The sequence below is a fragment of the Pseudophryne corroboree genome (genome assembly GCF_028390025.1).
Source record: "Pseudophryne corroboree isolate aPseCor3 chromosome 3 unlocalized genomic scaffold, aPseCor3.hap2 SUPER_3_unloc_23, whole genome shotgun sequence".
NCBI classification, from domain to species: Eukaryota; Metazoa; Chordata; class Amphibia; order Anura; family Myobatrachidae; genus Pseudophryne; species Pseudophryne corroboree.
In genome coordinates this window covers 700,539-772,627 of record NW_026967512.1, presented here as the reverse complement: position 1 = coordinate 772,627, position 72,089 = coordinate 700,539, and the positions used below count along the sequence as shown (strand labels likewise).

At 46.7% G+C, this 72,089-nt stretch overlaps 1 protein-coding gene across 2 annotated transcripts; it reads left to right on the top strand.

The window, feature by feature from the left end:
- Positions 1–24,211: 24,211 nt before the first annotated feature.
- Positions 24,212–68,544, top strand: LOC134983749 (zinc finger protein 665-like). Of its 2 annotated transcripts, none has more exons than XM_063949392.1 (4): positions 24,212–24,281; positions 24,379–24,480; positions 30,519–32,063; positions 65,082–68,544. In XM_063949392.1, the coding sequence occupies exons 1-4, from the start codon at positions 24,248–24,250 to the stop codon at positions 66,563–66,565; spliced, it is 3,165 nt and encodes a 1,054-aa protein (XP_063805462.1). In that variant the 5' UTR covers positions 24,212–24,247; the 3' UTR covers positions 66,566–68,544. The 2 variants fall into 2 exon arrangements, with proteins under 2 accessions (XP_063805462.1, XP_063805461.1); XM_063949391.1 differs by having other exon boundaries at positions 65,079–68,544.
- The last annotated feature ends 3,545 nt before the right edge of the window (positions 68,545–72,089 follow it).

Below are 72,089 nucleotides of genomic sequence, written 5' to 3'. Positions count from 1 at the left end.
ATTTCAGTAAGAAGTTGAATGACAAATTATAAATCACCATATACAAGTTGAGTATCCCATATCCATATATTCCGAAATACGGAATATTCCGAAATACGGACTTTTTTGAGTGAGAGTGAGATAGTGAAACCTTTGTTTTTTGATGTCTCAATGTACACAAACTTTGTTTAATACACAAAGTTATTAAAAATATTGTATTAAATGTCCTTCAGGCTGTGTGAATAGGGTGTATATGAAACATAAATGAATTGTGTGAATGTAGGCACACTTTGTTTAATGCACAAAGTTCTAAAAAATATTGGCTAAAATGACCTTCAGGCTGTGTGTATAAGGTGTATATGAAACATAAATGCATTCTGTGCTTAGATTTAGGTACCATCACCATGATATCTCATTATGGTATGCAATTATTCCAAAATACGGAAGAATACGATATCCAAAATACCTCTTGTCCCAAGCATTTTGGATAAGGGAGACTCAACCTGTATAAACTGACGTAATGCATGAAGTGGTAAAATGATAAACAGGAACAGTCTTAAAGATACATTGAGGAAATGTTCATAGAACTGAGTTTAAAACAGGCTTGTGAATGAATGATGAATTGTCCAAAAGCAACAAGATTTGATGCAGAACTGTATATTGTGTTAACTGGATAATGCAGACATGAATAAGTAACTGTAGATATTTGTAATGAAGTTTAAAGATTTAACTGAGAGGCTGTGAAGAATTGTCCTTGATTGTAGCACACAGAAAACAAAGTACTGAAATGGGTTACTTGCGAGTTCTGAAGATCACTGAGAAACTGCAGCAGACGACAAAGGTCATGAATGGGTTAAGTTTAGAGCAGAGCAAACGAACAGCTGATGTTAGTAGAATCCTCCAAAGTCTGTGTGGTTGAAGCAGGCAGACAGGGTAACCTCATACAAGACTCTGGGAATCCAATTGTTTGCCACTGGGTGAGTGATTGACTGACAGCACAGCAGGGCTCTGGAGGATCTTAAACAGTGAAGGCTGCAGACAGACCTCTGGGAGCGGAGGCGATATCTGGACCACGGGAATCACACAGGAATGCACGGAGAGAGCACAGAGCTAAGGCATAGCGTAGATACAACGAAGCACTGGCTCAGAGTAGCATAATCCCAGCCTACTTAAAGGCAGCACAAGCACGGGATTGGCTTACACTTACCCACAGGTGTTTTCACTAGTGCTCTGTATTGCTTATTTGGTCTCCAACATGGCCGCCTCCTATACTGCAGACACACAGCGGTGCCTTTGGCCATTCGGTCCCCGCACTCCCAGATCCTGCATCACCTGTGCCACCGATCACGCCACGTCCCCACATGGCCGCACAGCACCGCAAGCAACCGCAGCGGCAATGGATGAACCCCAGAACCCGCAGAGGTGAGAGATCAGTTTGTGACAGTACCCCCTCCTTTAAGGGTGGTCTCCGGACACCTTTGAGCTTTATTAGGATTCTTGGAATAGAATTTCTGTACCAGTCTTGGAGCATGAACATCTTCGGCAAAAACCCAGGACCTCTCCTCTGGACCATGACCCTTCCAGTCGACCAAAAACTGCAGACGTCCATATCGGCGACGTAAGTCCACAATCTCCTTAACTTCAAATTTCTCATCCTGCAAAGAGTGAACTTTAGGAGGTTTGGACAGGGTAGTACGGAACTTATTGAGAATCAAAGGTTTCAATAACGATGTATGAAAAGCGTTAGGAATTCTCAAAGACGGTGGCAACTTGACTTTATATGACACAGGATTGAGTACCTTTACAATGGGAAATGGGCCAATAAACTTGGGAGCAAATTTCTTAGAAGGAACTTTGAACTTAAGATTGCGAGTAGAAATCCAAACTTGGTCTCCCACCTTGTAATTTGGTACAGCCTTACGTTTTCTATCTGTGAAAGTTTTACAACGAGCAGAAGTTTTGATCAACGACTTGCGCACACAACTCCAGATTCTAGATAAACGTTGAAGCTCTTGATCTGCTGCTATAAACTCTTGAACATCGGCTTTAAGACGTGGCCACCAGTAAGACTGTTGAATAAATTTGAGAGTCTTTAGAACTCCAGGATGACCCATGAAGGATGAAGAGTGAGCCCAAGTAAACAGTCGTTTTTGAAGATTTGTGGAGACAAAGGTTTTGCCAGGCGGAGGAACTGGAGAGGTTCGAGTCATTAGAAAGGACGTAGGACTCACAATGGCTTGATTCGTGGTAGCATTGTTTAATTCAGAAGAAGTGAAGGACCGATAAAGGGCATCTGCCTTTTTGTTCTGAGACCCTGGATGATAGGTGAGCTTGAAATTAAATTGTGTGAAGAAAAGCACCCATCGAGCTTGTCGTGGATTCAAACACTGAGCTGACTGCAGATATAGGAGATTCTTATGATCGGTATATACTGTAATGCGATGTTGCGCTCCCTCTAGAAGGTATCTCCACTCCTCAAATGCCAGCTTGATGGCAAGTAATTCTTGCTCCCCAATTGCATAGTTACGTTCATCCGGTAGGAACTTACGGGAGAAATAACCGCAGGGATGGACTTTTTTATCTTCAAAGACTTGTGACAACACAGCTCCTACTGCCTCCGTAGATGCGTCCACCTCCAGTAGAAAGGGACGGTTCAAATCTGGCTGTTGAAGAATGGGGGCTGACACAAAGGCTTGTTTTAAATCAGAGAAGGCTTTGATTGCTTCAGAAGACCAGTTCATAGGATTTGCTCCCTTGCGAGTCAAGGCTGTGATGGGAGCGGCCAACGTAGAGTAATTCTTAATGAATCTCCTATAGAAATTAGCAAAGCCAAGGAATCGCTGAATCCCCTTGAGAGTCGTAGGAGTAGACCAATCTCGATAGCTTGTACCTTTACAGGATCCATACATAGCTTTGATCAGGAAATTATGTAACCAAGGAACGGTATGGAGGATACTTCAAAAGTACACTTCTCCAATTTACAATATAGTCGATTTTTTCTCAGACGTGTTAGTACCTCTTTAACTTGGTGACGGTGAGACTTCAGATCCTTGGAGAATATTAAGATATCATCCAAGTACACTACTAGAAACTTGTAGAAAAGATCACGAAAAAGTTCATTCACATAGCTTTAGAAAACTGCAGGCGCATTACAAAGACCAAAAGGCATTACAAGGTATTCGTAATGCCCATCCCGGGTATTAAAGGCAGTCTTCCATTCGTCCCCTGCACGGATGCGGATTAAAATGTAGGCCCCTCGAAGATCTAATTTTGTAAATACAGTAGCTCCCTTTACCCGGTCAAATAATTCTGGAATTAATGGTAATGGGTACTTGTTTTTCACAGTGATCTCATTAAGTCCACGGTAATCTATGCATGTTCGTAACCCACCATCCTTCTTCTTAACGAAGAAAAATCCGGCTCCTGCAGGTGAAGAAGTTGGTCTGATGAATCCTTTGGTTAAATTTTCTTGTATATAATCAGACATAGCTTGAGTCTCTGGGATGGATAACGGATAGATTCGCCCCCTAGGAGGTGTTTTGCCTGGTACCAATACGATTGGGCAGTCCCATTCGCGATGAGGGGGTAAGGAGTCTGCCGCTTGTTTACTGAAAACATCCTCAAAGGATTGATAGACTGAGGGTAAGTCGGGAAGACTAACTGACCGGAGCTGTATAATTGAAGCTAAACAGTCCTTGGTACAGGATTTACCCCACGAAAGAACTTCCATGGTTTGCCAATTAAATTGTGGATTATGTTTCTGTAGCCAAGGTAATCCAAGTATCACATCATGAGAGGCTTTAGGAATCACGAAGAAGGAAATATATTTGGAATGGAGCACACTTACTTTCATCTTGAGACATACGGTTCGATGAGTAATTATACCATCTGGAATCCGACTTCCATCCACTGCTGTAACAGCAACTGCCACTCCCAGAGGCATAGTTTGAACTTTAGACCGTATGACGAAGGCTGAAGAGATGAAGTTCTCGGCTGCCCCGGAATCTAGGAGAGCTGAAACTTTAACTGTAGAACTTGGAACTTCTAAATGAATAGGCAAAGTTGTCTCTTTCCCAGAACGTGATTCCAAAGTAAATCCTAGCTTAACGTCTCTTGAATAAGCTAGGAGCAAGAGTTTCCCTGGCCGGAGTTTGCAGGACTTAACTAAATGTTCGGAGGACCCGCAGTATATGCAGAGGTTACCCTGTCGACGACGAATTCGTTCCTCCTCTGTGAGGCGAGAGCGCCCAATCTGCATAGGATCTTCTGTCGTTTACAGGAGACTGAGATGAAGAATCTTGTCAAAGCCTAGGATGATAGCGTGGACTGGATCTCTCTGCCCTGGATTTCTATAAACATTGCTCTCTGTAGCGTAGGTCAAGTTTAATACAGATAGAACTCAATTCATCCAGCTTAGGGGGTAATTCCAAGTTGATCGCAGCAGGATTTTTTTTTAGCAATTGGGCAAAACCATGTGCACTGCAGGGGAGGCAGATATAACATGTGCAGAAAGAGTTAGATTTGGGTGGGTTATTTTATTTCTGTGCAGGGTAAATACTGGCTTCTTTATTTTTACACTGCAAATTAGATTGCAGACTGAACACACCACACCCAAATCTAACTCTCTCTGCACATGTTAAATCTGCCTCCCCAGCAGTGCACATGGTTTTGCCCAACTGCTAAAAAATTTCCTGCTGCGATCAACTTGGAATTACCCCCTTAGTTGGCACATCCCGAATGGTTTAATCATCCTTGATTTTCTCTGAAAGTCCATTCCAAAACGCCCCGATCAGGGCCTCCTCATTCCAGTTTAACTCTGAAGACAACGTGCGAAATTGAATAATATATTGACTGACAGGACGTAAACCTTGACATAGATGGAGAATCTCCAAAGATGCTGAGGTGGTTCTGCCTGGTTCATCGAAAATTTTCTGGAAGGATGATACGAACTCTTTGTAATTAGAGAGAATGGAATCTCCCCTCTCCCATAGTGGCGACGCCCACTCCAAAGCCTGACCGGAGAGGAGGGCAATAATATATGCAACCTTAGAACGGGCTGATGGAAAGCTAGCAGACAACACTTCGAACTGGATCTCGCATTGGTTCAGAAATCCTCTGCAAAGCTTTGGAGTCCCGTCAAACTTACTCGGAGAGGGTAACTGCAAACGGGACACAGGCAGCGTCACAGGAGAAACCGTTGTGGTAGCCGGAACAACCAGAGTTGGGACTTGGACTTGAGATGTCTTTATAGCCGTATGAAGAACCTCCAAACGATCTGCCATAGTTTGCATAAACTGAACTATTTGTGTCTGTGTAGACTCCTGATTTTCCAAATGGGAAAGGATGTCTGTCGTAGCACCGCCTCCTGCGAATTGGTCACCTGACGGATCCATGTGGCCAGTGCTTACTGTCAGGGCCGGGTGTTTTTGTGAATCCGTTAACCCTGGACCAACCACAGGTGTAGGTGCTGGGGTATAATGGAAGCAGGGAGGACGAAGAAAGTTCAGTTTCAGATATTTATTGAAAGCAACAATTTCAGTAAGAAGTTGAATGACAAATTATAAATCACCATATATAAACTGACGTAATGCATGAAGTGGTAAAATGATAAACAGGAACAGTCTTAAAGATACATTGAGGAAATGTTCATAGAACTGAGTTTAAAACAGGCTTGTGAATGAATGATGAATTGTCCAAAAGCAACAAGATTTAATGCAGAACTGTATATTGTGTTAACTGGATAATGCAGACATGAATAAGTAACTGTAGATATTTGTAATGAAGTTTAAAGATTTAACTGAGAGGCTGTGAAGAATTGTCCTTGATTGTAGCACACAGAAAACAAAGTACTGAAATGGGTTACTTGCGAGTTCTGAAGATCACTGAGAAACTGCAGCAGACGACAAAGGTCATGAATGGGTTAAGTTTAGAGCAGAGCAAACGAACAGCTGATGTTAGTAGAATCCTCCAAAGTCTGTGTGGTTGAAGCAGGCAGACAGGGTAACCTCATACAAGACTCTGGGAATCCAATTGTTTGCCACTGGGTGAGTGATTGACTGACAGCACAGCAGGGCTCTGGAGGATCTTAAACAGTGAAGGCTGCAGACAGACCTCTGGGAGCGGAGGCGATATCTGGACCACGGGAATCACACAGAAATGCACGGAGAGAGCACAGAGCTAAGGCATAGCTTAGATACAACGAAGCACTGGCTCAGAGTAGCATAATCCCAGCCTACTTAAAGGCAGCACAAGCACGGGATTGGCTTACAGTTACCCACAGGTGTTTTCACTAGTGCTCTGTATTGCTTATTTGGTCTCCAACATGGCCGCCTCCTATACTGCAGACACACAGCGGTGCCTTTGGCTATTCGGTCCCCGCACTCCTAGCTCCTGCATCACCTGTGCCAGCGATCACGCCGCGTCCCCACACGGCCGCAGAGCACCGCGAGCAACCGCACCGGCAATGGATGAACCCCAGAACCCGCAGAGGTGAGAGATCGGTTCGTGACATCATGTCCCTTTATTATTACTATAGATATAGGTGATGTCACTTTGACACTCCCAGATCCCTTGACCTCCCCAGTCATGTCCCTGTATTATTATATATATAAGCAACGTCACAGTGATACACCCAGATCCCCTCACCTCCCCACTTATGTCACTTGGATACTAATGTTTCAACAACAAATGGATACAAAGTATTTAAAAGAAACAATAATGGCGAATTGTATCAGTTAAAGAAAACTATTTAGTATTATCCTGTATTTATATGGTGCCATAAGGGATCCACAGCACCCATTACACAGTACATAAACAAATGAGCAAAAATAAAATAAACTTACAGTTTGAGACAATATAGGAAAAATACAAGATATATACAGAAAACCGGGGGTTAGGTGCCATCAAAGGGAGTATGGAGTATAAGATAGTGTAAGTAAGAGAAGGCAAGGCACATGATGGAGAAGGCCCTGCTCTTGCGAGCTTACAATCTAAAAGGTGAAGGGCTAAGACACCAGGGTGACATAGTAGAAGTAGACTGTGAGCGTGGACAAGACGGTTAGGAGGATAGTTGGCTGGGGTTGGTGAAGAAGTGGGTCTTGAGAGCCCAATTGAAGTTTTGTAGGAAGGTGGAGAGTCGGATGGGGAGAAGTAGAGAATTCCAGAGAAAGAGAGCAGCACGTGAGAAATCTTGTAGGTAGGAGTGGGAGGAGGTAATCAGTTGGCAGGAGAGGCGGCGTGCATTAGCAGAGCAAAGAGGACAGGTGGTGGTGTAAAGGGAGATAAGATCAGAGATGTAAATGGGAGAGGAGTGGGTGAGGGCTTTGTAAGTGAGTGTGAGAAGTTTGAATTGGATTCTGAAGGGGAAGGGGAGCCAGTGAAGGGCTTGTAGGAGAGGGGAGGTGGACGTAGTACATTTGGTGAGGAAGATGAGCCAGGCAGCAGCATTGAGGGTAGATTGGAGTGGAGTTATGTATGTGTTAGGGGTGCCAGTCAGGAGGAGATTACAGTAGTCCAGTCTGGAGATGACCGGTGAGTGGCTCAGGGTCTTGGTGGAATTCTGGGTGTGAAAGGGTCTAATCTTGGAAATATTTTTTAGATGAAAACGGCAGCACCGTGAGAGATGCTGAATGTGTGGTGTGAAGGAGAGGGAGGATGGAAGGATTACTCCAAGACAGCGCACTTGGGGGCTAGAGGAGATAGTAGTGCCATCAATAGATAATGAGATTGTGGGAGGTGAGGTTATGCGGGAGGAAGGGAAGATGATCAGCTCGGTCTTAGACATGTTAGGTATAATAAAGCGCTGGAACATCCAGAGACAGTTGGACATATGAGTAAGGAGAGCAGGAGAGAGGTCCGGAGAGAGGAAAGTTAGATTTGAGTGTCATCAGCATAGAGATGATATTGGAAATCAAAAGAACTAATGAGCTTACCTGGTGAGGCCGTATAGAGAGAGAGAAAAGAAGAGGACCAAGGACAGAACCTTCGGGGACATCTACAGTTAGGGGAAGAGGGAGGAGCTGGAGTCATGAGAGGAGACAGAGAAAGAATGGTCAGAGAGGCAGGAAGACAGCCAGGAGGGGGCAGTATCACGCAGACCAATGGAGTGAAGGATTTGCAGTAAGAGAGTGTGGTCCACAGTGTCAAAAGCAGCAGAGAGATCAAGAAGAACAAGTAGAGAGTAGGATTTAGCAGCATGGAGGTCATTGCAGACTTTTGTAAGGGCAGTTCACTGGAGTGGGGAGGACGGAAGCCAGACTGGAATGGGTCAAGCAGTGAGTGTGAGGAACGAAAGGAAGTAAATATTATAACACAGGCCGCTGCCCCTGTAGAGTAGGATGCCACAGGCCGCTCCTCCTGTCTATTATGACAACACAGGCCTCTCTTCTTCTCTATTATGACAACACAGGATGCTACCCCTGTATATTATGACAACACAGCCCACTCCTCCTGTCTATTATGACAACACAGGCCACTCCCCCTGTATACTATAACACAGGATGCTACCCCTGTAAATTATGACATAGAAACATAGAAACATAGAATTTGTCGGCAGATAAGAACCACTTGGCCCATCTAGTCTGCCCCTTTTTTTTTTTATATATATTTTTTTTTTTATCACTAACCTTTTTGATCCTTATTTCTTTGTAAGGATATCCTTATGTCTATCCCATGCATGTTTAAATTGCTCTACTGTCTTAGCCTCTACCACCTCTGATGGGAGGCTATTCCACTTGTCCACTACCCTTTCTGTGAAATAATTTTTCCGCAAATTTCCCCTGAACCTCCCCCCCTCCAGTCTCAGTGCATGTCCTCGTGTCCTATTGCTTCTCTTCATTTGGAGAATGTTTCCCTCCTGGACTTTGTTAAAACCCTTCATATATTTGAAAGTTTCTATCATGTCCCCCCTTTCCCTTCTCTGCTCCAAACTATACATATTGAGATTTCTTAGTCTTTCTGGGTATGTTTTGTGATGTAGGCCATGCACCATTTTAGTTGCCCTCCTTTGTACAGTTTCTAATGTATTAATATCCTTTTGAAGATATGGCCTCCAGAACTGAATACAGTATTCTAGATGAGGCCGTACCAATGACCTATACAGTGGCATTATTACTTCTTTCTTTCTGCTGCTGATTCCTCTCCCAATGCAGCCAAGCATCTGACTAGCCTTCCTCATTGCCTTGTTACATTGCTTACCTGCCTTTAAGTCATCTGAAATAGTGACTCCTAGATCCCTTTCCTCCTCAGTAGTTTCCAGTATAGTGCCATTAATACTGTATTTAGCTTTAGGATTTTTGAGACCCAAGTGCATGATTTTGCATTTTTTGGCATTAAACTGTAATTGCCAGACTCTTGACCATTCCTCTAGTCTACCTAGATCCTCAATCATTTGTTTTACCCCACCTGGTGTGTCTACCCTGTTGCATACCTTTGTGTCATCTGCAAAAAGGCATACTTTCCCTTTAATCCCATTTGCAATGTCACCAATAAAGATATTAAAAAGCACTGGTCCAAGTACAGATCCCTGGGGTACTCCACTGGTAACACAGGATGCTACCCCAGTATACTATGACAACACAAGATGCTACCCCTGTATATTATGACAAGACAGGCCACTCCCCCTGTATATTAGGACAATACAGGCCGCTCCCCCTGTATACTATGACAACACAGGATGCTACCCCTGTATACTATGACAGCACAGGATGCTACCGCTGTATACTATGACAGCACAGGATGCTACCCCTGTATATTATGACAACACAGGCCGCTCCCCGTTTACTATGACAGCACAGCATGCTACACCTGTATATTATGACAGTACAGGACACTCCCCCTGTATAACAACACAGGCCGCTCGCTCTGTATACTATGACAACACTGGCCGCTCCCCCTGTATACTATGACAGCACAGTATGCTACCCCTGTATATTATGACAGTACAGGACACTCCCCCTGTATAACAACACAGGCCGCTCGCTCTGTATACTATGACAACACTGGCCGCTCCCCCTGTATACTATGACAGCACAGTATGCTACCCCTGTATATTATGAAAACACAGGCCACTCCCCCTGTATATTATGACAGCACAGGATGCTACCCCTGTATATTATAACACAGGCCACTTCTCCTGTCTATTATGACAACACAGGCCACTCCTTCTGTATAGAAAGACAATACATGCCACTCACACTATATAATATTAGTAACAAGACACCACAGCCCCCTTCCCCTGTATAGTAGGACGTCACAATCCACTACCCCTGTATAGGAGGATGCCACAGGCCACTCCCCCTGTAGAGTAGGAAAACACATGCTGCTCCCCTGTATATTAAACAGCTCCTCTGTATATTAGAACAACACAGTCCACTCCCTCTGTATAGTAATAAAACACAGGCCCCTATCTCTGTATAGCAAGACAATACAGGTCGCTACCCCTGTATAGTACAATGCCACAGGACAGAACACATTAATGTCTCGTGTGTGCGGTAACGGCGCGGTCCGCGCCACCTGTATTCCGGTAACGGCGGGGTCTGCGCCACCTGTATTACGGTAACGGCTGGGTCTGCGCAACCTGTATTACGGTAACGGCGGGATCTGCACCACCTGTATTACGGTAACGGCGGGGTCTGCGTCCCCCTGTATTACGGTAACGGAAGGGGCTGCGCCATCTGTATTATGGTAATGGCGTAATCCGCGACGCCTGCATTACCGTAACGGTGAGGTTACCGTAATACAGGTGGCGCAGACCCCGCCGTTACCGTAATACAGGTGGAGCAGACCCCGTCGTTACCGTGATACAGGTGGAGCAGACCCGTCGTTACCGTAACATAGGTGGCGCAGACCCAGCCGTAACCGTAATACAGGTGGCGCAGACCCCGCCGTTACTGTAATACAGATGGCGCAGACCCCGCCGTTACCGTAATACAGGTGGCGCAGACCCCGCCGTTACTGCAATACAGATGGCGCAGTCCCCGCCGTTACCGTAATACAAGTGGCGCAGACCCCGCCGTTACCGTAATACAGGTGGAGCAGACCCCGTCGTTACCGTTACATAGGTGGCGCAGACCCCGCCGTTACCGTAATAGAGGTGGCACAGACTCCGCCGTCACCGTAATAGAGGTGGCGCAAGACCCCGCTGTTACCGTAATACATGTAGCGCAGACACAGCCGTAACGTAATACAGGTGGCGCAGACCCCGCTGTTACCGTAATACAGGTGGCACAGACCCCGCTGTTACCGTTATACAGGTGGCGCAGATCCCGCCGTTACTGTAATACAGATGGCACAGACTCCGCCGTTACCGTAATACAGGTGACGCAGACCCCGCCGTTACCGTAATACAGGTGGAGCAGACCCCGTCGTTACCGTAACATAGGTGGCGCAGACCCCGCCGTTACCGTAATAGAGGTGGCGCAAGACCCCGCTGTTACCGTTATACAGGTGGCGCAAGACCCAGCCGTTACCGTAATACAGGTGGCGCAAGACCCAGCCGTTACCGTAATACAGGTGGCGCAAGACCCAGCCGTTACCGTAATACAGGTGGAGCAGACCCCGCCGTAACCGTAATACAGGTGGCGCAGTCCCCGCCATTACCGTAATACAGGTGGCGCAGTCCCCACTGTTACCGTGATACAGGTGGCGCAGACCCCGCCGTTACTGTTATTCTATAAACGGGACATTACAGGTGTTGTGTCCTCTGGCATTGTACTATACAGGTGGAGCGGCATATGTTGTATTAATATTCAGGGGAGCTGTATTAAAATACAGGGGAGTGGCATGTGTTGTCCTACTGTACAGGGGGAGCGACCTGGGGCATCCTCCTATACAGGGGTAGTGGATTATGACATCCTACTATACAGGGGGAGCAGCCTGTGTTGCACTTTTATACAGGGGATGTGGCCTGTGGTGTCTTGTTACTATTATTATATAGGGCGAGCGACATGTATTGTCTTTCTATACAGAATGAGTGGCCTGTGTTGTCATATTACAGGGGTAGCATCCTGTACTGTCATAGTATACAGGGGGAGTGGCCTGTGTTGACATAATATACAAGTGGAGGGACCTGTGGTGTCTTGTTACTATTATTATATAGGGTGAGCGGAATGTATTTTCTTTCTATACAGAAGGCGTGGCCTGTGTTGTCATAATATACAGGGGCAGCGGCCTGTGTTGTCATAATATACAGGGGTAGCATCCTGTACTGTCGTAGTATACAGGGGGAGTGGCCTGTGTTGACATAATATACAAGTGGAGGGACCTGTGGTGTCTTGTTACTATTATTATATAGGGTGAGCGGAATGTATCTTCTTTCTATACAGAAGGCGTGGCCTGTGTTGTCATAATATACAGGGGCAGCGGCCTGTGTTGTCATAATATACAGGGGTAACTTCCTCTGCTATCATAGTATACAGGGGGAGCGGCATGTGTTGTCATAATGTACAGGGGTAGCTTTCTGTGCTGTCATAGTATACAGGGGGAGCGGCCTGTGTTGTATTTATTATTTATTAACAGTTTCTTATATAGCGCAGCATATTCTGTTGAGCTTTACAATTAGAACAGCAGTAATAGAACAAAACTGGGTAAAAACAGACAGACATAGAGGTAGGAAGGCCCTGCTCGCAAACTTACAATCTATGAGAAAATAGGCATTGATACACGAGGATAGATGCTACCTGTTGCATAATGGTCCACCAGATTGCCAGTTTCTTAATGGGTTGTATGATATGATCACCCAGCGATGAGATGAGGTACAGACTGAGAACAGCAGGGGACCCAAGACTGAGCCTTGCGGTACTCCAACTGATAGAGGTAGAGAAGAAGAGGTAGAATCAGAGAAGTGACCACTGAAAGAGCGATTAGATAGGTAGGATGAGAACCAGGAGAGGGCTTTGTCCTGAAGACCTAGAGATTATAGCAGGGACGTGCAGTCAGGGGAGGCAGGGGAGGCAGTGCCTCCCCTGTCTTAATGATTAAAATAATACTAAGAAGATAGTTATGACACAGAATATCTTCTTGGTATTATTTTATTAACGAATCCTTTAGCATTTATATTATTTTCATTTTTTTTATTTTTTAACGATGTATAAAACAGTATTCAATGGGTGTTAGAGGCACCCCTCTTAGTGCCTCCCGATCTCGCAGTGAATGGGCCGGAAGCGGGGGGCGGGGCCAAGCATCGTGCATCAAAAACCCATGACAAAAAAACCCTGTAAGCGGCACCTAAGTGCAGTGCCTCTGTGACAGGGGCGTGCTGTCAGCTCATATGAAAGCACGCCCCTGTCACAGAAACAGATGTGATTGGACAGTGAGCGGGGGCGGCCCTACCATTACAACAACCCACTCTGGATTGTGTCTGACAGGTGCACAGATCTCTGTGCTCCTGATCCCGCATCCCCGCTTCTCCTGTGTTCCGCCGATGATCCCTACAGCTGTCTGGGTCAGGTTGCAGCAGGTACTGTCAGTGTTGTTTCCAAACGTTTCCTACATTTCTATGGGTCCCACTCCCCAATGTCCCCGCACCCTAAGTCATCAGCTTGTGCGTGTGTCCACTGTGCAGGGGATCAGTACAGGCACTGGCAGCCTTCCAGCTGCTGTCCTTCAGTTGCCCCCCCCCCATCTCCCCCTGAGTGGGCAAACATCAGACATACTGTTCCACTCTCTGTGGAACACTGAAAGACACAGGGGCATGAAGCTGCTTCGGGGCTCACTTCCCTCTGCACTCACAGCTCGTCCAGCGTCAACACACAAGCAGAGGATACACTGGTTAGTTCCTGTGGCTCCTCCTTCCCTCCCTGCTCACCAATCTCGTTCTGTTAGCCATCTGCTCACCCCTCCTGCTTAGTACAGTATGTCCCTGACTCCCTCCCCTCTCCCATCAGCTTCCTCCTTTCTCCTCAGCTTCCCTTCATCTTCTCCCTCCCCTCAGAGCTCCAAATGCCCGCCCCCTCCCCCCTCGCGGCACCCCCCCCCCCCCTCAACATACACTCTCTCTCTCTCTCCCTCCCCCCTCCTCCTCCCCCTCCCCCCAGTCCTCACTCACACTGGTCCAGCAGGAAAATGGAAGAAGAGACCAAGTGTTATGACAGACAGCCTCAGCATGGGAAGGAGTTAAAAGATACTGTTTTCTATGCAAATGTGAGTACATATATTGTCATTTTAATACAGAATTGTCTGCATTACTACTTTTCTCTACTGTTTTAACACTCTCTCTCTCTCTCTCTCTCTCTCTCTCTCTCTCTCTCTTAAGTAAATAAATGGATCACCTGCCAGGTCACCTCAACCACTGCTCCCCTACTGTCCTCCCTCCCATCTCCTGCCCATTATTACCCTCCCTGTTCTCAGTCCTCTGCATTCCCATCGCTGTGGCAAAAACCCTGCACACCCTACTCTCACCCTGCGTCCCCTCTTCTCACCCTGCGTCCCCTCTTCTCACCCTGCGTCCCCTCTTCTCACCTTACACCCCCCTCACCCTGCATCCTCACCCATCCTGCACACCTCTCTCTCACCCTGCGTCCCCTCCCACCCTGCACATCCCCTTCTCATCCTGCGTCCTCTCCCACCCTGCACACCCCTCTATCACCCTGTGTCCTCTTCCACCCTGCACACCCCCCCTCACCCTGCTTCCTCTCCCACCCTGCACAGCACAACCCCCTCTCACCCTGCACACCCCTCTATCACCCTATGTCCTCTCCGAGCCTGCACACCCGCCCTCTCACCCTGCGTCCTCTCCCACCCTGCACACCCCCTCTCACCCTGCGTCCTCTCCCACCCTGCACACCCCCGGCTCACCTGATAGGACATATTGGGAAGAGGGAAAAAGGAAGACGGGGAGTCTTCCTTTTTCCCTCTCCCCAATATGTCCTAATCACACCCTGCATCCCCCCTCTCACCTGGTGCCCCTCTCCCACCCTGCACCCCTCTCCCACCCAGAGTCCCAATCCCTAATATGTCCCTCTCCCACCCAGTATCCCAATCCCCCACAATATGATCCTCTCCCACCCAGCAAGGGGGGCTTCCTCTGTCCCCTCACCTTATTATCTCCTCCTCCCACCCACTGTCCCCGTCCTTCTCAGTCCTCCCTCCACCATGTATCCTCCTTCTCATCCAGTGCCTCTTGAGGACACGCCCCTTTTTCAGCACGCATGCCTTTCACGTGTGCCCCTGTGGCATGCGCAACAATAATATATATATATATATATATATATATACACATAGATACACATACACACACAATTTATCTGCCTGCCTCTTTATTAGGGGCCCCACTGTCTGAAGTGCCCCGGGGTCCCCTATAGCCTTAATCCAGCTCTGATTAGGGTTAGACTGCAGGGAGGGGAGGGTTAAGTTTCGGCTGTGGGGAGGTTTAGGTTGCGGGGAGGTGAGGGTTAGGGTTAGGCTGTGGGAGGGGAGGGTTAGGGTTAGACTGCGTGGAGGGGAGGGTTAGGTTTAGGCTGCGGGGAGGGTTAGGTTTATGCTGCGGGGAGGGTTAGGGTTAGACTGCGGGAAGGGAGGGTTAGGGTTAGACTGCAGGGAGGAGAGATTAGGGTTTTCCCTGCAGGGAGGGGAGGGTTACAATTAGGCTGCTGGGAGGGAGGGTTAGAATTAGCTGTACCTGCCTCCTGCACCACTGTGACTTTTTGCTGAATAAAACTTTGGGAACCTTAACAAAATCCAGTGAGGTCACCCCTCTTTTGCTCTCTCTCTCTATCTATCTATCTATCTATCTATCTATCTATCTATCTATCTATCTATATATATATATATATAGTGTGTGTGTGTTTAATAAAAGTATAGCGCCACGTGTGGGGGTGAAAAGACCAAGCAACAGTCTGGTATTGACAATATAGCATTCCCTTACATGCTATGGGGCTTCAGCCGTCACCTAAAGGTTCAGCATTGGTAAGATGCTGTTTCAAAAAAAAGTGCAATGTGGGGAAATAGGGGTTCTGGTGACCAATGGTGTTAAAAGCGTATTTAGAATATATAGATAATATATATATATATATATATATATATATATACACACACACGCAGTATGTATATATTTATATACGTATGTGTGTGCTGTATATAGAAATATACTGCCTATCTCTACACACACATTAGATACATTAGCATACGTCAGGTCATCTCAGTATGCCCCCAGCTCCACCCCAACCCCTCTATCTGCTGCTTCCGTTATGCCACCACTCCTGCCCCGTCCGGTCAGGTATTGCCTCTTTCCTACCCCATCCCTCTCCCATACTTACTCCATTTCCGTCGGGCAGCCAGGTCGTCCTCCTAGGCTAGATATGTCCCGTCTCCTATTACGCATGCATGTCAGAAACCGGACAGACCTTAGCAGATTTACATCATCACTAAGTGCCATTTTCATTTATTTTATCAAATTATAGTGACATAAAGTTTTTTTCCCTTTATAGGCTCTCACAATACATTATTATAACCTCTGTGCAGGGTATACCCCTGTGCAGACCACACCCCAACAACACTGGTCACGCCCTCTGCGGCGGCACACAATAGGCCTTTCATAAATTTCAGCTCCAGGCCCATGTGGTCCTTTATCTGACACTGGGGGCATCCCCGCAGCCACGGTGACCCCATAGTCTGCCCGGCTGACAGGCACCTTGTAAGGCCGCTGCAGACTTCTCTTTGTAGGTCTACCTGGCGGGGTGAAAAGGGCTTTATGGCAGGGGGATTACTGCAGCAATGGACAAAATAGCATTCACTTCCACTCCCTCCCCAGTCCCAAACACTAATGTACGTTTGTTATTTTATAAAAATGTACAACATATTAACCGCCTGTTTGATGAGCAGGCAAGCTGCGGGCATTGGTGGCATTGGAATGAGATGTGAAATGGTAGTGTGAGAATTAGATGGTGCTGATTTTGTAGGCCATTAGTGGCAGTGGCAATGATTAGCAATAGCGGGCAAAAGGGGTGGTGGCAGTAGCAGGCATCGGCTCGGGGGCAGTAGCGGGCATCAGCTCGGCGATGGTAGGGGTCATCGGCGGGACTCAGTGGACATTGTGGCTGCAGTGCCTCACCAGCCACTGACCTCACCGCACGCCACTGGATTATAGTGTTTGAGAAGAGAGTGGTCAACAGTGTCATAAGCAGCAGAGAGATCTAGAAGAATGAGTAGTGTGTAGTGGGCTTTAGATCTAGCAGTGACTAGATCATTCACTACTTTGGTCAGCGCCGTCTCTGGAGTGTTGGGCATGAAAGCCTGACTGAAGTGGGTCCAATAAGTAGTGGGAGTTAAGAATGTGTGTAAGGCGAGTGTAGGCAAGTCTCTCAAGTAGCTTGGAGGGATATGGTAGCTGAGAAATGGGACGGTAGTTAGAGAGTGTGTTTGGGTCAGAGGTGTGTTTGTTTAGTAATGGGAGTAATCACTGCATGCTTAAACAGAGAAGGAAAGATACCAGTAGAGAGAGAGATTACAGATTTTAGTTAAGGTTGGGATAAGCACAGGAGACAAAGTTTTACTGACCTGTGAGGGTATAGGATCAAGAGGAGAGGTAGTGGAGTAGGAGGATGGAAAGACTGATGATACTTCATCTTCACTTGTGGGATCAAATGAAGAGAAAGTGCCAGAGGGTTCAGGTAGGGAATTGAGCAGGTCACTGGCTGAGGAAGAGCATACCATTTCATCTCAGATTGTATCACTCTTATCCTTGAAGTAGGAGGCAAGTTCTTGTGCACTGATACACAAAACACTATTATTTGCAGCGCCTGCATCAATTAAATAAAATCAGAAAAAATCTTTAAAAAAAAATTAATTGGTGGGGACAATGCTTGGTATACGTTCACCAATATATAGGAGTTGTGTATTGCTCCTATTAGGAATAACTAGATGAAAGAAATATAATAGGGGCGCTCATATATCAAAACACTGTACCCAACAAGATAACAGCCATGGAGTCCCAATAGTTATTAAAATGACTTTATTATAAATAACAAATACTTTTGTATCTGTATATATTGCTATTAATATTAACTATTCTTGTACAATTGAGTAGCAATTTCATAACACTTGTATAATTAATTAACAGTACTTACAGATTCATATAAAAAGCAGCTAGAAACCAAATACATATATTAATGTAATTGTTCAGTGGTAATATGACCAATATATCCAACCGGGCGTCCCCGGAAAGAAAATATTAGTTGTGGCTTAAAAACAACTGCTGGAAGATAAAAAAAAATGTTTATATGCCAAGCCCAGGTGGGTGCCGGCGCGAAACTGATGAGAAGAGAACCGTTAAAGTCCATTGGTGGAAAATCCGTTATGCGCTTGATGTATATTCTCCTCCAGGATTACGTCACCTCTTCCACTATAGCTGAATTGTATGGGTAACGGTCCCAAGATGGTAACACTGTTGATAGAAGCGGCGTGTGGACCCTGTTCACAGCGGGGATGGTATTGCCTCTAAATAGTGAAGATCCCGTGGTGGATATATAAACCACAGTCAATTTTTCAGACTGGGGGCAGTTTGGATTCCCGTCTCTTATACGGGACTTGAAGTGACTCGTACCTTGTTTGTGCTGCCGCTACAGCTTTATCATTGGGCTGATTGTCCCTGGGATATGGGCGCTGTTGGTATTGTCGGCATGTGAACCGCTGTTGCGGCGAGATCGATAAGGCCGCTGTATAAGGCCGTATGGTGAGAGTCCCGTGGTGGATGATATAAGCTGGAGGGGGATTAGCTTCCTGACTCCCGTGCAGGGCTTGAGATGGATTGATCGGTAATGTTCAAACAGGGCCGGTATATGGAGTAACCACCTGGACTGGTTTGTGCTGTTGTAGGCACTGAAAGTAGCTAGTGGGGGAGGTGAGGGAGGGTAAAAAAGTGATTTAAATGTATTAAAAAGTTGCTTGGGGTTGGTGGCATGAGAAGAGATGAGAGACTGGAAATATGTTTGGCAGTGTCCAGAGCCTGATGATAGGAGTGGTAGGTGGTCTTATATCTGAGGATTCTGAGATTTACGCCACTGACGTTCTACTTTACGTGACAGTTTTTGTAGGTGTCTTGTTGATTTAGAGTGCCATGGTTGGCATCTAAGCCTATGTAGAGTGTGATGGGTAGCTGGAGCCACTTCATCAAGAGTGTGATGGGTAGCTGGAGCCTCTCTAGGGTCTTGTGCAGGTGGGATACAACAGTGTCAGGTGTGGTAAATGTAGAGATTGGTGAGAGCAGTTGTTGCAGAGAAGTGGAAAGTTGTTGAAAATGTATATTGTTAGTATTTCTGCGGGTTAGAGGAGGCTTGCTAGGTTTTAGTGTCATAGAAGTTAGAGTAATAGAAGAGATTGTGAAGGTGATCAGGTTGTGATCAGAGAGAGGGAAAGGAGTGTTAATGAATTCAGAAACTGAGCAGAGCCTGGTGAATACAAGATCAAAGCAGTGGCCCTTCTGGTGTGTAGCGATGTCAGACCATTGGGTGAGGCCAAGAGAGGAGGTTAGAGAGAAGAGTTTGGAGGCATGAACAGATTGTGGACTGTCAAGAGCTATATTGAAATCGCCCATAATGATGGTGGAGATGTCAGAGGATAAGATGCGTAGAAGCCAGGCAGAAAAATCTTCTAGAAATTGTTGTTCGAGTTGCCCTGGAGGGCGATAGATAGTTGCAAAATGCAGAGAAAAGAGGTGAAAATCCTGATAGAGTGAACTTCAAATGATGTGAATGCGAGTGATGGAACCAGAGGTAGAACAGTGTATGTGAAAAATTGGAACAGTAAGATTCAAACCCCACCACCTTTACTATTACCAGGCCAGGGGGTGTGTGTGTGAAGTGGAAACCACGTGTGACAGTGCTGCAGGGGAGGCTGTGTCTGATTGTGTGAGCCAGTTTTCTGTTATAGTCAGCAGATTAAAGTTGTGAGAGATAAAGAGGTCATGGATGGATGGCAATTTGTTACAAATAGAGCGTGCGTTCCATAAGCCACATTTTAGTGACTTGGAGGGGGATGGAAGACACGTGATATTTATGAGGTTAGATGGATTTCTATGTTGTTTTGAGATAGCTGAGTTTGAGAGGGACAGGTGGTTGGGGCCTGGATTTGGTGATATGGCACCAGCTAATAAAAGCAGAAGAGTGAGATAAATATTGGTGGATGTTTGCGAGTGTTTATTCTGGTGGCCAATTGTGGTTGTCAAAGTACTTGCAGAGAAGTAAGTATAAAGCTCATGAATGGTTATAAGAGGGGAGTGGAGAATAGAAGCTGTAATGTGCACAGAGGGGTGAGTTTTAGGGTGAGTGTAGAATGTGTTACATTTGGTGAGAATTCCATGAATTGAAATAAGAAACAGTAGTTTGATGAACATGCTGTGGTCGTTTGTGAGATAAAAGTTCTTTAAGTAAATTACCTTTCCTTGATGGTGCTCAATGTTTGTTCAACTGTTTATTTAACTGTTCGGATAACACACTTCTTAATTCCACACTTATTAAATTCCACGCAAGCTACCCCCAGAAAGCTGACCCCTTGACATTACACAGTGACACCAGGGGATGTGTCTGGGTGATGACTGGAGAGATGACTGCTGGGAATGGGGCATTATACAGTAACACCAGGGACGTGTCTGGGTGAGGACTGGAGAGGTGACTGCTGGGAATGGGGCATTATACAGTAACACCAGGGAACATGTCTGGGTGATGACAGGAGAGGTGACTGCTGGGAATGGGGCATTATACAGTAACACCAGGGGATGTTCTGGGTGATGACTGGAGATGTGACTGCCGGAAATGGGGCATTATACAGTAACACCAGGGTACGTGTCTGGGTGATGACTGGAGAGGTGACTGCTGGGAATGGAGCATTAGACAGTAACATCAGGGGATGTGTCTGGGTGATGATTGGAGAGGTGACTGCTGGGAATGGGGCATTATACAGTAACACCAGGGAACATGTCTGGGTGATGACAGGAGAGGTGACTGCTGGGAATGGGGCATTATACAGTAACACCAGGGGATGTGTCTGGGTGATGACTGGAGAGGTGATTGCTGGGAATGGGACATTATACAGTAACACCAGGGGACGTGTCTGGGTGATGACTGGAGAGGTGATTGCTGGGAATGGGACATTATACAGTAACACCGGGGGACGTGTCTGTGTGATGACTGGAGAGGTGGCTGCTGGGAATGGGACATTATACAGTAACACCAGGGGACGTGTCTGGGTGATGACTGGAGAGGTGACTGCTGGGAATGGGACATTATACAGTAACACCAAAGGATGTGTCTGGGTGATGACTGGAGAGGTGACAGCTGGGAATGGGACATTATACAGTAACACCAGGGGATGTGTCTGGGTGATGACTGGAGATGTGACTGCTGGGAATGGGGCATTATACAGTAACACCAGGGGATGTGTCTAGGTAATGACTGGAGAGGTGACTGCTGGGAATGGGGCATTATACAGTAACACCAGGGAATGTGTCTGGGTGATGACTGGAGATGTGACTGCTGGGAATGGGACATTATACAGTAACACCAGGGGATGTGTCTGGGTGATGACTGGAGATGTGACTGCTGGGAATGGGACATTATACAGTAACACCAGGGGATGTGTCTGGGTGATGACTGGAGAGGTGACTGCTGGGAATGGGACATTATACAGTAACACCAGGGGACGTGTCTGGGTGATGACTGGAGAGGTGACTGCTGGGAATGGGACATTACACAGTAACACCAGGGGACGTGTCTGGGTGATGACTGGAGAGGTGACTGCTGGGAATGGGGTATTATACAGTAACACCAGGGGATGTGTCTGGGTGATGACTTGAGAGGTGACTGCTGGGAATGGGACATTATACAGTAACACCAGGGGATGTGTCTGGGTGAGGACTGGAGAGGTGACTGCTGGGAATGGGGCATTATACAGTAACACCAGGGAACATGTCTGGGTGATGACAGGAGAGGTGACTGCTGGGAATGGGGCATTATACAGTAACACCAGGGGATGTTCTGGGTGATGACTGGAGATGTGACTGCCGGAAATGGGGCATTATACAGAAACACCAGGGTACGTGTCTGGGTGATGACTGGAGAGGTGACTGCTGGGAATGGAGCATTAGACAGTAACATCAGGGGATGTGTCTGGGTGATGATTGGAGAGGTGACTGCTGGGAATGGGGCATTATACAGTAACACCAGGGAACATGTCTGGGTGATGACAGGAGAGGTGACTGCTGGGAATGGGGCATTATACAGTAACACCAGGGGATGTGTCTGGGTGATGACTGGAGAGGTGATTGCTGGGAATGGGACATTATACAGTAACACCAGGGGACGTGTCTGGGTGATGACTGGAGAGGTGATTGCTGGGAATGGGACATTATACAGTAACACCGGGGGACGTGTCTGTGTGATGACTGGAGAGGTGGCTGCTGGGAATGGGACATTATACAGTAACACCAGGGGACGTGTCTGGGTGATGACTGGAGAGGTGACTGCTGGGAATGGGACATTATACAGTAACACCAAAGGATGTGTCTGGGTGATGACTGGAGAGGTGACAGCTGGGAATGGGACATTATACAGTAACACCAGGGCATGTGTCTGGGTGATGACTGGAGATGTGACTGCTGGGAATGGGGCATTATACAGTAACACCAGGGGATGTGTCTAGGTAATGACTGGAGAGGTGACTGCTGGGAATGGGGCATTATACAGTAACACTAGGGGATGTGTCTGGGTGATGACTGGAGATGTGACTGCTGGGAATGGGACATTATACAGTAACACCAGTGGATGTGTCTGGGTGATGACTGGAGAGGTGACTGCTGGGAATGGGACATTATACAGTAACACCAGGGGACGTGTCTGGGTGATGACTGGAGAGGTGACTGCTGGGAATGGGACATTACACAGTAACACCAGGGGACGTGTCTGGGTGATGACTGGAGAGGTGACTGCTGGGAATGGGGTATTATACAGTAACACCAGGGGATGTGTCTGGGTGATGACTGGAGAGATGACTGCTGGGAATGGGACATTATACAGTAACACCAGGGGATGTGTCTGGGTGAAGACTGGAGAGGTGACTGCTGGGAATGGGGCATTATACAGTAACACCAGGGGATGTGTCTGGGTGATGACTGGAGAGGTGACTGCCGGGAATGGAGCATTATACAATAACACCAGGGACGTGTCTGGGTGAGGACTGGAGAGGTGACTTCTGGGAATGGGACATTATACAGTAACACCAGGGGATGTGTCTGGGTGATGACTGGAGAGGTGACTGCTGGGAATGGGACATTATACAGAAACACCAGGGAACGTGTCTGGGTGATGACTGGAGATGTGACTGCCGGGAATGGGGCATTATACAGTAACACCAGGGGACGTGTCTGGGTGATGACTGGAGAGGTGACTGCTGGGAATGGGACATTATACAGTAACACCGGGGGATGTGTCTGGGTAATGACTGGAAAGGTGACTGCTGGGAATGGGACATTATACAGTAACACCAGGGGAAGTGTCTGGGTGATGACTGGAGAGGTGACTGCTGGGAATGGGACATTATACAGTAACACCAGGGGACGTGTCTGGGTGATGACTGGAGAGGTGACTGCTGGGAATGGGGCATTATACAGTAACACCAGGGGATGTGTCTGGGTGATGACTGGAGAGGTGACTGCTGGGAATGGGACATTATACAGTAACACCGGGGGATGTGTCTGGGCGATGACTGGAGAGGTAACTGCTGGGAATGGGACATTATACAGTAACACCAGGGAATGTGTCTGGGTGGGTGATAACTGGAGAGGTGACTGCTGGGAATGGGACATTATACAGTAACACCAGGGGACGTGTCTGGGCGATGACTGGAGAGGTGACTGCTGGGAATGGGACATTATACAGTAACATCGGGGGATGTGTCTGGGTAATGACTGGAAAGGTGACTGCTGGGAATGGGGCATTATACAGTAACACCAGGGGATGTGTCTGGGCGATGACTGGAGAGGTGACTGCTGGGAATGGGACATTATACAGTAACACCAGGGGATGTGTCTGGGTGATGACTGGAGAGGTAACTGCTGGGAATGGGGCATTATACAGTAACACCAGGGGATGTGTCTGGGTGATGACTGGAGAGGTGACTGCTGGGAATGGGACATTCTACAGTAACACCAGGGGATGTGTCTGGGTGATGACTGTATCACTGTGTGTGTCAGGTTCCTATAAGGTGTCAGGATGTCACTGTCTATGTCTCCATGCAGGAGGGGGAGTATATAGAGGAACACAGGGGTCTGTACAAGGACGTGATGATGGAGAATCACCGGCCCCTCACATCACTGGGTAAGAGGAGACTGTCATGTATTGTACAGGGGAGAGCAGGTATGGGGCCCCCTATAAACACACACCTGATAATCACATCACTATGTGTCTCCTACAGATGGGCCCAGTAACAGAGATACCACAGAGAGATGTCCCCGTCCTCTGTATTCCCAGGATTGTACAGAGGAGAATCACAGAATCCCACAGGAGGATCAGGTAGGTGGGATTTAGGGTCTCCCCAATATACCAAAGTGACTGTCACTATATGATCTGTAGAGAAGCTGTGTATTATACACTGATATTATACTGTTTCACCCTTAGTTTAAGCTAACACTATGCAAATGCCATTGTATTATTTTCTCATACGTCCTAGAGGATGCTGGGGTCACATCAAGAACCTTGGGGTATAGATGGGATCCACAGGAAACATGGGCACTTTAAGACTTTCAAAGGTGTGTGAACTGGCTCCTCCCTCTATGCCCCTCCTCCAGACTCCAGTTTAGAATCTGTGCCCAGGCAGACTGGATGCACACTGAGGAGCTCTACTGAGTTTCTCTGAAAATACTTTATGTTAGGTTTTTTATTTTCAGGGAGCACTGCTGGCAGCAGTCTCCCTGCTTCGTGGGACTGAGGAGAGAGAAGTCAGATCTACTTCTGTGAGTTTAAAGGCTCTGCTTCTTTGGCTACAGGACATCATTAGCTCCTGAGAGTCTGATCGCTAGGTACGCCTAGATGCTCGTTCCCAGAGCCCGCCGTCACCCCCCTTGCAGAGTCAGAAGACAGGCGAGTAGAAGAAGATCAGAAGACTTCAGTGACGGCTTTGAGGTAGCGCACAGCGGCCGCGCTGCGCGCCATGCTCCCACACTCAGGGGCACTGCAAGCTGCAGGGTGCGGGGAAGGGGGGGGCAGCAATTTAACCACAAAATAACTGACTGGCAGGAGCGGACATAGTGCCAGGGCACTGTCCGGACCCCCGCCAGTATAAAAAGTTTAAAAAAGAGCGGGTCTGAAGCGCGCCATTATGGGGGCGGGGCTTAGCCCTCACAGCACACAGCCCAGCGCCATTTTCTCTACACAGGCTGCAGAGACGTTGGTCCTTCCGCACACTGCTGTACAAGTAACAGGGTGCAAAACGGGGAGGGGGGGGGGGGGGCACAGTGATTTTGATGCATTGTATGTAATTTATAAAAGCGCTGCAGGCCTGTGACATTTTCTGTAGTATTTTCAGACCGGGTTTGGGCGCTGGTGTGTGAGTTGGCAATATCTCCCTCTGTGTCTCTCTGACAGGCTTTACTGTGGGTCTGTCCCCTATATGCCCGGTGTGTCTGTGGGTGGCGGGTGCACGTGTGTCGGTATGTCTGAGGCGGAGTGCTCTTCCCAGGAGGAGACTATGTTAGGGACACAAACGGCTGTGGGAGTGACCCTATCGGCGCCGCCGACACCTGATTGGGTGAATGTTTTGAGTGCTTTAAATGATAAATAAAAGATTGGATAAATCTGAGTCCCAGAACCAGTCTTGGAAGAAATCCGTAGAGGATGTGTTGTTTCAAGTCCAGACCCCCTCGGGGTCACAAAAACGTTCATTTGCCCAGCTGGCAGACAGGGATACCGACACGGACACTGACTCAAGTGTCGACTATAGTGATGCCAGATTAGATCCAAAACTGGTAAAGAGCATTCAGTACATGGTTGTGGCTATAAAAGACTTATTACATATCACTGAGGACCCTACAGTTCCTGATACTAGGGTCACACGCTTTGTGAAAAGGTTTGGGAAAGTCCTGACAACAAGTTTCAGATTCCCAAAAGGATTGTAGTGGCGTATCCGTTTCCCTCTGGGGATAGGGAAAAATGGGAGTCACCCCCCATTGTGGACAGAGCTCTGTCAAGAGCATTGTGGATTCATCAATGGAATGCTGATGCTGACTCTAAGAAAGCTATGGAGTCTCTACCGTATAAAGGTGGTGTATTGTTTGATGATGGCTGAGTTGGTATCTACGGCTACCGCGGGTAAGTCATCATTTTAAACTTATGTGCCTGCACCACAAAAGAAAGCACACCACTATCAGATGCAGTCCTTTCAGCCCAATAAATACAGAAAGGGCCTAGGGCCTTCCTTCCTTGCTACTAGAGGAAAGGGAAAAGGTAAACGATCACCGGCCGTGACCGGTTCCCAGGAGCAGAAGTCCTCCCCGGCTTTTGCCAAGTCCCCGCATGACGCTGGGGCTCCTCTGCGAGATTCTGCACCGGTGGGGGCACGTCTCAAGCTCTTCAGTCAGTTCTGGGCTCGTTCGGCCCTGGACCCATGGGTTTTAGAAATAGTGTCCCAAGGGTGCAAACTGGAGTATGAAGACGTACCCCCTCACTGATTTTTCAAATCAGCCTTACCTGCTTCTGTTCCAGACAGGGAGGTGGTATGCGCCGCAATACAAAAATTGTGTCACACTCAAGTCATTGTCAGGGTTCCCCCGTCACAACAGGGAGAAGGTTTTTATTCGAGCCTGTTCATGGTCCCGAAGCCAGACGACTCAGTCAGACCAATCCTGAACTCGGTTGCTGGGAAAGATGGTGGCTGCCTACGAGGCCATTCAGTTTGGCAGATTCCATGCCAGAGTGTTTCATTGTGACCTGTTGGACAAGTGGTCCGGGTCCCATCTGCACATGCACCGATGGATAAACCTGTCTTCCAAGACCAGAATCTAACTCCTGTGGTGGCTGCACAGCTCTCACCTCCTAGAGGGACGCATATTCGGGATCCAGGACTGGATCTTAGTGACCACGGATGTGAGTCTCCGAGGCTGGGGAGAAGTCACGCAGGGGAAAAGCTTCCAGGGAAGATGGTCAAACTGGAAATGTGTCTACACATAAACGTTCTGGAGTTAAGGGCCATTCACAGCGGCCTTCTGCAAGCGGAACATTTTGCAATCGGCCCGTCTTGATTCAGTCGGACAACATAACAGCAGTAGCGTATTTAAACCACCAGGGCGGAATAAAGAGCAGAGCGGCAATGACAGAGGCCACAAAGGTGCTCCGTTGGCCGGAAAGTTATACAAGCGCTCTGTCAGCGATCTTCATTCCAGGAGTGGACAACTGGGAAGCAGACTTCCTCATCCATCCAGGAGAGTGGGGTCTTCATCAGGAGGTCTTTGCAGAAGTGACAAGTCTTTGGGGAATTCCTCAAATAGACATGATGGCGTCTCGCCTCAACAAGAAACTTCAGGATATTGTTCCAGGTCGGATGACCCTCAAGCAATAGCAGTGGACGCCCTAGTGACACTGTGGGTGTTTCAGTCGGTGTACGTGTTTCCTCCGCTTCCACTCATTCCAAAAGTGATAAAGATCATAAGAAGAACAAAGGTGTAACGACACAGCCGGCGCGTCGTGTCGCACAGTTGTAAAATACCCGCGGTTACTTTCCTAGCCCTGGTCCTCCCCATGGACTCCACTAATTGCCGATATGTTATTAGTTATATGCTAGGCAATATTGTATTGTAGTTATTATATTGTACAGTTATATTTATCTGTTATAATTGGAACATGTATTTTATTTGGTTATACTGTGTGCAATGTGCGTAATTATTAACAGGAATAAGTCTGTGCCAGAGTGTTATTTAACATGGTAAACACTTCATTGTAATGTAAGTCCCCTAGCTGTACACTCAGATGTGATTAGGAGGAGTAGGTTCAGTAGTAAACAGGTTATGTATGGGGCTGCAGGTAATATGATCACATACACCCCATTGTGTAATGTAAGTCCCCTAGCTGTACAGTCAGATGTGATTAGGAGGAGCAGGTAAGTAGTAACCAGGTTATGTATGGAGCTACAGGTAATATGATCCTATACACCCCATTGTGTAATGTAAGTCCCCTAGCTGTACACTCAGATGTGATTAGGAGGAGTAGGTTCAGTAGTAAACAGGTTATGTATGGGGCTGCAGGTAATATGATCACATACACCCCATTGTGTAATGTAAGTCCCCTAGCTGTACACTCAGATGTGATTAGGAGGAGTAGGTTCAGTAGTAAACAGGTTATGTATGGAGCTGCAGGCAATCTGATCACATACACCCCATTGTGTACAGGAGCCCAGATACCTCGTCTCCTCTGACCTCCTGACTGACCAGCTTGTGTGATGAATAGACAGGGGAGGGTATAACAAGAGTGAGCTCTTCTGGTGAGGGAGAGAGATCTGGACAGAAGGTCAGAGAGTGAATGTACCTCTGAAGTACAGGCGCTGACGAGGCATTGCGGTGCCGTAGGTGGTGAGAATCCGTGACGCAGGACGCTGTGTGAGCTGGTATCCTAGACCAGGGGACACAGAACCACGGCCAGTGTGTAACAGCAGGAGATCGCAGGGATCTGTAATTCTAAACTACTGTGGGGACTTAGTAAGTAAGATACCATCCTGGCTTACAATTGTTAATGTTATTGGGTACTGTGTGTTTATATTTACAATAAAGGGCATTTGCCACTTTACTAAACTGTTTACCTGAGTGATCAGAGAATCTGTATCCTCATAAAAGGTTCAAGCGATCCTCATTGTTTCAGACAGGCCAAGAAGGGCTTTGTATCCAGATCTTCAGGAATTACTCATAGGAGATCCCTGGCCTCTTTCTCTGAGGGAGGATCTGTTACAGCAGGGGCCGTGCGTGTTCCAAGACTTACCGCAACTTCGTTTGACGGCCTAGAGGTTGAACGCCGGATCCTAGCCCGAAAGGGTATTCCCGAGGAAGTGATCCTCACTCTTATTCAGGCCAGGAAGGGAGTAATGTCTAAACATTACCACCGTATTTGGAGAAAATACGTGTCTTGGTGTGAATCCAAGAAGGCTCCTATGGAAGATTTTCAGTTAGGACGTTTTCTCCATTTTCTACAAGCCGATGTGGTTTCGGGCCTAAAGTTGGGCTCAATTAAAGTTCAAATTTCAGCTTTTTCAGTTTTCTGCCAAAAACAATTGGCCTCCCTTCCAGAAGTTCAGACCTTCGTGAAAGGCGTGTTGCACATCCAACCTCCATTTGTGCCCCCTGTAGCACCATGGGATCTTAACGTGGTGTTGCAATTCCTTCAATCTCATTTGTTTGAACCTTTACAGAAGGTAGAGTTGAAATTCCTTACTTGGAAAGTGGTCATGCTGATGGCCTTGGCATCCGCCAGGCGGGTGTCTGAATTAGCGGCCTTGCCTCACAAGAGCCCTTATTTGATCTTCCATGAAGATAGAGCAGAGTTGAGGACTCGTCAGCAGTTTCTGCCAAAAGTGGTTTCGTCGTTACACTTGAACCAACCTATTGTGGTGCCAGTGGCTACTGACGCCTTGCTGGAATCGAAGTTTCTCGATGTAGTAAGAGCTTTGAAAATTTATGTCGCCAGAGCGGTTCAGTTTAGGAAACAGAGGCTCTGTTTGTCCTGTATGCTCACAATAAAATTGGGGCTCCTGCTTCCAAGCAGACTATTGTGCTCTGGATCTGTCATACGATTCAGCAGGCTCATGCTACGGCTGGATTGCCGTTACCGAAATCGGTGAAGGCCCAGTCTACCAGAAAGGTGGGTTCGTCCTGGGCGGCTGCCCGGGGGGTCTCGGCATTACAACTCTGCCAAGCAGCTACTTGGTCGGGTTCAAACACCTTTGCGAAGTTCTACAAGTTAGATACCCTGGCTAATGAGGACCTCATATTTGGTCAAACAGTGCTGCAGAGTCATCCACACTCTCCCGCCCATTCTAGAACTTTGGTTCTTGATGTGACCCCAGCATCCTCTAGGACGTATGAGAAAATAGGATTTTAATATCTATCGGTAAATCCTTTTCTCTTAGTCCATAGAGGATGCTGGGCGCCCGTCCCAGTGCATACTGTATCTGCAGTTATTAGTTATGGTTACATACATACTGTGTTACGTTTATAGTCAGTCTGTTGGTGATGTTGTTCATGCCGTTGACTTGCGTTGTATTAAAAGCCATGTTGTACGGCGTGCTTGAGGTTTGAGCTGGTATGTATCTCACCTTAGTTTAACTATAAATCCTTTTCCTCGAAATGTCCGTCTCCCTGGGCACAGTTCCTATAACTGAAGTCTGGAGGAGGGGCATAGAGGGAGGAGCCAGTTCACACCCCTTTGAAAGTCTTAAAGTGCCCATGTCTCCTGTGGATCCCGTCTATTCCCCATGGTTCTTGATGTGACCCCAGCATCCTCTACAGACTAAGAGAAAAAGATTTACCGGTAGGTATTAAAATCCTTTTTATAGTGTTGTTGTTTTTTTTTAGGTAGAACGTCTGTCTGATATTAAAACAGAAGATATAGAGGGAGAAGGAGAGACGTATGTGACTGATATGAAGGCAGCAGATACAGAAGGAGAAGAAGAGACGTATGTGACTGATATAAAGGCAGAAGATACAGAGGGAGAAGAAGAGACGTATGTGACTGATATGAAGGCAGCAGATACAGAAGGAGAAGAAGAGACGTATGTGACTGATATGAAGGCAGAAGATATAGAGGGAGAAGAAGAAACGTATGTGACTGATATGAAGGCAGAAGATATAGAGAAAGAAGAAGAGACGTGTGTGACTGATATAAAGGCAGAAGATACAGAGGGAGAAGAAGAGACGTATGTGACTGATATGAAGGCAGAAGATATAGAGGGAGAAGAAGAGACGTATGTGACTGATATAAAGGCAGAAGATCTAGAGGGAGAAGAAGAGACGTATGTGACTGATATGAAGGCAGAAGATATAGAGGAAGAAGAAGAGACGTATGTGACTGATATAAAGGCAGAAGATATAGAGGGAGAAGTAGAGACGTATGTGACTGATATAAAGGCAGAAGATACAGAGGGAGAAGAAGAGACGTATGTGACTGATATAACGGCAGAAGATACAGAGAGAGAAGAAGAGACGTATGTGACTGATATAACGGCAGAAGATACAGAGGGAGAAGAAGAGACGTATGTGACTGATATAAAGACAGAAGATACAGAGGGAGAAGAAGAGACGTATGTGGGTGATATAAAGGCAGAAGATATAAAGGGAGAAGAAGAGACGTATGTGACTGATATAAAAGCAGAAGATCTAGAGGGAGAAGAAGAGACGTATGTGACTGATATAAAGGCAGAAGATATAGAGGAAGAAGAAGAGACGTATGTGACTGATATAAAGGCAGAAGATACAGAGGGAGAAGAAGAGACGTATGTGACTGATATAAAGGCAGAAGATATAGAGGGAGAAGAAGAGACTTATGTGACTGATATAAAGGCAGAAGATATAGAGGAAGAAGAAGAGACGTATGTGACTGATATAAAGGCAGAAGATATAGAGGGAGAAGTAGAGACGTATGTGACTGATATAAAGGCAGAAGATATAAAGGGAGAAGAAGAGACGTATGTGACTGATATAAAGGCAGAAGATATAGAGGGAGAAGAAGAGACGTATGTGACTGATATAAAGGCAGAAGATATAGATGGAGAAGAAGAGACGTATGTGACTGATATAAAGGCAGAAGATACAGAGGGAGAAGAAGAGACGTATGTGACTGATATAAAGGCAGAAGTTATAGAGGGAGAAGTAGAGACGTATGTGACTGATATAAAGGCAGAAGATATAGAGGGAGAAGAGACGTATGTGACTGATATAAAGGCAGAAGATATAGATGGAGAAGAAGAGACGTATGTGACTGATATAAAGGCAGAAGATACAGAGGGAGAAGAAGAGACGTATGTGACTGATATAAAGGCAGAAGATACAGAGGGAGAAGAAGAGACGGATGTGAGGGGTGATCAGCAGTGTAAGGAGGAGGAGATCCCTACAGATATCAGCACAGGTGAGTAATAAACACTTATTACAGAAGTCACATATTCTCATTGCTCAGTCACTACAGCAATCTCTTATCCTACACCCTCCTCCGCCATCAGCCCTGTTCTCAGTTGGGTGTTTATAACAGAAGTTTATCCATGACAAATATCACATGGAGAGTTATTACAAACAACACTATAATGTTATTAAAAATAACAAGCAGAAGTTTATTATTATTATTAAGGATTATATATAGCAGTGGATGCAGAGGTGCATAGGTAACTGTGTAACACACGTGTAGAGAAATATATATGAGAAGACAATCTCTTGTAATAATGGATATATGATACTCATTTCGTATGTGAATCGCAGCTTCTTAGTCAGTGATCACATGAAACAATATAGGTAGTGGAGAGGAACAGAGCGCTGTGACCAGACGCTTCCTAAGGCCGCGCGTCCCACGGTCACGGAATGGGTTTCGGTCACATGGGACCTGGCCAATTAGAGGATTCATGGTTACAATCGCCTGTTACTGACTCCACACACTGGACAGTGGGCGGGAACAATGCTGCCACCACCAGACTCCTGGTTGTTATGAGCCACGGCTGTGGCTCATTCCTGTTTTGCATTTTTGTTAGGTATTTCATGTTTATTAGTTGTCTTGCATGCCAGGATTTCCTGTTGCTCTGTTTTAGTATGCTCTTGTCTGCTGCCGCTGGTTAGTCTGTGTAATTGCAGCTTGTTCCATGTGTTCTGCCTCACCTGGCTGCTGATTGCATTTTGTCAGTTGGAATCATGCAGTGGGCCAGCTGCTCTGGATTGTTTAATTAGGACTCTCTGTTAAAAGCACTCCCAGGACTCCTCACAGACGCCGGTGATAGCTTCCTGTTTGCCTGATTCTGCTGCAGAGAGAGTTCCCAGTCCCGGTCTGTTCGTTTGTTCCTGTTCTCAGTGATCCTGTACTCGGAAGTTACCATCTGTTCCTGGAGTCTGATCGAGCACCTTTAACATCTGGTGGTGTTCGTGAGTCGCGGCGCTGCCGTGTGTTGCGGCTTGTCCGCTATTATTTATTATTTTGTTTATATTGTGTTCTGGAGCTTTGCGGAGGATTCCGCTTCCACAAGATCCACTCTGGTGTCCAGCGGTGCCGGATAGGAGTGTCGGATCAGTGGATCTTTGGTTGTCCTTTTCCCTGGCGGCTAGTCCGCACATACCTTTTGATTTAGTTAAGTTAGCTTGTAACCCCTGGCTTGGTTGCTTAGTCAGAGGGCCCCTTGTTATCACCCTGTCTCGGACTTCCCCTTGTCTCCCATTAAGACCTGCGGGGGCATCGGGGTTGGGCAGACATAATCCGCCCTTCGAACGCGGCTGCCATGGGCTCAAGCAACCATAGTCTCGCAGGGGATTTCTGATAACACGGGTGAGACAACGGAGTTAGGGTGCCAGGGGTTACTAGGCTTTCCAGCTCCCACAACCTGTATTTCATTCCTGTACTCAGATCTCTGCCATAAGATCTTCTCCAGTCTGGAGTACAGGAATCGTAACATTATCACCGGCCAAACCACAAAAAAGAAATAAAACTTTTTTTTCTTTTTTGGCCCAGTCCAGTGTCTAGTCTAGAATCCAGTCCTGTCTAGAATTCAGTGTGCAGAATCCAATCCGGTGTTTAGAATCCAGTCCTGTATAGAATTCAGTGTGCAGACTCCAGTCCGGTGTTTAGAATCCAGTCCGGTGTTTAGAATCCAGTCCGGTGTTTAGAATCCAGTCCGGAGTTTAGAATCCAGTCCGGAGTTTAGAATCCAGTCCGGAGTTTAGAATCCAGTCCGGAGTTTAGAATCCAGTCCGGAGTTTAGAATCCAGTCCGGTGTTTAGAATCCAGTCCGGTGTTTTAAAAAAAAAAAAAAAAAATACAAAAAAAAAAAGTCTTGATTTGTTTAGCAACATTTAGCCTTGCCTTGCCTTGCCTTGCCTTGTCTTGCCTTGTCTTGTCTTGTCTAGTTTTAAATCCTCCTATGTCTACTATGCAAGCCCTGCAGGCATCTCTCGCAGCCCTGAACTCTGTATTCAGTGCTTTGAGACCAGAGCGACTGGAAGCTTTTCAGCAATCCCTAAAGCAACTGCAAAACCTTCTGACTAAAATCTTGCTTATTTTGCCAGAAGTCGTTGAGAGTACATCTATCTCTAAAGAGACTCTTGTTCACAGTATGGTGACAAGAGAATCCTCTGGTTTAATTGAAGAGAAAAAGTTTAAAAGTTTTCTGCGGCCCAGGCTCTCAGAAGAGGAGCGTCTGCGTCGCAGAAACTTAAACTTATGCCTATATTGTGGGGGATTAGGCCATTATCTGCAGACCTGTGAGTTGCGCAAGCCAAAGTGTGGTGACGAGTCTTGCCCTCTGTCCAAGTTGAGTCATGATACAAGACCTACTCCTGTCTCTACTGTGGCAGAGGTACTTGTCACACAACCCACACAAAAAAGCTCTCTGTCCTATAATTGGGGTCCTTGGGCAAGGGAGCCCCATTATAGATTCAGGAATCAAAAGAGAATGTTTCTCTCCTCTCTTGAGGTTCCTGTGGAAGCGGAGTTGCAAGTTCCTGGAGTGGTGCCCGTAGCCCAGGGTCCTGGAGTGGTGCCCGTAGCCCAGGGTCCTGGAGTGGTGCCCGTAGCCCAGGGTCCTGGAGCGGTACCCGATGCCCAGAGTGCTGGAGCGGTACCCGATGCCCAGAGTGCTGGAGCGGTACCCGATGCCCAGAGTGCTGGAGCGGTACCCGATGCCCAGAGTGCTGGAGCGGTACCCGATGCCCAGAGTGCTGGAGCGGTACCCGATGCCCAGAGTGCTGGAGCGGTACCCGATGCCCAGAGTGCTGGAGCGGTACCCGATGCCCAGAGTGCTGGAGCGGTACCCGATACCCAAGCTTATAGAGGGAAATCAAATATTGTAGCTCAGGTTTCCATACCAGAAGGGGTCTCAGAAGCTGTTACCCCAGGTAGGGACTTGAGGAGCGCAACCCCAGAAAGGGTATCTAAAACCATAGTTCTTGAAGGGAACTCGAGAAGCAAAACCCCAGAAGGGATCTTTGAAGTAATATCCCCAAGTGGGGTCTCGAGAGACGCAGCCCCAAAGAAGGGTCTAGAAGTCGCTTCCCCAGGAAAGAACTTAAGAAGCATAGCATTAGTGGAGGATCTGAACGTTATTGCTTCAGCAAAAGTCCCGGAAGTCATAGTCACGGAAGAACTTTCGATAATTATCGACTCAGAGAGGGAGGCCGGTGGCCCGATCCCAGTCAGGGAGGCCAACGGCCCGGTCCCAGTAAAAGAATCCGAGGTGCTGACCCCAGCGGGGTTCCCGGAGGCCACTGCCCCAGCGGGGTTCCCGGAGGCCACTGCCCCAGCGGGGTTCCCGGAGGCCACTGCCCCGGGTGGGGTTCAGGAAGTCACTGCCCCGGGTGGGGTTCAGGAAGTCACTGCCCCGGGTGGGGTTCAGAAAGTCACTGCCCCGGGTGGGGTTCAGAAAGTCACTGCCCCGGGTGGGGTTCAGAAAGTCACTGCCCCGTGTGGGGTTCAGAAAGTCACTGCCCCGTGTGGGGTTCAGAAAGTCACTGCCCCGTGTGGGGTTCAGAAAGTCACTGCCCCGGGTGGGGTTCAGAAAGTCTCAGCCCCGGGTGGGGTTCAGAGAGTCTCAGCCTCGAGTAAGGTCAATAGTGACCAGGTCCTAGCAAAGCACTCCAGTCAGTCAGATGAAAAGGAAACAGATCCTGACTCTGATATTTCAACATCCATAACCTTTGATGGGGACTTCGCCCAATTTATGGCGCTTTTCAAACACTATTACACTATTATGTTGTCTAGACCATTTCTGGGCATCACTTCAGAAAACCTTGGGCTCTATCTGATTTATTCTTTTAGAGGAGAGCCTTCTGAGTGGGCAACCAGCCTAATGAAAGCTGAAGATCCCATTCTTCAGGATCCCCAAGCATTCTGTGATGCAATTGTTAAAAGATACGGTTTCAAAGAAATTGGTTCAGGTTCCTCTAAGTCACCCGTCTTGTCTGCTGAGAGTCCACCAAATACTGTAAACTCGGCACAAGAGTCCCAGCCCGTTGCTTTGACTGCAGGATGTGCTTTTCTGACTTCTTCTTCTAATAATAGTACTTTACCAGAAAGTTCAGCTCCCAAGGGTAAGAGACCTGTCTCTGATTTGAACGCAGCCTTGCTGGGTGGTACCATCAGTTCAGACAATGTTTGGGGAATTACCTTGGTCAGACCTAAAGAGCTTTGTAAAAAGAAGAAGAAGAAAAAGAAATAATTTTTGACTCTTGCCTTGATAAAAAAAAAAAAAGAGAGATTTTTTTTTTTCCTTGTCTTGTGTCCAGTGGCCACCATCAAGGGGAGGGAACTGTTACAAGTTGTTGCTACAGCTTGTTTTTTGTTTTCTGGTCTGTTAGACCAATGTGTCAGGTTTTTTTTTGTATCCCTTGTTCTGGATAGTCTGAATTTTGGGGTCTTTTGACCCCTCCTCAAGGGGGGGGTAATGTTATGAGCCACGGCTGTGGCTCATTCCTGTTTTGCATTTTTGTTAGGTATTTCATGTTTATTAGTTGTCTTGCATGCCAGGATTTCCTGTTGCTCTGTTTTAGTATGCTCTTGTCTGCTGCCGCTGGTTAGTCTGTGTAATTGCAGCTTGTTCCATGTGTTCAGCCTCACCTGGCTGCTGATTGCATTTTGTCAGTTGGAATCATGCAGTGGGCCAGCTGCTCTGGATTGTTTAATTAGGACTCTCTGTTAAAAGCACTCCCAGGACTCCTCACAGACGCCGGTGATAGCTTCCTGTTTGCCTGATTCTGCTGCAGAGAGAGTTCCCAGTCCCGGTCTGTTCGTTTGTTCCTGTTCTCAGTGATCCTGTACTCGGAAGTTACCATCTGTTCCTGGAGTCTGATCGAGCACCTTTAACATCTGGTGGTGTTCGTGAGTCGCGGCGCTGCCGTGTGTTGCGGCTTGTCCGCTATTATTTATTATTTTGTTTATATTGTGTTCTGGAGCTTTGCGGAGGATTCCGCTTCCACAAGATCCACTCTGGTGTCCAGCGGTGCCGGATAGGAGTGTCGGATCAGTGGATCTTTGGTTGTCCTTTTCCCTGGCGGCTAGTCCGCACATACCTTTTGATTTAGTTAAGTTAGCTTGTAACCCCTGGCTTGGTTGCTTAGTCAGAGGGCCCCTTGTTATCACCCTGTCTCGGACTTCCCCTTGTCTCCCATTAAGACCTGCGGGGGCATCGGGGTTGGGCAGACATAATCCGCCCTTCGAACGCGGCTGCCATGGGCTCAAGCAACCATAGTCTCGCAGGGGATTTCTGATAACACGGGTGAGACAACGGAGTTAGGGTGCCAGGGGTTACTAGGCTTTCCAGCTCCCACAACCTGTATTTCATTCCTGTACTCAGATCTCTGCCATAAGATCTTCTCCAGTCTGGAGTACAGGAATCGTAACACTGGTTCCCGTGGCTCGGTTCTGCTCCGTATACGTTGAAACGCTGTCTTACCACACCTGTGTGGTGATGACTGATCCCCACTGGTCACCTGACCAGGGCTCTTCATGGTAGCTGGCTGAAGGCGGAGCTTGGAGATGCCAGGGTTACCCTGGACAGCAGAACGGGGATACGTTTGGCATACCCCTGCTGGTCACAAGATGAAGTGGTTGTCTTGAGGAAAAAGATGTTTATTCGCTGAAATCAAGTCCTGAAAAGGCCCCTCCCTTTTCCCAGGGGATATCATACAGCCAGATGTTTACACAGAAAGAAGATGGTATAAAACCTACACAGGGCTCACAGCACTCTATACAGTAATAACACTATCTCCGGGGGTAAGCCCTCCATGTCTTTTCTATCCCGTCTGGATAATAAATAAATGACATTGTAAAAGGAGATAACTGCATGAATCAGTTTGTTTTGTGCAGCTTGTTACATTCCACCTACCTCAGTTTCTGGGTACCAGCCAGCTCCTTCAGTCTCTGGGCAGGAACCCCCATGGGCTTCCTTTTTCTCAGTTACTGGGTCATATAACTGACCACCTGGCTACTGCTACAGTTATTCCCCCTGTGGGAGTTCCTCAGCAGGTATATACTGCTATATCAGTCCCCAATGTCTCTGGCTATGCCAGTCACAGCCATTAATCCCCTTCGGTGGACGTGCTCTCTACCTCAGTACAGAGCCTGACACAAACCTATGTGGCCTTCCAGCAGATGTTACTGAATGACAGGCCTTTACCCTCTAGGGCCACTAGGCGTACTGTCTCATCCTCTCATCTGCACAAATTACATATTCAGAGGCATCATCTGGTGAAGAAGAAGAGGCAGATTTCTCTCTCAAATGGTCCCCCTCAGAAGGGTAGGAGGTTCACTTGCCCTGGATGTGGCTGCACTGAGTACTGGTCAAATCCATCCTGAAAGTGGAGGATGATGAGCCTGCTCCTGAACCGAAAAACTTGCACCGTTTTATGCTCCAAGGAGGAGTTTCCTCAGCCTGAACACCTTATGGAACTGCCTAAGCAATTAACTTCTTTCTACACTGTTCCAGCTACTGACTGTACAAAGTGAGAGATTCTCCCACTGGTGGATTCTCATTGTGCACGTTTGGTGAAATCACCCACCTTGCCTATTCCTTCAACGTCTTCCTTAAAGAAAACTGTGGATAGCAGAATGGCCTCCAAAGCGTCGGCTACCTCTGTCCTTGCTAGACGCATCTCCTCACTCTGCTTAAGGAAAGAGGATATGGATTCTAAGAAGGCATTGGGATTCTTACCCTTCATGGGGGATATCTTATATGGAGCGGAATTGGATAAAATAATGGCTACACTAGCGGCTGCCAAGACGGCTTTCCTGCCCTTGGCTCATTCGCCAAGGGCTCGGACATCCACTTTTCGTGCCTTTTGCCCACAAGGGAAAGCCAGACCTTCCTTGGACAAAAAAGTCTACTGAGACTACAAACCTAGGTCCAAGCAGGCCACCAGCCAAATGTGATGACAGGCTTGTAGCATGACAGGGTGGGCTTCCTCCTGAGGGACCCCAGGGTGGTAGGCCAATTTCTTTTGTTTGTGCACGCCTGGTGCCTAACTACAACAGACGCCTGAGTGCAAGAAGTGGTCTCTCATGGGTACGCTGGCTACTTCAAGAGACGACCCCCTCAACAGTTCTTTTGTACAGGCCTCCCTTCAGACCCCAGCAAGGTTTTGGCCCTACAAAAGGTTATTCAATCCCTCCTGCAATCAGGAGTGAAGATACCAGTCCCTTGCTCCACGGGACCGGGTTTTATTCAACACTATTCCTGATGCAGAAACCGAATGGATCTCATCGACCTATGGTAAACCTTAGTCTCTCAAATTTGTCAGAGTACCCAAGTTCCATATGGAAACGCTATGCTCCATTGTTCTAGCAATGGATCGGGGGATTTCATGGTGACTAGACATATAGGATGTTTACTTGCATGTTTCTATAGTACCTTCCCACCAATAATTCCTACGGTTTGCTATTATTCACCAAAATTACCAATTTCAGGCATTGCCTTTTTGGACTCTCCACTGCGCCCAGGGTCTTCAAGAAAATTATGGCAGTACATATACGTTGTCAGGGAGTCAGAATTCTTCTTTATCTGGATGACCTGGAGGTACTAAACAACTGTCTCCAGCTGACTATTTCCTTCCTACAACAAATATGGCTCATCAACTGGAAGAAGTCATCCCTCACGCCTTCACAGTGTATGATACATCAGAGAGAACTTTTGTAATCTCGAGTCCAGAGGCTCTTCCTGACCACTTTTTCCGAGGGGTCTTTGGAAGTTCAAACAAGAAGGAGGTACCATCAAAGTGGTAGTCCCGACATGGCCCATATGTCATTGGTTCTTCGATCTACAGAACCTATCCATAGACGCTCCCTTTCCACTTCCCCAGCTACCAGACTTGTAGTCTGAGGGTCCCTGTCTACCTCCAGACCTAGCTCATCTAAATTTGATGGCGTGGCTCTTGAGTCATCCATCCTAAGAGCAAAAGGATTCTCAGTCGGTTGTCCAAACCATGCTTAAAGCGAGAAAGCTGGAATTTGCCCGTATCTATTATCGGGTGTGGCATATATACCTTCAGTGGTGCGCTACAATGTGCTATAACCAACAGTTTTATAGAGTATCTAGGATTCTCACCTTCCTCCAAGCTGGACTTCGCTTAACAACGTTGAAAGTGCACATCTCGGCGCTTTCCATCTGGTTCCAACAGTAAATTACTTCACTACCGGATGTTCGTACCTTTCTCCAGGGTGTACTCCATGTTCAACCTCCATATGTAACTCAGGTAGTGCCATGGGATTTATCAGTGGTCCTCAAAGCTTTTCAGAAGCCTCCGTTTGAACCTCTGGAATCAGTGGATCTACAGTGGTTAACGAAAACAAAAGCCGTATTCCTGCTAGCTTTTGCTTCCGCAGGGTATCAGATTTGGGAGTGCTGTCCTCTCGCTCCCCCTTTCTTATTTTTCATAGGGACAGGGTTCTACGTACCAGGCCCAATTTCCTTCCTAAGGTAATGTCCCAGTCACATATTAATGAGGTAATTGTGGTAGTGGCCTTCCTCTCTCCAAACTTTTGACTGGGGAGCCCTCCCTTGATGTGGTCATTGCTCTAAGGAGTTATGTGGATCGTTCCAGTTCCCTTTGGAAATCAGACTCCCTCTTTGTTCTTTGTGGCCTCAACAAGAGGGGGTGACCAGCAGACAAACAGACTCTGACCAGATGGATTTGTATGACTATATCAGAAGTGTAGAGTCAGGCTGACCTTCCTGTACCCGATACAGTTTCAGCTTATTCTATTCACTCTGTGGGTCCCTTGTGGGCAGCACACCGTGGCGTGTCTGCAGGACAATTGTGCAAGGTGGGTACATGGTCTTCTATCATTTCTTAGGTTGTATGCCTTTGATACATTCACTTCCCAAGATGCTTCATTTGGATGCTGGATTCTTTTATCCACTCAAGAGCATCCCTTCCCTTAAATAACTGCTTTGGGATATCCCCATGATAATCCCTGTGGAGCCATATGGAACCCAAAGAAGAAAATGAGAGTTATGGTAAAACTTTCTATGACCGGAAGGTCCCGTATGACAGCCCTCTCCGCTTTGTGTCCCGTCCCCAGTCACAGAATGGAGTTTTAGGTCACACGGGACCTGGCCACATAGGGGATTCCCACTTATCGTCAGTAGCCGCCTGTTACTGACTCCACCCACTGCGCAGTGGGCCGATACTATGCTGCCACCACCAGACTCATCATAGCCATGGTGTCTGGAACCACGGTTCTGCTCTGTATGCGTCAACACACTGTCTTACCACACCTGTGTGGTGTTGACGAATCCTCACTAGTCACTTGACTAGGCCTCTAACCGGTAGCTGGCTGGAAGCAGAGATGAAGACACTGGGTGCTCCCAGGACAGACGCAAAATGGAGCTAGGTTTGGCCTAGCTCTGCAGGTCACAAGATGAAGCAGTCATCTTGAGCCAGATGTTTATTTACTCAAATAGCCTTCAAAAAGACTTCCCTATTGCTAGGGGCAACAGCAATACAGCAAGATGTTACAGCAGAAAGTAGTTGTTATAATAGAGCTCACAGGCCTCCTCGTTTTATACAGTGAAACCACACTGCATCTCGGGGGTAGCCCCCCCCCCCCCCCCCCCCCTGAGTCCTTTCCATCCAATCAGGATATCTTACAAAATATTAATAAATTACATTTTAAAAGGATGTATGTACATGAAGCAATTTCCTCCTTTCTGTCACACACACAGTTTGGTGTCCTTTAAAGTCCAGTCCTTACCACCAGGGAGTTTACAATTCGCCTATGATACATTTATCACATAGCTTCAAGATATGGTTTGTATTTGATTTCCCAAACAAATGTTCCTCATCCTTCCTGCATATACCATTCAGGATTCATATATCAATCAAACCAGCTACATAAATAAATACAGGTTCCAAACCCATACCAATCCATACCACTTTACATATTCACACAGTCTCAGCATTTACCTGCCGGGCACTGTCCAACATCAAAAAGGTTTTTCTGCTGCGGGGTACACTGGGCTCCACAAGGATAGACATTGGGGTGTAGAGTAGGATCTTGATCCGAAGCACCAACAGGCTCAAAAGCTTTGACCTTCTTCCCATGATGCATAGCGCCGCCTCCTATATCACCCCGCCTCCATGCACAGGAGCTCAGTTTGTAGTTGGTGCTTGCAGTGCAAGCATGTAACAGGAGGGGCTGCTCAGCAGCTCTAGAAAAAGCTTTTTCTGAGGAAAAAAGAAGACTACAAGGGCTGCAGCAGAGGCACAGATTGTGCTGGATGTCAGTAGACATTGCCTGCTGCAGCTCCATCTCTCCCCCAGCGGCGCTGTACACTCCCGAGCCCTGGTGGCCGGGTACCTACAGCGGAGGCTCCGGTTTTCTTCACGTTAGACACACACGGCTGGGGCTCTCCGGGATCGCGTGGCCGCGCTTCGGGAGGTGGTAAGTGGGTCCCACTTGCGGGAGCCGGTCTTTATCGCGATCTGGCGCGGTCAGTGGGAGGCGGGCCGCGCGCGCACACTGGCGGTGGACACTGTGGCAGTACAGGCGATCCCACTAGATCACCAGGGCATGGGCGCAGGTCAGGTTTTCTCTCTAAACCAATTCTTATATCGCCCACAGTACCCAGTGGTTTTGCCAGCAGGGGGATAGAGCTTAGACCTGAAGCCCCTCCCCCAGCCCCAGGGCGCCATTTCCAGCAAGTGTTCCCGCCCTGGAGCTGCATATCTGTCTCTCCCTCACTCCCTGGCAGTGTCTGTGGCGCCATTATCCCTCAGCTCACTGTTCCTGGTACTGCTTGGGCAAATCCTCCTATGTGAAGCCGCCTGGTTGTCAGCGCTGTGACCTTTACATGACACTTAAGTATTCTACCTGCCTTTTTAGTCAGTGTTAGTAAGAAAGTGTGCATTTAGTCAGGGTTTTATAGTACAATTACCCTGTGATATACATCCAGTTCTTACTGTGTACTGTTATATCTATTGTTATATAGCTGTGTAAGCTAGTCCAGTGCAGTATTATTGTCAGTAATAACCTCTGCATTGTACAGACTGTGACTATCTGTGTGTGCATTTGATAGCTGAGTGGTGTCCATTTTGTGTCTTTCACTCAACCTGCTATCCCTATATTCTATAACCTGAGGGGGCTTGGTGCGTCAGGTGTTATCTAATATAGGATTTTCACAAAGATATACTGTATTACATATTTTCTCTGTGATTTAGTCACCATATCTCTCCTTTATCTCTGCTGGTGCTGACTACACTGCGCAGGGGTTTGGGTTTAGAGGTATAGTGCTGCTGATAATTGTACTGTGTTACCTGATACTGCAAGTTATATCATGTCTGCTTCTGAGGGTAACGGTTCTGGGGCTGAACACACTGCTGGTGTTGCTGAAGCCACAGGGCCATATGAGGAGAATATAGCAGCTGTGGGCTCTGGTTCTGGGGGCTCCTTGCCCCCCAGTGGGACTGTGGCAACGGAGGCACATACTGACCCACCGTGGGCCGCTTTTTCCACGCTTCTGCATATGCTAGTTCATAAACTAACTCCCCCTAGGGGACCCCCAATGCTGGTACAACCGTATGTGGTCCCTGCAGCTAACCCGCCGTGGGCGGACGATTTATCTGCTCATTTAAAGAAGTTGAACCAGTCCTTGACTACTAAAAAGTCTGACCAACGCTCGCCTAAGTCCAAGAGGTCCTCTAAGCGAGCGCTTATCTCCTCACAATCCACTGCTGTCACTGACACCTCGTCTGATGAAGACGGCACATATACTGACCCCTCAGGTTCTGACTCAGATATGGCTATCCCCTCGCGCCAGAGCTGTCTAAAAATTGGGAAACACCTCCAGTGGACTCACATGTGGCTAGGATGGGGGTTTCCTTAGCTCTACCTGTCACTACCGTCACGTCTCTAAAAGAGCCTACGGATAAACGTGTGGAGGGTTGTCTGAAAGCAATTTACACCCTCACGGATGCTGCACAAAGGCCCACTATTGCAGTTACATGGGCTGCAGAGGCTATTGAAGCATGGGCCTTGGAGTTAGAAGCTGAAATCTCTTCTGACCATGCTAGACAATGTTATATATTGTCACAGCTTCTTGATATATTAAAGAGGCGGCTTCTGATGCCGGTGTTCTGGCAGCCATGGCTTCTACTACGTCAGTCCTGGCTCGCCGACTATTGTGGCTGAGATCCTGGTCTGTGGATCTGGATTCTAGAAAAACCCTGGAGGTACTCCCTTTCAAGGGAGATATTCTGTTTGGGGAGGACTTAAATAAGATAGTGGCTGACTTGGCTACTACCAAAACTGTCTGTCTGCCTAATACCGCTCCTTCTGTGTCGAAGGCTAAAGGTACGTCCTTTCGCCCCTTTCGTCCTTCAGGTAAAGCAAAAGGTCAGGCGTACCATAAGCAGGCCCGCACTTCCAAACCTGGTAAGCCGAAGCCCAAAAGAGCCTGGGCTGCCCGTCAGCCAGTCACCAAGACCGATAAGCCTGCCGCATGACGGGGCGGGCCTCCCCCTGGGGATCCCAGGGTGGGGGGCCGGCTTCTAGGGTATACCCAGGAATGGTTGAAGACCACTTCAGATGCCTGGGTACGGGAAGTCGTCACTCGGGGTTACACCATAGCCTTCAAATACCGACCCCCTCATCGATTTTTCCAGACAGACGTCCGTTTGGACCAGACAAAGGCAAAAACTCTACACTTGGTGGTACAGACCCTCCTGGATACAGGAGTCGTAGTATAGGTGCCTCTTGCTCAGAGGGGCCGGGGGTACTATTCTCTGCTGTTTCTAGTCCCGAAACAGAATGGGTCCTCCCGGCCCATTCTCAACCTCAAGGCATTGAACAGGTTTGTGAAGGTTTCCAATTTCCGTATGGAAACCCTTCACTCTATAGTTCTGGCCTTGGAACCTGGGGACTACATGGTCTCCCTGGACATACAGGATGCTTACCTGCATATTCCTATAGCAGTGTCACATCAACAATACCTGAGGTTCGCTATTGGCAACCTCCATACCAGTTTCGGGCGTTACCTTTTGGTTTAACAACGGCTCCGCGAGTCTTCACCAAAGTCATGGCGGTGATGACGGTGGTACTCCGCTGTCAAGGGGTCAGGATACTGCCGTATCTGGACGACTTGTTAATCCTGGCAAATTCCCCAGATCTTCTCCTACGTCATCTGGATATGCCGGTCCGGTTTCTACAAGCCCACGGGTGGCTCATCAACTGGAAGAAATCCTCCCTGGTCCCTGCTCAGAGCATGATGCACCTGGGAGCGTTATTGGACAGTCACAACCAGAGGTTTTTCTTGTCTCAGGAGAAAGTCCTGAAGCTTCAGGACAGGATTTGTTGCTTCCTTTCTCGTCCGAAAGTGTCGATACATTCGGCAAGGCGGGTGCTGAACCTAATGGTATCCGCATTTGACATGGTGGAGTATGCTCGATTCCATTCTCGCCCCAACCAGAGGCTGATTCTAGCCAAGTGGGACGGCCTGCCTCACCAGATCAGATCTCAAATGATCTTATTGACTCTGGAGGTCCGTCTGTCGCTACACTGGTGGCTCCGGGACCTACAATTGTGCAGGGGTCGTCCCTTCTGGATATCCAACTGGGTCCTGTTGACGACAGATGCCAGTCTAAGAGGTTGGAGCATGGTGCTGGAGCAACACTCCCTTCAGGGTCGGTGGACCAAGGAGGAATCTCTCCTCTCGATCAACATTCTGGAATTGCAGGTGGTCTTCAATGCGTTGAACCTGGCCCAGCATTTAATTCAGAACCATCCTGTTCAAGTACAGTCGGACAATGCCACCACGGTGGCTTACATAAATCATCAAGGCGGCACTCAAAGCCGTTTGGCAATGAAGGAAGTCTCACGGATTCTACGTTGGGCGGAACCCCATTTACCGGCCATATCGGCAATCTTCATTCCGGGAGTCCTGAATTGGGAAGTGGACTTTCTCAGTCGTCAGGACGTGCATGCCGGCGAGTGGGGCCTCCATCCAGAAGTGTTTCAACTCCTCGTGGAAAAGTGGGGTCTTCCAGACATGGATCTGATGGCGTCTCAACACTATCACAAGGTTCCGGTCTTCGGAGCAAGGACATGGGATCCTCAAGCAGCATTCCTGGATGCGCCTGCGGTGCCGTGGAGGTTTCGGCTGCCATATGTGTTCCCTCCGGTGTCACTCCTGCCCAGGGTAATTCGGAAGTTCAAGCAAGAAAAAGGAAATCTGCTTCTCATAGCTCAGGCGTGGCCCAGACAGCACTGGTTCTCAGACCTTCAGGGTCTATCGTCAGAGCGTCCTATTCTACTTCCACAACGCCCAGACCTCCTTGTTCAGGGCCCCTGTGTCTACCAGGACCTAGCCCGGCTGTCTTTGACGGCGTGGCTCTTGAAGCTTCCGTCTTGAGGGCTAAGGGTTTTTCTGAAGAGGTCATTAAAACTATGTTGCGGGCCCGGAAACCAGCTTCTGCTCGGATTTACCATAGGGTCTGGCATTCCTACTTTGGTTCGCATCTAACAATTATGACGCTTCCAAGTTTAGTACAGCCAAGCTTTTGGCTTTTTTTGCAGCAAGGCCTAGAGTTTTGGCCTGCGTCTGGCCTCCCTAAAGGTTCATATTTCTGCCTTGTCGGTGTGGTTTCAGAGAAAAATTGTGACTTTGCCTGATGTTCATACTTTCACTCAGGGTGTGTTGTGTATCCAACCTTTCTATGTCCCGCCTGTGGCTCCTTGGGACTTGTCAGTGGTTTTGGAGGCGTTGCAGGAGCCTCCATTTGAACCTCTTGGTTCAGCTGACCTTAAGTGGTTTTCCCTTAAGGTGGTGTTCTTGCTGGATATTGCCTCTGCTAGAAGAGTGTCGGATTTGGTTGCCTTGTCTTGTAGTTCCCCATATCTGATTTTTCACCGTGACAGGACGGTTCTTAGGATTCGTCCCGGATATTTACCTAAGGTGGTTTCTTCGTTCCACCTTAATCAGGAGATTGAAGTTCCGGCCTTTGTGTCTCCTGATTTGTCTCCCAAAGAGTGGTCTTTGGATGTGGTACGGGCTCTCCGTATCTATGTAAAGAGAACTGCTTCTGTTAGGAAATCTGATTCTCTCTTTATTCTGTTTGTATTTCACAAATGGGGCTGGCCTGCTCACAAGCAGACTTTGGCCAGATGGATTAGAATGGTGATTGCACATGCTTATGTGAGGGCTGGTCTGTCAGCTCCTGCTCACATTACTGCCCATTCTACTCGGTCTGTTGGACCTTCTTGGGCGGCCCGCCGTGGTGCGACCCTTGTACAATTGTGCATGGCGGCTACGTGGTCCTTAGTGAACATGTTCATTAGGTTCTATGCCTTCGATACCACCGCTTTCTAGGATGCTTCCTTTGGACGCCGGGTTCTTGTGCCCGCTACTGTGAGTCCCCTCCCATTTAGGACATCCCCAATGTCTATCCTTGTGGAGCCCAGTGTACCACGCATCAGAAAACGAGTTTTATGGTAAGAACTCACCTTTGTTAAAACTCTTTCTGCGAGGTACACTGGGCTCCACAAGGCGCCCACCCTGACGCACTGAGCTTCTTTGGGTTGGTATGGCATTAGCCGCTGACACTTCTCCTGTTGGGAGAGTGTGTTTGTTGCAATTGGCAGTTGTCGTCTCTTTTACTTGCTACTACATTGGGCTGGTAACAAAACTGAGCTCCTGTGCACGGGGGCGGGGTGATATAGGAGGCGGCGCTATGCATTTTGGGAAGAAGGTCAAAGCTTTTGAGCCTGTTGGTGCTTCAGATCAAGATCCTACTCTACACCCCAATGTCTATCCTTGTGGAGCCCAGTGTACCTCTCAGAAAGAGTTTTAACAAAGGTAAGTTCTTACCATAAAACTCGTTTTTCATTCACAAGATCTGCTAGGAGAGGGCAATTATCAGCCCATTTCCTGGTCACAGAAGGTAGGGGATCATTATTCAGTCCTACATAGTAAGTGCATTTTTCCCTTTAAAATACATGTGACCACATCTTACATATAAATACATGTAAACATGCAATCCTACAGCTGTGCACAGAGCACTACATATAACATGGTAAAACACATCATTAAACATATTTTTAAACAGTCCGCGCCCAGCTCCCTTAGTACATTTCAAATATGGTGCCTAGCACCAGTTGTCCTTAAAATGGCGCTGGGCACTTAAGGGTTAACCCCTTATGTGCCGTGGCCGCCATTAACCATGTGGCCCCCAGGGTCTCCGGCCACACATACCTTTTGTTAATTCTTTCTTCGAGGTCGATAGGGTCCACAGGTTGCCCACCCTGACACACCTGGATTCTGTGGGTGACTCTTCGTAGTCACCGGTTCCCTACTCTTATCAGAAAGTGTGTGTTCTTGTGTGTGCCACAATCTCCCTTCTCTCCTGTCCTGCTCCTGCCTTGGGCTTGTTGGCAAAACTGAGCATGCCTGAGTATGGAGGTGTGGTATAGGGGGGAAGGACCAATGCTTCTTGAGATACCAGAAACGTAACTGCTTGTTGCCCAGGTCCTTCACCACCTGCATCCCCCATGGTAATCCCTGTGGACCCCATGGACCTCAAAGAGAGTAAACAAAGGTAAGTTTTACCATCACTCTCCTTTTTCTGTAGCTTACTTGTTGGTTCTCTGCCACATGAAGGCAAACCGAGAACTGAGCTCACTACCGGAGATCACCAGTCCGATCTTTGTATCAGTCCTGGATGTCGCCAATGGTATTCTGCGCATGCATGCACAATGCACCATGGGAGGTCGCTGGCTTCAGGGGACCATACCGTAGATAGGACCCAGAACCGCTTCATAGTTCCCAATTTCTAAAGCAGAGTAATGGGACCTGTATGTAACATCTGTATACATTAAAGGATGAAGAAATACAAAATTGGTCCGTAAGGTACTGGCATTGCTAGTATAGAGACCTCATAGGTAGAGATTTGCTTCATAATTCATGAGGAAACCAATGATTATGGGGATTCTGTACGGATGTCCTGGAGAAGGTATCCAGACCATCCCTGTGTACAGAGTGGGGATCATGTAAAGAGGGAGAGAATTCCTGTTGGCGGTTTATTTGAGCACCTTGTATTTTGGGTCTACAGCATCCAGCTAGAGTGGCTACTGGAAGGGCCTGGCTATAGGCCCTTGGGCTAGGGGAAGGGCCTGGCTATAGGCCTCTGGGCTAGGGGAAGGGCCTGGCTATAGGCCTCTGGGCTAGGGGAAGGGACTGGCTATAGGCCTCTGGGCTAGGGGAAGGGCCTGGCTATAGGCGTCTGGGCTAGGGGAAGGGACTGGCTATAGGCCACTGGGCTAGGGGAATGGCCTGGCTATAGGCCTCTGGGCTAGGGGAAGGGCCTGGCTATAGGCCTCTGGGTTAGGGGAAGGGACTGGCTATAGGCGTCTGGGCTAGGGGAAGGGCCTGGCTATAGGCCACTGGGCTAGGGAAATTAACTGGATATAGGCCCCTGGGCTAGGGGAAGGGCCTGGCTATAAACCCCTGGGCTAGGGAAAGGGCCTGGCTATAGGCCCTTTGGGCTAGGGAAACAACCTGGATATAGGCACCTGGGCAGCAGATGCTTGGTCAACCATTTATAGGGGCCCTGTCTTCTGGAGACAAATTAGGTGATACTAAACTTCTCTGGCAAAAGTGACGGTGTAATTATTCTTATTCTCCATCACGTCAGCATTCTAAAGACTTAAGAAACTATAGGTCAGTAAGACAATATAGTACGAACTATAGGTCAGTAAGACAATACAGTAGGAAACTATAGGTCAGTAAGACAATACAGAAGGAAACTATAGGTCAGTAAGACAATACAGAAGAAAGCTATAGGTCCGTAAGACAATACAGAAGGAAACTATAGGTCAGTAAGACAATACAGTAAGCAACTATATGTCAGTAAGACAATACAGTATGCAACTATAGGTCAGTAATACTACAGTAGGAAACTATAGGTCAGTAAGACGATACAGTAAGCAACTATAGGTCAGTAAGACAATACAGTAGGAAACTATAGGTCAGTAAGACAATACAGTAGGAAACAATCTAATAAACCCAATATTTGGAAATAAATGAGAGCGCAATTGCAATTAAAAATATAGTAAATACTTTAATACATGCACAACATATATTAGACAAAATTAAAAACAAAGTTATTCTAAAAAGTCAAATTGATTATTGGTGCTTGACACCCCCCCCCCCAGAGGGTTCCACAACCTGTAACTGATCCGGTAATTGCCTGTAAATCAATCACTGTCTCAAATGTTGGTAGCTTTTTCTACTATGTTTGAATAGAGTTCCACAGAATGATGGTTTTTTAGAAGTAAATCTGATGCTCACCGCTGCTGGAGTTCAATAGCAATAAACTTCCCAATATCTGGTGCAGCGGAGGGAGAAGGAGCATACACCTCTCTGGATCCAAATGCCGTATGGAGAGAGGAAAGAGTGGCTGTCAGCAGCGCCGCTCACAGATTGTTGTAGATAATTGTGGAGTACGGAGCACGGGCTGACAGGGACACTGTGACAGCCACTCTTTCCTCTCTTCATACGGCATTTGGATCCAGAGAGGTGTATGCTCCTTCTCCCTCCGCTGCACCAGATATTGGGAAGTTTATTGCTATTGAACTCCAGCAGCGGTGAGCATCAGATTTACTTCTAAAAAACCATCATTCTGTGGAACTCTATTCAAACATAGTAGAAAAAGCTACCAACATTTGAGACAGTGATTGATTTACAGGCAATTACCGGATCAGTTACAGGTTGTGGAACCCTCTGGGGGGGGGGGGGGGTGTCAAGCACCAATAATCAATTTGACTTTTTAGAATAACCTTTTAGAATAACTTTGTTTTTAATTTTGTCTAATATATGTTGTGCATGTATTAAAGTATTTACTATATTTTTAATTGCAATTGCGCTCTCATTTATTTCCAAATATTGTCTTTAATTAGGTGATAATCCAAATCACCTGTTGGGAGCAGCAACTACAATTATTTATTTACAAGTGTTCAATTAGACTTAAGGGAAACTTGCACCTGATAAACAAGTGTTATTGTTTATTATTGTTTTTTATAATCTAATAAACCCTTTCACATGAGTTCTAACACTGCACAACTGCACAGTACTGCGACAATTGCATGAGAAAATTAAACATTTGCACTAAAACCTTTGGCGAATTATCACTTTTTGCGGATAATTGGATAGTGTTAGGATCTCCTGCTCTGTGCTGCCACGTCGCCATGGCAACCGGGAGGCAAGTGTTAGCGAAGTAACCTGAGCGCAGCTGATACTCCGGTCCGGGTTTTTACTGTGTAGTGGTTACAGGCTCCGTGCACGGCAGGGAATCCGGCGCTGGTTTTGTGCTGACTGTGAGGTCTGAGTGGGGTGTGGACAGCATCTGCTATATAAACCATCCTCTCAGGCTAGGCAAATGCTGCTGAATCTTTGTTTGTTAGTCAGTTCCAGAGAGTTAGCTAGTACTGTGTGACTTTGTATTTACTTGTTGCTTACTGCGAATAGGCCTTGGGATTCGGTACTTCATTCTGCCAATCCGGACCTAGCAGTAAGACTGGAGTCAGTTGTTTTACCTGCTGGGGTTCTTTTGCTATTCTGTGAACCCAGCAGGTTTGCGGCTGTACTCTCAGACCTGCCTGCTTAATCCTCCCTCACTGTGCAGGGCGTCCAGGTGTCAGTTTAGTGGCAGTAAGCTGAACCTGTGCCCTGCAAGTGGGGGTTAGGATTGTGGATACTCTCCTTGTGTCTATATTTCTATCTCTGACCAAGGAGTTTATTCCCACACCCGTTGGTAACCCTTTGGGGTTTTTTCTGTTGCTCTTAGCAACATCATTTCGGGTGGTCCACATGTTAAATCACTACATCTCGCTTCATTGTCCGCTCTATTCCATCTGAGCATTCCTGACACTAGGGAGACACCCAGTTCCTGAGCCTTTGGGCTTCTCCATTCACTTTGTGTTTATTAGTTATTCCATCACCTCATGTGTATGTTATGTTATACTGTCTGTGAGTTAGTTTGCTTCGCATCCCTCTCTGTTCATACACCGGTATACTCCTGTTAGCACTGGTGTGCGTAACATATTCAGCAGCCCTACTCCTGTTGAAATTTTGTGAGCATACCCCTCAAAATACTTTGCAACAGGTGGTCGATCAGGTGCAGGTCCTGACTCGACAATTTAATGAGATGTCCATTAAAATGAACACCCCGGACTTCCGGTCCTGCAGCAGCGCGGCTCTCTCTCCCTGCCAGACGCGGACTCTTGGTGAGGTGGCAGTCTCCCCTCCAGTCTCCTCTCTGCAGTCTCCTCTCTATACCCTTCTCCCCCTGACAATATAAGCTGCTGCAGTTAGTGGGGATTGCAGGGATCTGTGCAATTGGGGAGCCCTATACACCCCACAGTTAAAGGGGAGGGCTGGAGGAGATCAACTGGCACACTAACATTACAGACCTACTAAGCCTCACTTCCCTCCATCCCCAGCTGGTCAAATCCTTCCACCGAGCTGGCCAACTTCCAGATTACACTGCGGAGAAAAGGGAATATAACATCACTATTGATTCTCAGAAGCGGTGCTGTTTCTCCAGTCTGCTGCCACAAAGTGAATTACATCCACTACCCCCCTCTTGTCGCCACGTATGTGAGAGGTGAGAACGACTAATCCATTACTTACTGATTACTCTTTCGTGGGCGTGCTCATACGGCGATGCCGCTGGCCGGATTGCCATTATAATTGATATATTACACCACTGAGTATATTTGCCACGCTCTCTAAATCAACCTGCTTGCCCTCCTGCATAGATTGGCGACATCAAATTTATACCCGGTTGACACAATTACATCCCGTTGACAACTTGGCGAACTGCGCCCATCCTCAGTTTGCCTGTAGTCGACACATTTCGCAGCGTTATGTGAACTTGCACCACCAGCAGTTGTGATGTAGAATTCTGCACTCTTGCATGACCAAAGGCATACCATCCCACCTATCCGACCCTCAGGAGCTCATAATTACTACTATGGACAAATTTTTAAGTTCTTCTGCACCAAAACGACAAAGAAATAGAAGTGGAAATAAACGCAAGGAGCCGAGCCCCGTCTCTCCGCCGCTGTCTTTCAACCCTGTCGGTTTCAACCACGAAGTTGAATCATCATCTACCATGGCCCCAAAAGCTCCCCCCCGCCCCTCCTTCATATTTGGAAATAGTGAAAGCAATCAAGGAAACCGTGGAACCGTTACTACAAGCACAGGCGGACAAATTTATGACTGCGGTATCAGACCTTAAATCAGAGCTTGGGTCTATGACTCGCAGAATCTCTGTGAATGAGAATAGGATTGGAGCCAATTTCAAAGAAATCGAAGATCTCAAGGAACAGGTCGTATCTTTAACATCTTCACACCAACATATGATGATGAAGATAGACGACCTGGAAAAGCGCTCGAGTCGTAACAATCTGAGAATTGTGGGCCTTAAAGAGTCACTGAAAGGCCCTGATCTCCTAAAGTTTTTACTCTCCGACCTCCTAGGCATCCCGGAAGACCTGTCTTCGATGGAGATTGAGCGAGCTCATAGACTGGGTCCGCCACGCGACTCTAACCAAACCAGACCCCGCCCGGTTATCTTTAAATGCTTAAACTTTAAACATAAAGAAATGATGTGGTCTGCGGCGCGAAGCCGGGGCCCACTTCACTGGGATGGACAACGGCTGTTTCTCTTCCAGGATTATTCCGCAGAAGTCTCTAGAGCCAGAAGAGAAATGTCTCCATTATGCTCTCACCTAGTGAAAAGCGGTATACGATTTGCCCTACTTTATCCTGCGCGGCTGCGCATTTTCACCCCGCAAGGTCCGAAAGATTTCACTTCAGTGGACTCAGCTAAGGAATTTATGACGGAGCTGGAAGGATCCATGCGGTCACCCTCAGCCTCACACTCGTCTCCTCCAAGCAGAGACGACGATAACAGTTGAACTTGATTTCAGGTCTTAGTTCAAATTATTCGGTAGATCGATATAGTTGATGTTTCTCTTCTATTGCGGGGTGGATTTGATTTGATTTAACTGCTACCGGGTTAATTTAGTTATCACTCCATTCTCTTTATATAAGGGTCATAAAGATGTTTCTAAAGTTCATTCTAGGTATTGCCTGTTGGTTATGCTGTTATTCTCTTTTTTTTTTTATTGATGTTCTACATTGCAGCGAGCCCATGCAGACAGTATATACTGATGTATACTGGTGGGAACGCTCCCATATGTTGTTCTTGTCTTAACCTCTATGTTTACTTTCTTCTCTACTTTCTGACTATTTCTTTTTTCTTCTCTGCTCCTCCTTCCCTGAAGATGCTTAGCTGGTGGGGGTGGGAACAGTCTGTGTCCATGATATTCTGGATTACTTATATAAGGAGGCTTATTGTCTCAGGACCTGATAAGGCCCTTATGTGTTCTCCTACTGGTGGTATAAATGTCACAACTTAACATAATATCATGGAATGTCAGGGGTATTAATTCTCCTATTAAACGGAGACGTATCCTTACCTACTTAAATAAAATAAAAGCGGATGTCTCTATGCTTCAGGAGACACATCTGACCCCCGCTGAACACGCTAAACTCACCATGCTTAGACAAGAAGTCGTAGCTTTTTCTTCATTCACTTCTAAGGCGAGAGGGGTTGCGATCCTCATTCGTAAGGGGGTGGCCTTTGACGTACACCATCAGATTATTGACTCTCTGGGTAGATACATTGTCCTAGATATAACTTTGGAGGGCACCAGACTGACCTTGTGCAACGTTTATGCCCCAGCTGTCTATGATAAATCATTCTATCTAGATATAACAAATATTCTACGCCCATATTCGCATACCTCCCTTATTATTGGAGGAGATATGAATATGGTGTCCTCTCTGGTCTTGGACAAGAAGAGTGCCTCGTCTCAGAGGACCCGACTTCCCAAGATCAACCTAAGTTACATGTCTGCACAACTGGGACTGATTGATATATGGCGTCTTCATAATCCCGTAGAATTGGAATATACTTACTACTCTTCAACCCATAATTCCTTTTCACGTATTGATTATTTTTTCATTTCCACTGATCTGTCCACCAGGATCATTGAGGCAACTATCAAGCCCATATCCATCTCAGACCATGCCCCTATATCGATAGTACTACAGGGTAGACTCACTTTAGGTACTAATTCCCATTGGAGATTCCCTGCTAAGATGGCGGCTTCTCCAGACTTTAAAACTATGCTGACGACATCCTGGGAATCTTACGCACTTAATAACTCAACCCACGCGTCTGATCCTGCATTGTTTTGGCAGACAGCCAAAGCTGTCTTACGAGGAGACATAATAGCATACATGGCGAAATATAGACGAGAACAAGACGCCACATACAGGACGGCACAGTCCGAACTCACTTCCTCATTTCAAAAGTTTAAATCCTCACCCACGCTATCTAACAAACAGAAATATAGAGACGCTAAGACTCAATTTGATCACACTCTGACACAAATGGATAATAAATTCCTTATTGCAGGGAAATATACATTTTTTCAATATGGAGATAAGCCTAGCCAAATGCTTTCCAATCTGCTTAAATCTGATAAGGGGCCCAAACATGTAACTGCTCTGAAAGACCCATCCTCTGGTATACAATCTGAAGGAAAGGCGATCACAGATATTTTTCACTCCTTTTATACCGATCTCTACTCACACAGTGACATCGAACAACCTACTAAAAACTCCTTTTGGGAAAAAATACAACTGCCTCAGATCTCCCCAGATCAGTCAGACTCTCTCATGGCCCCTGTCACTGTCACTGAAGTGACAGAGGCTATTAAAAACCTTAAACCACTGAAAACCCCGGGCCCAGATGGTTTATCCGGAGAATTCTTTAAATTGCTCTCTCCTAAAATAGTGGACTCTCTAACGGCCTTTTTTTATTCTATTTTTTCCAACCTTACTATCCCACAGTATTTCAACTCGGCCTTGCTTCGAGTTATACCCAAACCTGGTAGAGACCCGTTACTCCCGTCCTCTTATCGCCCTATCTCCTTGCTTAATGTAGACTACAAACTGTTTACTAAACTGTTGGCAGATCGCCTAAAATTTATCCTGCCTGAAATGATTCATGAAGACCAAACCGGTTTTATCTCAGGCAGACATTCTGTAACCAATATCCGTAAGGTTCTGACAGTTATACAGTCCCTGAGCGAGGTGGAGACGGGTGATCCCAACTTCCTATTGTCTTTAGACGCCGAAAAGGCGTTTGATCTGGCGTGGGACCATCTGTTTGAGACACTCCAACGCTTCGGATTTCCTGACAGATTTATAGCCGTTATACGCACTATCTATCATAATGCATCTACACAAATTTTCACAAACAGATATCTATCACGGCCCCTAATGATCCATAGGGGGACTAGACAGGGATGCCCCTTATCCCCTCTGCTTTTTGTGGCTGCATTGGAACCACTGGCCATAGCACTGAGACAATTACCAACCTTTTCGGGGATCTCGGTAGGAGAAAGAGAAGTTAAACTTGGATTATTTGCAGATGATATGATTTTATTTGTTTCCAACCCCCGTACTTCGATACCAGCTATTTTCGACACCATACACTGTTTTAGTACCTTTGCTGGCTACCGTATAAACACACATAAATCTGAATTACTCCCACTGACTAACATAAAAGACCCCCACATCTATACTGATTTCGCTTCTCAATTTACGCTGACCCCTACTAAACTAAAATACTTGGGTATTTATATCCCTTCAGAACTCTCCCGGCTGTATACATTCAATTACACTCCCATTATCCAACAAATCAAAACACGACTAGAAACCTGGAAAGATCTTAAACTTTCTCTACTAGGCAGAATAGTCGTGATAAAATCCGTTATATTCCCTAAACTGGCATATTTGCTCCAAATGCTCCCTGTCACGATTACTAAACAAGACTCCCTACTCTGCTCGCAAATATTTTCAAAATTTATATGGAAAAACGCTAAGCCTCGCATGCCCAAAGCCCGAACTTATATTAACAAACGTAAAGGTGGTCTGAGTATGCCCAATGTGACGATGTTTGCTAGAGCAGCACTATTTAAATTTGCCTCAGACTGGCTGCTCCGATCAGCTCTATCTACGAACCTGGAATTGGAAGAAGCATTGTTTTTCCCTTACTCCCCAGCAGCGTTGCTTCACACACCACTCTCCAAAATACCCCAAAAACTAAAGACTAATATTCTGTTTTGGGACACTTATAGGGCCTGGATCTCCATTCATAAATTGTTCCATACTAACCCCTTTGAGTCACCGTATATTCCCTTATGGGGCAACCCTAATTTCCCCTCTTCCTTAGACAATCGACACTTTTACACGTGGAAAGGTAAAGGAATTTGTTCTATCAGGGATGTCTTTGATCCTGGTGGCCAGATGCTCTCCTTTCAGCAACTACGTGACAGATTTTCTTTGCCCCACACTAATTTCTTTATGTATCTCCAAGCGCGCCACTACATTACCTCCCTAGGTGACCCCCTGGGTAAAAAGGCCTCTCCTCAAACAATACTCGATACTCTCACGTTTTGTAGACATAACCCATTCAAAATTCGCTATCTATATAGTGACCTGATTGAGGTGTCAGCCCCCTCTTGGTCCCCTCTCTCTGCTTCATGGCGGCGGGAACTCCCGGAGGCACCCGCGATGGACGAGATGTCTAAGAACACTGAACTGGTCCTCAAAGCTCTAAAATCCGCCACACTACAGGAAATACATTTAAGAACTTTAAACAGGATGTATATAGCCCCCTCTCAAAGACAACACTTCCGCCCTGGTGAGACGGGTAGTTGCCCTAAATGTGGAGAGAGTGGAGCATCCCTCACGCACAATTTTTGGTTATGTAGGAAAATCAAACGGTTCTGGCGTAAGTTTCTCCAATATCTATCCCGTTTACTTAAATTACCCCTTCCAGAAGAGGTGGGCCCGTTGCTGTTCGCGGACTCCTCATCCTGGTTGTCGCAGTTTGACCTTGCCTCTATGATCCCGCTACTGACTGTGATGGTCACGGTGGCGAGACAGGTGATACTGAGACACTGGATATATAAAACTGCTCCATCAATGGGAGAATGGGAATCTGCCTTACTAGATATACTGTTTTGTGAGAGGCGAATGGCCACTTTTCAAATTGAAAATGGAGTGAAGCTTTTCCACAAAAAATGGGGAACCTATATAGAGACTTTGCCCCTAGACAGGCGTGAATGTATCTGGAAGGTATTCCGCGACACTACATGGTATTGGACTAGTCGGATAGTGGGAACCATTACTTGACCACAGGTGGGATGAAAGATGAATTTAAATGAGATGCCTAGTTTACAGCGTAGACACTCCTCATTAGGGATTAACATGGTATAATATTCACTCCAAACCCATGAGCTACTCTCCTTGCCCAGAATAAGGATTGAACCCCCCCCCCCCCCCCCCCCCACCCGGCAACGAACGCTAACCATTTATGGTACCTCGGTACTAATGCTTTCTCTTTGCTCTCTAACATATCCTTTTCTCCTTTATTTCCTTTCTTTTTTCTTTCTTCCTTTCTCTTTCCTATCCCTACTTTCCCTCAACTGATGTGATATTTAACTCATTTGTTTGGTATGTTTCTTATTATTGGAGGAGGGGGTGCACGCGTGTTAAACGCCCTCCCACCCCCCCCCCCTCCTGGTACTACTACTACCATTATTACTAGACAGCTGAGTTTGCATTATTTGATGTGAATTGCATCTATTTTTCTTCCCTTACAAAGAAAAACAAAAAACTGTACAGCCTTCAATCCTCTGTATTTTATTCATACTGGAATTTGACTGTATGTCACTGCTGAATAACCTTGTACTTTAAAATCTGACAATGTATGTTGTGACTTTGTGGCTGTCTAATAAAGAAATATATTTAAAAAAAAAAAAAAAATGAACACCCCGCAGGCGGAGCTCCCACAGCAACAGCGGCAAGTTCAGGGGTTAAGGAGCCGAAAGTAAATTTCCTGGATTGTTTTTCTGGACATCGCACGCAGTTCTTCTGTTGCAAGGAGAGCTGTAAGCTATATTTCAGGCTTAGGCCGCAGTCTTCTGGGTCGGAGATTCAGCGGGTGGGCATGGTGATTTCCTTGCTACAAGGAGACCCACAGGTCTGGGCATATGGGTTGCAGCCTGACTGTCCGTCGCTTAAAAATGTGGATGCTTTTTTTACGGCACTGGGCATTTTGTATGATGACCCTGACAAGATGGCTTCAGCCGAGGCTCAGATTACGGTCCTTAAGCAAGGGCGACGGCCAGCTGAGGTTTATAGTACGGAGTTTCGGAGGTTGGCTCATGATACCCAGTGAAATGACCCAGCCCTGAGAAACCAGTACCGAAGGGGCCTTTCTGACCAGATAAAGGACCAACTGGTACAATATCCCTCGCCTGATAGCTTGGATCAGCTCATGCAGTTATCCATCCGGGTGGATAGACGGCTGAGAGAGCATAGGCTTGAAAGGGAGACGTCAGTTTCCTTTTTTCCCAAGGGAACCTCAGACTCTGAGGAATATTCCGAGGAGCCTATGCAGATTGGGGCGTGAGAAGACGCGGAGGAGACAGCAGGGTTTGTGTTTGTACTGTGGGAATAAAGGTCATGTTGTAGTATCATGCCCAGAAAAGCCGGAAAACTTCAGGGCCTGAGGGTGATGGGAAATATCCTGTCAGGCCAGAAGTCAGAATTTCCCAAAAAGACTTTTCTCATTCCGGTGACTTTGGAGATCCTCGGTCAAACTGTCAAGACTGAGGCCTTTGTTGACAGTGGGGCCGATGGGGTTTTCATGGACCGTCAATTCGCCCTGGAACACTCTGTTCCCTCAGTACCTTTGGCATCAGAGATTGAGATCTGTGGGTTAAACGGGGAACCATTATCCCAGGGTAAAATTACCTCCTGCACCAGCCAAATTCCTTTGTTTATTGGAGCCACACACTCTGAAAAATTGTCTTTCTATGTGACTGTCTGTTCTTTTGCCCCATTGGTTTTGGGGTTACCCTGGTTAAGGGCCCATAACCCTCAATTTGACTGGGTCTCTGGGGAGATTCTTAGTTGGGGTAGTGATTGTTTCAGGAGTTGCTCGAGCCTTCCAGTCAGGCTCTCGCAGCTAAGATTGCCAGGATGTTATGCAGATTTTGCGGATGTGTTCTCCAAAAAAGTTGCGGAGGTACTACCTCCCCATCGCCCCTATGACTGTGCCATTGCTTTATTGCCGGATGCTAAGCTTCCCAAGAGCAGGTTGTACTCCCTGTCACGTCCTGAGACTCAGGCTATGGCAGAGTAATTTCAGGAGAACCTGGCTAAGGGATTTATCAGACCCTCACAGTCCCCAGTTGGGTCGGGGTTCTTCTTTGTGGGTAAAAAGGACGGTTCATTGCGACCCTGCATCGACTTCAGGGAATTGAACCGTATTACGATTAAAAACTCGTACCCACTGCCTCTCATTTCGGTTTTGTTTGACCAGCTTCGTACTGCCACCATTTTTTCTAAGATTGACCTATGCGGTGCTTACAATCTAATCCGAATAAGAGAGGGGGATGAATGGAAGACTGCCTTTAATACCCACTCAGGGCATTATGAATATTTGGTGATGCCTTTTGGGCTCTCTAATGCCCCGGCAGTCTTCCAGGAATTCATGAACGATGTGCTCAGGGAATATTTGGATAGATTCTTAGTTGCTTATCTAGATGACATCCTAATCTTCTCCCATTCCCTGGAGGAACATTGGAAGCATGTACGCTTAGTCGTCCAGAAACTCAGAGACCACCAGCTTGGGGCGAAGCTGGAGAAGTGCGAATTTGAAGTCCAGCAAATCGCATTTCTAGGGTATATTATCTCCTCAGAAGGTTTCCAAATGGAGGGTTCTAAGGTATAGGCAGTCCTGGATTGGGTCAGCCCACTAGTTTGAAGGCGCTTCAGCGTTTTCTGGGCTTTGCGAATTTTTATAGACGGTTTATCGCTGGATTTTCGTCTATACTGGCCCCCTTGGTGGCACTCACTAAGAAAGGGGCGTATGTTGCTCACTGGTCTTGTGAGGCCAAAGCGGCCTTTGCCCGTCTCAAAAGGGCATTTCTCTCGGCCAAGGTGCTGCGACACCCAGATCCAGAGCATCCTTTTGTGGTGGAAGTGGATGCCTCTGAGATAGGTATTGGGGCAGTGCTCTCTCAGATGGGGGTGTCTGATAATCACCTTCATCCCTGTGCTTACTTTTCCCGTAAATTTTCGTCTGCCGAGATGAATTATGATGTGGGTAACCGGGAATTGTTGGCTATAAAGGATGCACTCGGGGAGTGGAGACACTGACTTGAGGGGGCTAAGTTTATGGTCTCAATTCTCACCGACCATAAGAATCTGGCATATTTAGAGTCAGCGAAGCGGCTCAATGCCAGGCAGGCACGATGGGCTTTGTTTTTTGCTTGCTTTAATTTTTTTATAACATATCGCCCTGGGTCAAAAAACATCAAGACTGATGCGCTCTCGCAGAGTTTTGCTCCATTCCAAGAGACCACCGAGGAGCCATTGCCCATTGTGTCTCCATCATGTATTAAAGTGGGTATTACCCAGGACCTCTTGTCATTAGTCCTTAGAGCACAGGAGCAGGCTCCTCCAGACCTTCCGGTAGGTCTCTTGTTTGTGCCTCCTAGGTTAAGACAGCGAGTGTTCCTGGAATTCCATGCCAAGAGGTCGGCAGGGCATCCGGGTATTGCCAGAACTCGGGAGTTGCTGTCTAGGGCGGTGTGGTGGCCCTCGGTGGCTAGGGATGTGGATCAGTGGGTTCGGGCATGTGACGTTTGTGCCCGAAATAAAACTCCTAGAGGGGTTCCTGTCGGCCCATTACATCCACTCTCTATTCCATCTAAGCCATGGACCCACATTTCCATGGATTTTGTGGTGGACTTGCCCAAATCCTCGGGGATGACAGCCATTTGGGTTGTCGCTGACAGGTTTTCGAAGATGGCGCATTTCGTTCTACTGGTTGGGTTGCCATCGGCCAGACGCCTGTCTGAGTTATTTATGCAGCATGTTGTGCGCCTCCACGGGTTGCCACTTGATGTGGTCTCTGACCGTGGATCCCAGTTTGTGGCCAAATTCTGGAGGACATTTTGTTCTGATCTCCAGATTTCTGTGAGCTTGTCGTCAGGCTACCATCCACCGTCTAATGGGCAGACTGAGAGGGTGAACCAGTCCTTGGATCAGTTCCTCAGATGTTATGTCTCCAAGTGTCATACTGACTGGGTTGCTCATCTGTCCATGGCGGAGTTTGCCTATAACAACGCGGCTCACTCTGCTACAGGGATCTCTCCCTTCCTTTGTGTGTGGGCATCATCCTAAGGCCAATTCTTTTGACCCCCTGGATTCCACGCCTGGTGGTTCCTCTGTGGTTTCGGCCCTTAGAGGTATTTGGCGGAAAGTGAAGAAAGCCCTTGTGTCTGTGTCATTAGTGACCAAAAGGGTTTTTTGATAAGCGGAGAAGACCCTGGAGCTTCAAATTAGGAGACTTCGTCTGGTTGTCCACCAAGAATTTGAAGTTAAGACAGCCATCTCGTAAGTTAGGCCCCCGGTTCATCGGCCCTTATAAGATCACCAGGGTTATCAATCCGGTGGCATTTCAGTTAGATCTGCCCCGTTCATTGGGTATCAATAAAACATTTCATTGTTCCCTTTTAAAACTGGCGGTTAGTAATCCTTCTTCCAGTGGAAGACCTTCTCCTCTTCTGATACGGGGTCAGAGGGAGTTTGTGGTTGAAAGGGTTCTTGACTCCAAGATGGTTCGGGGTCGGCTGTCATTTTTGGTGCACTGGAAGGGGTATGGCCCGGAGGAGCGGTCGTGGGTGCGCAGTTGTGATCTTCATGCCCCCAGACTGATACGCTCTTTCTTCTCGCAGTTCCCCGATAAACCTGGTGGTAGGTGTTCTTTGACCCCTCGTCAGAGGGGGGGTACTGTTAGGATCTCCTGCTCTGTGCTGCCACGTCGCCATGGCAACCGGGAGGCAAGTGTTAGCGAAGTAACCTGAGCGCACCTGATACTCTGGTCCGGGTTTTTACTGTGTAGTGGTTACAGGCTCTGTGCACGGCAGGGAATCCGGCGCTGGTTTTGTGCTCACAGTCTGTGAGGTCTGAGTGGGGCGTGGACAGCACCTGCTATATAAACCATCCTCTCAGGCTAGGCAAATGCTGCTGAATCTTTGTTTGTTAGTCAGTTCCAGAGAGTTAGCTAGTACTGTGTGACTTTGTATTTACTTGTTGCTTACTGCGAATAGGCCTTGGGATTCGGTACTTCATTCTGCCAATCCGGACCTAACAGTAAGACTGGAGTCAGTTGTTTAACCTGCTGGGGTTCTCTTGCTATTCTGTGAACCTAGCAGGTTTGCGGCTGTACTCTCAGACCTGCTTGCTTAATCCTCCCTCACTGTGCAGGGCGTCCAGGTGTCAGCTTAGTGGCAGTAAGCTGAACCTGTGCCCTGCAAGTGGGGGTTAGGATTGTGGATACTCTCATTGTGTCTATATTTCTATCTCTGACCAAGGAGTTTATTCCCACACCCGTTGGTAACCCTTTGGGGTTTTTTCTGTTGCTCTTAGCAACATCATTTCGGGTGCTCCACATGTTAAATCACTACATCTCGCTTCATTGTCCGCTCTATTCCATCTGAGCATTCCTGACACTAGGGAGACACCCAGTTCCTGAGCCTTTGGGCTTCTCCATTCACTTTGTGTTTATTAGTTATTCCATCACCTCCTGTGTATGTTATGTTATACTGTCTGTGAGTTCGTTTGCTTCGCATCCCTCTCTGTTCATACACCGGTATACTCCTGTTAGCACTGGTGTGCGTAACAGATAGGGAGTTTTTATGATCAACTGAATTCCCCCCATGAAGTGTTTATACATATGACGTTACATTGCGATTACAGCTGGAGGAAACTCTGCCACAATAGAATATAACGTGTAATTTAGCCAGCCCTGGTATGAATAAGATTTATTGAGTGTAATTTATTACTGAACAGGATTACCAACACTGAATCAATTAACACCCAATATAATATACATGCTGATTTCTAACAACAAACACACTTGGATTTTTTTTTATTACTTTATTCACCTCTTTATATACTTATCTTTCTGTTTAATGTATCACTGATTTATCTTACATACTTTACTGTACTAAATAAAGGTTATATATTATTTATTAGTGCGCAAACAGCAGAACACTTTCTCTTTGGTGTTTTATTATAGCAATGTCCATGTCACCTCTAGTAATTCCACATGAGCGTCCATGTCACCACTAGTAATCCCACATGAGCGCTCATGTCACCTCTAGTAATCCCACATGAGCATCCATGTCACCTCTAGTAATCCCACATGAGCATCCGTGTCACCTCTAGTAATCCCACACGAGCATCCGTGTCACCTCTAGTAATCCCACATGAGCATCCGTGTCACCTCTAGTAATCCCACATGAGCATCCGTGTCACCTCTAGTAATCCCACACGAGCGTCCATGTCACCTCTAGTAATTCCACATGAAAGTCCGTGTCACCTCTAGTAATCCCACATGAGCGTCCGTGTCACCTCTAGTAATCCCACATGAGCGTCCATGTCACCTCTAGTAATCCCACATGAGCGTCCATTTCACCTCTAGTAATCCCACATCAGCGTCCATGTCACCTCTAGTAATCCCACATGAGCGTCCATGTCACCTCTAGTAATCCCACATGAGCTTTCAGCGTTGATCAAGCTCCAGTCCAAGCATTTTAGTCTTTTTTTTTTTTTAAACATTAAAGCAAACCCAGCACTATAGTACGAGTTACAGTGTTATCAATTGTACCCTATGACATCCTGGGTCTTGTCTACTCATTTTATAATTATTTGCCAATTTGAGTTTCCATAATGTATTTTATTTCCAGCAGATGGACACACAAGCAGGAATATCTCAGAAGGACATCTAATGTTATCCCCGGATTGTGACATAAAAGATAATGACAGAATACAGGATTCTCCAGGAGATAACCCCTTTACCCCAATTATACATCCAGCTCTATCAGCTGGTCCCTCTGATCCTGGGAAATGTTCTCCTGATCACTCTGATGTTGGTGCATCTGTTACAGCTCTGACAGTAGATTCAGTATTTACCTGTTCAATAGATTCCAAATGTTTTACGCAGCCCACAAAGCTTATTACCCATCAGCCTGCTAAGACAGGTGAGAGGCAATTTCCATGTTCTGAGTGTGAGAAATGTTTTACATGCAAATCAGCTCTTGTTTCACATCAGAGAAGTCACACAGGTGAGAAGCCATTTCCATGTTCTGAGTGTGGCAAATTTTTTACACGGAAATCAAATCTTGTTACACATCAGAGAAGTCACACAGGTGAGAAGCCATTTCCATGTTCTGAGTGTGAGGAATGTTTTACATGCAAATCAGCTCTTGTTTCACATCAGAGAAGTCACACAGGTGAGAAGCCATTTCCATGTTCTGAGTGTGGCAAATTTTTTACACGGAAATCAAATCTTGTTACACATCAGAGAAGTCACACAGGTGAGAAGCCATTTCCATGTTCTGAGTGTGAGGAATGTTTTACACTGAAATCAAATCTTGTTAAACATCAGAGAAGTCACACAGGTGAGAGACCATTTGCATGCTCAGAGTGTGGGAAATGTTTTTTAAATAAATCAAATCTTGTTGCGCATCAGAGAACTCACACAGGTGAGAGGCCATTTGCATGCTCAGAGTGTGGGAAATGTTTTTCAAGTAAATCACATCTTGTTAGACATCAGAGAACTCACACAGTTGAGATGCCATTTGCATGCTCAGAGTGTGGGAAATGTTTTACACAGAGCTCAAATATGATTAAACATCAGAGAACTCATACAGGTGAGAAGCCATTTTCCTGTTCTGAGTGTGGAAAATGTTTTTTACGTAAAGTCTGTTTTGTTAAACATCAGAGAAGTCACACAGGTGAAAAGCTGTTTTCATGCTCTGAATGTGGGAAATGTTTTTTAAATAAATCGAATCTTATTACACATCAGAGAAGTCACACAGGTGAGAAGCCATTTTCCTGTTCTGAGTGTGGGAAATATTTTTTTAGTAAAGCACATCTAGTTTCACATCAGAGAAGTCACACAGGTGAGAAGCCATTTTTCTGTTCTGAGTGTGGGAAATATTTTTTTCGTAAAGCACATCTAGTTACACATCAGAGAAGTCACACAGGTGAGAAGCCATTTTCATGTTCTGAGTGTGAGAAATGTTTTACACTGAAATCAAATCTTGTTAAACATCAGAGAAGTCACACAGGTGAGAAGCCATTTCCATGTTCGGAGTGTCGGAAATGTTTTACACAGAAATCACAACTTGTTACACACCAGAGAAGACACACAGGTGAGAAGCCATTTTAATCTTCTGGAGTATACTTATCATTGCCATGCATTGTTTTTCAAGGTTCTTATCCTAGTGTGGGAAATGTTTTTTAAATAAATTAAATCTTGTTACACATCAGAGAACTCACACAGGTGAGAGGCCTTTTGCATGCTCAGAGTGTGGGAAATGTTTTTCAAGTAAATCACATCTTGTTAGACATCAGAGAACTCACACAGTTTAAATGCCATTTGCATGCTCATGAGTGTGGGAAATGTTTTACACAGAGCTCAAATATGATTAAAAATCAGAGAACTCATACAGGTGAGAAGCCATTTCCATGTTCTGAGTGTGGGAAATGTTTTTTAAGTAAAGCCCATCTTGTTAAACATCAGAGAACTCACAGGTGAGAAGCCGTTTCCATTCCCTGAGTGTGGGAAATAAATCAGATCTTGTTAAACACATTAGACATTACCCAAGTGAGGAACCATTTTAATCTTCTTGAGTATAATCATCATTGCCATGCATTGTTCCTCAAGGATCAATCCTATCTCCTATACTTTTTGCAATATACATGCTACCACTTGTAGAAATAATCAGACGTCATGACCTGGCCTACCACTTCTATGCAGATGACTTGTCTTTTGCTCCATGTACTGAGAACCCAACACCAATACTAAATGGGATGGTAATGCTATCCCGGTGGACAGAATGCTGGCTGTCAATATACCAACAGTGGAATACCAGCAGTGGGGTGAGTGCAAAGAGTTCCCTTGCGGGCTCCCTGTTCTCGCTATGCTGCAGGCGCAGTGGCTCATTGTGTTCACCACAGGTATTATTCCCACTCTATGGGTGTCATAGACACCCACGAGTGAGAATAGCTGTGGTGAGTGCTGTTGGCATTCCCGGCTGTCGGGAATTCTGAATGTCGGGATATTAACTACATCCCATCCTAAATGGTTGTCTAGCTGAGCTCCAGGGGTGGATGATGCCAGTTGGCTGTGACTCAGTCTTAGTGATACGTAATAGAAGTTCACAAACAAAGGACAAGACTACAGCTTTACCAACCATCATGACTTATGCTTTGGGGTTCAGAGTGACAAAATGCTGACTGCGGAAACTTTGTGTGGTCCTGGATTGTGGCTGACACAGACATCGGGTATCCGCCACATTCAAATCTTCGTTCTTCCATCTGAGGACCATAGCCAGAATCGAGCTCTTGATTCCCTCAGAAGACCTGCCTACAGCCATACATGCATTTGTATCCTCTCACACAGACTACTGCAATGTCCTCTACCTGGGTCTCCCAGCAAAAGAATTACACCGCTTGTAGCTTGTACAGAATGCAGCAGCCAGTCTGTTACCTAACACCCATTCTCTACTCCCTCCACCGGCTGCCTGTAAGATGGAAAATCTATTTAATAATCGGCTAACTGACCTTCCCAGCCCAACATTACATGGTCCAAGGTACCAGAAGCTCCTTACTGCCTCACTTGTTTATTTCTGCAGAGAAAGGACTGTTACCAGCAGTACCAGGAAACTCCCATAATGCATTTGGGGGTCAAAATTTTATCTTTGTAGCCCTGGCCATGGAACTTGCTGCCTCGCACAGTCCAAGAGGCCTTCACCCTAGAGCCCTTCACAAGCAGGCTGATGACTGACCTGTTACTCATTTCATTAATGCTCCTGTAGTTCTTACATATATCCCACATGCTTAGTTCTTTGTTCTGTTGTTTATTTTGTAACTTGTGCTTTGTGTGATTGTGTAATGCCAGTTTGTGCTATCTATATTGCTGCACGACAATATGGCGGCCATAGGAATGTGTTTCCACTTCTAGTTTCCCATTCTTATCTCATCTGATCATCTTAATCAGGAGTGTTGTGGGATACAAGATCCTATATATATATATATGTATATATATATATATATACATTACCATGTGCATTAGAGTCACCCGGGTTCCATCTGCGGTGGTTTGTTGTATGTTACATCTATATGGTGCGGATACTCTGTATGATTTCATAATAAAAGCTTTTGTTTGCAGCTAATTATTGCATTATAGCTTTTTTTGTCTGTTTTATATTCCCGTCTGAGTAATTCCGCCCTTATATGTCTAATCCCGGAGTGGACCCCAGAAGATTATAAGTAACATCTATGAGTTTCCATCATTCTGTTTCGTATAAGCATACGTGTAAGAGCTTGTATGGCGGTCACTGTCCGTCACATTCAGGTGGTAGAATGGAAGTGGGACTATCTGGACTGTGAGAGGGACGTGGACACTATCCTGCTATTACTGTTTGGACACGTGGGGTGTGAATCCTCCCTACAATATTACACTATTGTGTTCTTTATCTGTGTATGAAATACAAATTGCTCCCACGTCTGCATCTTGCAGGCTATTATATAAGCCCCTATAGCTGTTATAGATACATATAATTATGTGTAAGACTGAATACTGTATCTGCACTGTGTGTGACGCCCAAGCTATACGCCATATGTAATTATGGAAAGATAATAATCATTAGAGGCTATTACAGATGTGTTCTCATACAGCCAGCCTCAATATACCACACAGTGGGAGAAGCCTGGCGTGAGTGAGATGACAGGTCTCGTACAACTCTGCTGGTATCAGGTGACTTATGCAGAGTAGAGCCGCACCAGGAGACTCTGCTGAGTAATGTGACACTTGTATATCTGTGTGCGACTGAGTCTCTAGGGGAATCAGATTAGCTGCAGGATGGATTTGCTCTGTGACTCCGCTGCACTTTATGGAGGCGGGGATCTTGCTGAAAAAAAGTGCTCTCTGGCCGACAGGTATTGGGCACTTTTAGGCGAATTCGGCATGCCGGGTGAAGGGGGTGAATCAGGCTAATTGGATCCCCCTATATACGTAGCACAGCAGAAGTCGCACACAGATATACATGTCAGCACAGTCCCCTATGGGGTCCTGGCCGCGTCACGTTCATGTTGGTGCAGCAATCGGATATAAGAGGTGCACAATCCTCTCAGGTGTAAAGAACTCAGAGACCGGCTTCACTCTCACTTCCAAATAAAGCTACAAAGTCTAAATCCCCAAATCCCAGTATATAGAAAGGACAGTTCTATAATCTAGTATGTGTATCAGCCACAGTCACTATAATATGGTCGGTACACGGGGGCTTATTGGGATAATCATTACACCCACTTACATATCACATGACCTACTGCTTACATGTCACATGACCTACTGCTTACATGGCTGCTGCTGATGTGTACTAGAGATGGAGCCTCCATTATCTTGGCTCTTTGTGTGACTAAGCGCACCTAGTCACTGTGAGCGTCTCCGTCTGGATGGGATATGCACCTGGACGGAGATGCGCCACATTCACTTGAATGGAGAGTGCCTCCATCCGTGCTCCTGGGCAGAGTCAGTCTGAATGGGAGCGTCTCTGTGTACTCCTGGCGTGACTAGGTGGATGGATCGCGTAGTCACGCCTGGGCCAGCTAAGATAACACTGGCTCCATCTGTATGTTACTATTCTAACCCAGGATATCTAATTCCTAATTTGGGTTTAGATTTGTTTTCCTTTCCAGGAAGGGAGATTCAAAAATATTGCAGTGTTTAAATATTGCAACTTCTTTACACTCTAAGCCTAAAGAACTACTTTTATCTCAAAATAACCATGTACCAAAAATTGATTTTCTTCATTGCACTCCATAGTTATTTCACTAAAACAATAACATCCTTCATTCTCCCTGAAAATTAGCCCTCTGAACACATTGCCACCTCAATTATCCACTCCCCTCATATTAACACTCCTGAGATTTTAACTTATCTTTCTACTTTGACAACAACATCCACAACCGGTCACCATAAAAAAAAATCATAAATCTCCAACAACTGTATTTATCTCTCCTACTTCTTTTAGCTGGTGACATTTTACCAAATCTGGGACCCAACCACTTGTCCCACTCTCATTCACCTGATTCACAGCAATATGCAAACCCAGCCAACCTCATAAACACGTCTCCCAGTACCCTCCAAATCACTAAAATGTGCCTTATGGAATGCCTGCTCTGTAAGTAACATTAACATCCATACATGACCATTTCATAATTTATCAATTTCAACCTGATGGCTATAACAGAAATGTGGCTTATACAATCAGACATGGCATCCCCTGCAGCACTGTCACATGGTGGTCTCTACTTCACACACCTCCAGGCCTGATAACAGTAAAGGAGGCGGGGATGGATTATTACTTTCCCAATCTTTCACATACACAGTTCTATCACAGGTTCCATCACTCACTTTCACATCATTTGAAGTGCATTCCTTCAAAATTTACACTCCTTTTTCTCTGTATGATGCAGCTATCTGTCATCCACCTGGGCAGCCCAAACAATTTCTGGAAGATTTTTCTGCCTGGCCCCCTCACTTCCTATCCTCTAACATCTCCACTATCATCATGGGTGATTTCAATATTGCTATTGATAATATGAAATCTGCCTCTCATGCCTCCAAACTACTCTCTAACCTCCTCTCTTGGCTCTTCCCAATGGACTGACTCCACTACTCTTCAGAAGGGCATTGTCTTGATCCAGTATTCACCAGACTGCTCACTTTCTGAATTCACCAACACTCCTTTCCCTCTCTCAGATTACATTCCTGGGCCTGAGTCAGATCCTGATGCAGATGTACTAAAATCGCTATGAAGTGATATTAGTACATCTGCGCATGCGCCAGTACACGCAATTGTAACGTCCTAAACGGCTTTCTCTTCAGAATGCAGTTTAATACCTGGAGGGGGTGAGAATAGGGCATTGACACCCCATTTAAGAGTGTGCAGTCCAGATAACGGAGGCATTTCTGGACCATTGCTGGGGCGGGTCGCGGTGGTAGCGTGACATCACGCAGCAGCTGTGACCCTTAACATGGCAGGTAGCCATCTGCCTTTGCAGACATGAAACACGCAAAAACACTGGCACCATGCAATGCTTTCGCATGTCTGCGCGGGGGCGGGGGTGGGGGCTAGATCTGGCATGCGTGGCAAGAACTGTCCACCTCTCTGCAACAACTGCTCTCACTTTTTTCTGTATTTACTTCTCCTGAGACTGCTGTATCACACCTGAACCAGACTCTAGAAATAGCCCTTAGCCAAGTGGCTCCTGCAACCCATCACACTGCACATAGGCCTAGATGTCGATTGTGGCACTCTAAATTAACAAGACACCTACAAAAACTCTCACGGAAAGCTGAACGTCAGTGGTGTAAATATCGTATTCCTAGCGACTTTCTCACATAGAAGACTGTCTACCACTCTTATCGTAAGTGCCCTGGACTCTGCCAAACAAACATATTTCCAAACTTTCATCTCTGCTCAAGCCTCTAACCCCAAATGACTTTTAAAAACAATTATATCACTTCTGAAACCTCCCTCACTCAACCCACCAGACACTATCAAGGTGCAAGATCTTGCTCCTACTTCAAGGACTAGATTGATAAGATCCAATATGAAATGGTATGCTTTTCCTAAGCCAGTGACCTGCTCAATTCTCTATCTGGCAACTCTGGCACTCTCCTT

Bases quoted from the DNA above. Each gene is read 5' to 3' on its own strand.
- LOC134983749 (XM_063949391.1), top strand. From the start codon at position 24,248: ATGATGGAGAATCACCGGCCCCTCACATCACTGG. The intron at 24,481-30,518 runs GTGGGATTTAGG...TTTTTTAGGTAG, and splicing joins CCCACAGGAGGATCAGGTAG to AACGTCTGTCTGATATTAAA. The intron at 32,064-65,078 runs GTGAGTAATAAA...TTTTATTTCCAG, and splicing joins CCCTACAGATATCAGCACAG to CAGATGGACACACAAGCAGG.